The sequence below is a fragment of the Mus musculus genome, chromosome 11 (genome assembly GCF_000001635.26).
Source record: "Mus musculus strain C57BL/6J chromosome 11, GRCm38.p6 C57BL/6J".
Lineage (NCBI taxonomy): Eukaryota > Metazoa > Chordata > Mammalia > Rodentia > Muridae > Mus > Mus musculus.
Window position 1 is genome coordinate 99,764,075 of NC_000077.6, and position 71,039 is coordinate 99,835,113.

Consider the following 71,039-nt stretch of genomic DNA (forward strand, 5'->3'; position numbering starts at 1 on the left):
CAGCACTGGGCACAACAACACTTCATGGCGTCAGAGGCTGTAGGATCTGTCTGGTTTGTAAGAAGGTGGCTTGGATGCTTTGGAAGCCTTCTTACCCAGTTGTGCTTTTATACCCTGTTGAAGGTACACTGTCCTCATATTCTGCATTCCTTCCTCCTGACGGATTGTGAGAAAATAAATTATAAAAAGAGGTTGGATTCTTCTCCCAAGTCGGTATCAAGGTGAATGCTATCATGGGTTGCTCCCTGTAATGAGTAGGAATCAATGTCAATGTCAGCTGAGGTTTATGGGAAGTGCATTCCTGTGTCATTCGTTTCCAAATAAGCATTCTCCTGATGTTTTCTGGGCTCACAGCCTGTGTTTCAAGATTGGTTTTGTGGCATAAATTGCATCCCTTCAGGAGTATCATGTCTCATTAGTCTGTTGGCTCACAGGTAATGAGGTCAGGTAGGTACAGAGAGTATGAATGTGAAAAGACATTGGCATGAGGACACAGAGATCTTAATGTCTTGTTCAGACCTGGATGCCTGCTCTTAATTGAAATTGTGTTCAACACAGCTCTGCTTCATAATTTCAATGACAGGACTATAGTATAAAGAATACATATGATATCTTTTAATTATTGACCTTCTCAATCAAAGCAAAGCATGATGATAGACTACCATGGATATCCATGGCATTTTTTTGAAGTTATCCAATCTGGGTCAGTATAAATTCTCATTCTTCAGATTGAGAGATGGAAAAAGGAACCTCAAATAAATCCTTTAGTCCCTTGAAGAAGTGGCTGCAAGTGTGTCCCTTCAGTATGTAGAACCTACAGCTTTGTAAACTGCCTTTCCTTGAGGCTTTGCTACATTTTCTCTAGTTCACAATGTATTTAAATGGGTTGTCAAATCTCTAATCCCCAAAGAGAAGTCTATTGAGCCATGATTCTGCAGGCATTATTTTAATCAGATATGATAATCAATCAGTTCTTGTGTTTCATGTAACTTTCATTGGTTGTACAGAATGACACATAAATCTGACAAAGAATCAAGGGACTGTTCAACTTCTGCTGTGTTTTAAAGTGCAGTCTAAAGAAACAAGGTCATTTTCTGTGACCTATAGTATTTTAAAACAAGAGGCAAAAACTGAATCGCATAAGACATATCCATTAATGAAAAACATTAATCAGATACTTTTCCCCCATGAATTGATATTGGATCTGGGAAATGATCTGTCTTTTTAGCTTTGAAGTCTGTTAATCAGTATCACTAGACAGGAGCCGTAACTCTTACAAAAAGATCCTGTTTACAGAAAATATTTGTGAAAGTGGAGTTCCAGCCATGGGTTCTGATACAATACCTCATACTCTGCAACCAAATCCAGGTGATAAGTGCAGTATTATGTCATCATTTCTTGAAGGCCTTGTTGAAGGGAATTTGACAATGGGCATGCTTTTGGGCTAGATATATGGCTAAGCTTTTTAAAAGATTTTTTCTGGTTGTCCAGAGGCCCAGAGTTATACTCACAGAACCTTTGACTGTGTCTGGAAATGTATTTAACACTCCATAACAGGTACTTCCTTGACTCCTACACTAACCAGTCATCTGCATTCAAATTTGTTCATGCATGTATCCATTAGGAAGAAAGAAGTATGAGAGGCAGAGGGATCACTGGTTGTGGGTTCCACACACACTAAACCAAACTTTGATGTGTTCCTTTTCCATAAGTAGAACACGTTTCAACTCTAAAGCATTCAGTGATAAATGAAGGTTCTGAGGTGCTATCTCCATGATCAGGGAACACATGTGCTCTTTTTTTATGTAGATCCCCTATGTAAAATTTTATGTAAATCCAGGTTTTGTGTATTTAGAAGTCTTAGATACAAGTGTAAAGCAGGTTCTATAGATACAGTTAAAGTATCTGGTAATAAGAGTATTTTTTTCAACATACATAACTTGCTTTGGATGACAAGAGGGACAAGTGTTTAAAATAAATGGGTAAATGCAAAGACAATTTTCATATCGGCATGATAATGTGATGCTGAAAAGGATTATTATGTGATATTAATATTAAATGTTACCATTACTTCAAAGCTAAAACTACAAAGCATTGAGGCCAAGAAGCTGAAGCACCGTTGTGCACAAATAGAAGACAACTCATACACGGTGATACCTCACCATGTTGGTGGACAGTGAAATTAAAATTTTCAGTGGATCATGGCAACCTCAATAGGTTATGGAACATGTGTTGACTGCCATGAAGAGATATGGAGCAAGGAATCATGGATTCTGAGCCTCAGGGGGGGAAACACACTATTGAGGTTTGACATAAAAATACCAAGTGATCAACGATCCTCAAAAAGTTGAAGTGAGCTAAGGAAATGATACGTTAATCTATCAAAGAGAACAATGGAGGGCAGCCACAGTCCAAACCACTCACAGCTTCTGGTATACTATTCAAAGGGAAAGGAGTAAGAAACTGAGCTCACAGATGCTTCTCTCTCTCTCTCTCTCTCTCTCTCTCTCTCTCTCTCTCTCTCTTCCTCTCTCTTCCTCTCTCTCTCTCTCTCTCCCTCTCTCTCCCTCTCTCTCTCTCTCTCTCTCTCTCTCTCTCTCTCTCTCTCTCTCTCGAACTTGTTTCCTGGAGAAAGAAAGATTATACAACTTATCAGATGACTTTACAGGAAACCCAGCCTTTCAGAAAAAAGTGGGAGTGGAGACCTGGTGGGCAGGGGGGCCACACTTTGTCCAACTACTTAATTATGCATATCTCCTGTTTTCTATTTAAAACTTACACTCATGTTAGGAACTGAAAGACAGACATGGGGATTAGAGATTACTGGATCTCTTTGTCCCTCTTCCCAATGTGGCCACACTGAATAATTTTCTCTTTTATGCTTTTGGCTATTAATAGGCTATTAATAATAATTTATAAAGACCTAAGAAAAAACCCAAAAGAACAAACAATACAATTAATAAATGGGCAAATGGTAGGGTCAAAGATTTTTCAAAAGAAAAGAATACAAATGGTCAATAGTAACATGTAGAAGCATCCAACATCTTCAACAATTACAGCACATCAAGTAGAAACTATATTGAGAGGCCACTCTAACAAATGTAGACAAAAAATAACACATGCTCATGAGAGGGTTGGTAGAAATACTTTTATATTGTTCATAAGAAACTGAAAATTTGCAGTCACTAGAAAAATAAACGTTGAGTTTCTTCTAACACTGCCAGAGAATCTAGCCATACTACCAGGTTTGTGCCTAAAGGAATAAGTGGTATTATACCAACTAGATTCCTGACTGCTGATGGCTTTTGTAGCACTATTAATAAAGCTATTGTGGAAATGGTAGGCATCTATCTATGTACAAATGGACACATACAGTGTAATATGTGTACACAGTGGGGGATTAACCAGCTATTAAGAATACAACCATAACAGAAAGTGGATGGAATTCAAGCTTATTGTGTTAAGCAAAAGTAGCCATATTCAAAAATTCAAGTATCAAATGTATTCTCTTGTATCTTTCACACATACATATACATGTATATGTGTGTGTACATATATGTATGTATATATATATAGGCATATATATGTACACCTATATATATATGCACACACACACATATATATATGCAACACACAAAAAAGGAAGATATTTGAAATTAAAATATATGCAGTTTGAAAATAGGAAAGAGAAAGGAGATTATTAGAGAGGGTCATTTGGAGATAGATGTGATAAACACAATTAAACAAAAACAATTTCTCTTCATGTATGAATATGTGACACTGTGATCTTTTGTATATGCTTGGGCTAGGGTATGGCACTATTTGGAGGTGTGGCCTTGTTGGAGTAAGTATGTCACTGTGGATGTGGGCTTTAACCTAGTCCTAATTGTCTGGAAGTCAGTATTTTGCTAGCTGCCTTCAGATGAAGATGTAGAACTCTCAGCTCCTCCTGTACCATGCCTGCCTGGATACTGCCATGCTCCCATCTTGATGATAATGGACTGAACCTCTGAACCTATACGCCAGCCCCAATTAAATGTTGTCCTTTATAATAAGACTTGCCTTGGTCGTGGTAAAACACTAAGACAGAAGTTAATACCAGGGACTGGAGTATTGCTGTGACAGGCCTGACCATGCTTTTTTTCTTTCTTTTTTTTCTTTTTACGTATTTTCCCCAATTACATTTCCAGTGCTATCCCAAACGTCCCCCACACCCTCCCCTCCACACTCCCCTACCTACCCATTCCCATTTTTTGGCTCTGGCATTCCCCTGTACTGGGGCATATAAAGTTTGCCTGTCCAATGGGCCTCTCTTTCCAGTGATAGCCGACTAGGCCATCTTTTTTTTTTTTGAATGTGGATTTGGGAGTTCGGATTTGGAAAGCATTGGAATGCTTTAAGTGGGGCTTAATGAGCCATCCTAGGAATATGGAAGACTTTTTTTGTTGTGAGTTATTTGAATTGTGCAGACCTGATCCAAGAGGTTTCAGTGGAAAAGAATTACATTATGTGGCTTTGGGACTCATTTTGTGGTATTTTGATGAGTCATGTGGCTGCTCCTTTGCCCTTGTCTGAAGAGTCTGCCTGAGGCTAAGGTGAAGATACTGGAGACTCAGATTAATTGCATTGACAAAGGAAGTCTCAGAAACAGCCTTGATGAAATTGTTCTCGGGTTAAGTCTCTTGAAGAGCATTTTAAACAAATGTAGTAAGATGAGAAAGGAAAAGTATAAAATACATGGTCCGAGTATTAAAAGGGTAACAGGAAGTGAAATGGTATCTTTCCTGTGTTCAAAGAGATAACAAATTAAGGGAGTGGGACTTTGGGGCAAGATCCTACCCAGCTAAATTTAGATCCAGGCATGGTGATATACACCTTTAATCTCAGGAGATAAAGTCAAACAGATCTCTGAGTTCAAGGCCAGCCTAAGACAGAGCAAATTCTAGGTGAAGAAAAGCTCAAATCCAGGCATGGTGGTACATACATTTAATCTCAGGAGAAAAGCATTCAACTCTCTGAGTTCAAAGTCAATCTACAGAACAAGATCCAGGACAGCAAAGCTTAGGCAGTGAAGGAGTTGGAAAAAAGGAAGCAAGTGGTAATGTAATAGAACAAGGGAGGCCATGTTCCAGCCCCAGCAAGTAGCAGAGCTCCGCAGCTTTGGCCACTGGCTCTGGCTTTAGAGTCTAGAATAGAAGGAACTACTGGGACAACTGATGCTGGTTAGCTCGAACTAAGAAATTAGTGGTGATTAAGAAGAGACCAGCATCACTGAGGTGAAATCTTCTGAGAAGTGTTTTCTGAGAGCACAAAGAAGCTGTGTTCAGAGATAGCCAAGGTTATACTTTGTGCTGCAGCTGTACTTGTTAATGTGTAAGAGTCACACAGGTGGTACTGGTTTTGAAGGCATGAAGGGGTCATGAAGAGCAGCTGATGCTAGGCACTGTGAGAAACCATGGAAGGCCATTAGTAAAAGTGCAGTTGACTGCCCAGGCCTGAAGGAGTCATGCAAAGGATTTGAATTATGACACTATGAAGAGAGCCTATGAGAGGGTATTAGTGAAGCCTGGTTGCAATGGAAGACCTCAGTGTGTTGGAGATGCCAGTACCATGGGACGATCACCAAGAACAGCAGCAATAGTGGAGTGGATCAACCTGAGCTTAGAGTGCTACAGAGAACAGAGCTGGAGAAGCCCTGAAGATCATGTGTGGATTCCAGACATTGAAACAAGAAACTATAACATGGAAGTTGCCTTGGAGACCTCAAGATGTTTGAGATGCCAGAGTCATGGGCTATCTGCTGAGAAAAGCTGCTAACAGGGAGTGGAAACAGCCCAGGTGAAAGAAGTTGTTGCAGTCAACAAAGATGAACAGGAGTAGGAGATCTGAAGACCAGTTTGACATCAGACATGAGGATGTAGAATTTGGAGTTTGCCTAGATGGTTTCCTGTCTTGCTTTGGGGATTACAGTTAAGTGACTGAATGAATCTCAAAAGAGACCTTGAACTTTTAACATTGTTGAGACTTCTATAGACTATAGAGACTCTGGAAATTGGACTAAATGTATTTTGCATTATGCTATGTTTAGGTAAGGCCCTCATAGACTCATAGGTTTGAACAAGCCTATGGGGGCCAGGGAGTGGGATGTGATGGTGCCAAGGAATGGCACTATTAGGAGGTGTGGCCTTGTTGGAGTAGGTGTGTCACTGTGAATATGGGCTTTAATACTCTAGTCCTAGTTGCCTGGAAGTGAGTATTCTGCGAGCAGTCTTCAGATGAAGATGTAAAACTCTCAGCTTCCTCTGTACCATGCCTGCCTGGATTTTGCTATGCTCCTGACTTAATGATAATGCACTGAAATTCTGAACCTGTAAGCCAGCCCCAATTAAATGTTGTCCTTTATAAGACTTGCCCTGGTCATGGTGTCTGTTCACAGCAGTAAAACCCTAAGACAGACACCAAAGTATATTTGTAATAGGACTATACAGTAATGGCCTTACTGAGAACTAAAAGTAACAAAATCTCAAAGACAGCTAGTATAATCAAAAGTAATGCAAAATAAAATGAAAGGAAGATACAAGGACATATGCCCAACACGTACCATTTCACTAGTCAGCACATAGAAAGTTGACCTTAAACCATGGTGTGCTGGCTAACTTTTGTCCACTTGACACAAAATAGAGGAACCTCAACTGGGGACTTGCCTCCATTGGATTAGCTTCTAGGCATGTTTGTGAAGTATTTTCTTGATTAATGAGTTGCGTAGAAATGGGTGGTGCCACACCTGAAAAGGTGCCTCAATGTTGTCTAAGAAAGCACAACAAGCCAGTGGGATAGAATTAATCTGAGGTTTCTGTGTTAGATCTTGTTTCTAAGTTCCTGTCTCAGCTTCCTTCTATGGTGTACTATGAACTGTAAGCTGAAGTAAATTCTTTCCTCCCCAGTTGATGTGGGATATGGTATTTATCAAAGCAACAAAAACCAAACTAGAACACCTGGAATTTCCATGTTGTATGGAAGAGGTATTGGATAGCAGCAATATTGAGATTAGCAGGAGGGTCTTGGAATGTATATTCTCATTAGATGACACAATGCTGAAGGTTATAGAGTTATTCATGTGAGAAATAATCCCAGAACATGATATAGGAAATTAGAGAAGTCACTGACTACAGGGAGGAGGAAAGGCAGTGAAGAGAGGGATGGAGTGAGCAGGACACCCCAGGAGGCATCATTGACCCAAGCTACTCAAGACCTCTGGGACACTGGGAGGACACATGTGCATTCAAGGGAAAGGGAGAAAGAACACGTACTCACCCACCCTCTCCCTGGTCGAGTGCTCTGTCTAGAGGAGGCTTTGAGTCTCCTTTTTAAACCAACCCTCATGTCAGAGAAAGTCATCAGGAATAGGGTTTATAAGTGCATGGTCTATGAGATCATCTTCCTGTATTGGGAAGAAGATAGAGAGGAAACAGAGTACAGAGTGGAGATACTAAAAGTAACCTGTTGCAATCCATTTGTTATTTATAGATGGTCTAATAGAAGTTCAGAGATGGGGAGGACCAATTGAGAAGAAACAAGGAAACATGGTGTCTTTATATTTGCATAACTGCAATTTTATATTTATTTAACACATAAAGAGAATATCCATTTTTTTTTTAAAATATGGCAGACAACAAAGTATCCTATTGAGTGAAGGTGAGAGTTTAGAGATGTCAGAGAAGACAGAAACGTGTTTCATGTTGTAAAGACATACTAAGAAGGCCGGCGGCAGTTAAGTACATTTGGAGGCTAGAATCACTATCAACTTGGAACAAGGGCTATGATTGGGATCTTGGGGTTCATCTCATGAATGCTTTACATCACAAGTGGAGGGTGATGAAGAACAGGAGAGACCATGGGTGACGGGGTTCAGCAGCAAGAACCACTAGAGCATGCTGGGCGACAACAGGTGGTTCTGCAGCAAGTGGTCTCGCAACAGGTCGGGCGGCAGCAACTGGAGATACAGCACTGGGGCCTGCAGCAGCTGGACACACAGCAGCTGGGGCGGCAGCAAGAAGGTCTGCAGCAGCTAGAAATGCAACAGCTGGGGCGGCAGCAGCTGGGGCGGCAGCAAGTGGGCTGGCAGCACAGAGACTGGCAGCACTGGGGTCTGCAGCAGCTGGACACACAGCAACTGGGGCGGCAGCAGCTGGATACACAGCAGCTAGGGCGGCAGCAAGAAGGCCTGCAGCAGCTAGAAATGCAACAGCTTGGGCGACAGCAGCTGGATCCACAACAACTAGAACTACCACAGCAGGGGCGACAGCAGCTGGAGATGCAGCAAGAGGGCCTGCAGCAGCTGGACACACAGCAGCTAGGGCGGCAGCAGGAAGGCCTGCAGCAGCTAGAAATGCAACAGCTGGGGCGGCAGCAGGTGGGCTGGCAGCACAGAGACTGGCAGCACTGAGGCCTGCAGCAGCTGGACACACAGCAGCTGGGGCGGCAGCAGGAAGGCCTACAGCAGCTAGAAATGCAGCAAGAAGGCCTGCAGCAGCTGGACACACAGCAGGTGGGGCGGCAGCAAGGTCTACAACAGCTAGAAATGCAGCAGCTGGGGCGACAGCAGGTGGGCTGGCAGCACACAGACTGGCAGCACTGGGGTCTGCAGCAGCTGGACACACAGCAGCTGGGGCGGCAGCAGGTGGTCCTACAGCAGGTGGTCTGGCAGCAGCTGGGCTGGCAGCAGCCTTGGCCACAGCCCTCCTCAGAGCAGACAGAGCCACAACAGGAACTGACCATGGTGTTAGAGGTGGAGGTTCTTGGTAGGTTTACAACAAGGTGGGTTGGAAGGTTTGGAAGTGAGAGTCTCCCTGCCCATGTCCCCTTTTATACCCTGCTGAGGGGCTGCTGTCCTCACATGCAGCATTCTTTCCTTGTTATTGTTTGTGTTAATAAACATGTGGTTATCAAATTAGGCAAGTTCCATTTCCTGGCTAAATTATCAAGGTAGATGGAAAACACAGTTTCTTTTCCTGGGTTAAGAGTCACCATCAGCTCTTGATGAAGCATCTCCTAAGTGTCTTTCCTGCCTCAATTTCTTCCAACTGTCACATGATCTTGTGTGTCTAGTCATTATATGATTCAGTCTCATGGTGAATGGCGCTACTGTCTGCCCTTAGATAATCATGATTACTAAGGACCTAAAATTGTTTCTAGTAGTGTTGGAGGACAGAGATTCATCATTCCAACAACTCATCCACAGTGGGTCAGGTGGGTACTGAGGATTTGAATATGAAGATAATAGACATGAATAAAGAAAGGTCTCCCTCCTCTGACTCCTACATTTCCTGTACCAATTTCAATATGGGAACTGAATGGGGAAATGTCAGTGTTTATCCACCCCCCCCCTTTTTTTGCCAGAAAATCTTTATTAGTCATTTATGGGTCACATTGCTGTGGGTCACAGAGCTCAAGTGTCTCACAAAGTTCAGGTTTCTCAGCTCTGGCCTGTGGGAAATTTTTCTCCATTTTTGTCAAACTCTCAGAAGCTATACAATCATACGCTGATTTTTCCAAGACTTACTTTTTAACATTTGATAATTATGTGGCACTACCACTTATGCTAGTTTAAACCAAATGTCCTGCTTCCTCATGGTTTCTGAGCTTGAGACTCTCCTGTTTCATGTTTCCAATGATGGATTCATTTCTTAAAGTTCATTTTGCTTTATATTACTACATATAACTATACACATGTGTCAGTTTTGTGATTATATATCACAAAACTTACATGTGTGAAATATGTGTGATCTACGTATGATATATATGATATATGTATGCATATATCGCATATGTAAATAGGATATTTATATGTATCTATTGTTGGACACAGTAAATGCTTAAAGAGCACAAGCAACCATTCAATTAACTAGATGAATAACCTTTCAAAGTGAGGAATGCTTCAGTCCCTCTTCTCTCCTCTCTTGGTCAAGAAGCAGACAGACACGGAGAAAGAGTACAATCACAGCATTAAGTTTCTTAGTTAGGATCATTTAGTGCCCAAGACATTTGCAATATTTTTATGACATTAATTTGCTCAGCCAATATTTAGTCTACAGGCTTTGTCTCATAGTCTCATATTTGTAGAGCCTGAAAAGATGAAGGATTTAAATAAGTATATGTCCTGGATGAGAGTTTCCCCTGGATTGACACAGTAACAAGGACACCTCTGCTTCCACGTGACCATACATAGGAAGATTTCTTGGTTAGTAGTGGAGTTAGAGAGCCCAGTCCCAACTGGTACATGTAGAACATAACTCCTGTACCTAAGGCTGGGGGATCATTGCTGAAGAGAGAGTGAAAACATTGTTACAGCCTGAGCATCAGGGAGGTTGCTGTGAGATTGTGACTCCTAGGACTGTCAGAAGCTTCACCCATAGAGTCTCCCCAAGTGGCTGAACATAAGTTGAACAAGAACCACAGCAATAGACATGTTAACAAGGATAGGGGAAAGCTCATGATGTCTCAACCCTACACAAAACACGATAGGGAACTTAGGAATGATCCAATTGGGAGAAAATGAATATATATATATATATATATATATATATATATATATATATATATATATATATATATGAGAAACATCTGCAGAGTATTACAAACTGTCAAATACTTCTAACTAGTCTGATTATCAGCAATTTTTATAAATCCACAAGTAATCCCAGTGAAGCCTTCCTTAGACTTGAAAATCTGCTACTAGACTCCTGGAGCTCTGCCTAACATTTGGCTGTGGGTCTCTGCATCTCTTTCAGTCAGATGCTGGGTAGTCCCTCTGAGAGGACAGTTATGTTAAGCTCCTATCTGCAAGTATAACAGAGTATTATTAGTAGTGTCAGGGATTGGTTCTTGCCCATGGGATGAAGTTAGACCAGTCACTGGTTAGCCATTTTGAGTTTGGAGAAGGACTGAGGGATGCAAAAGGATAGGGTCTCCAGAAGAATCACAAGATTAAACTAGCCTGGATCCTTGGGGGAATCCCAGAGACTGAACCACCAAAACTAAGAGCATACACGTGCTGGACCTAGGCACCCTGCACATAGAAAATGTACAGCTTGGTCTTCATGCAGATCCCCCAACAACTGTAGATGGGGCTGCGTCCCTGACTCTGTTGCCTTCCTGTGAATCCTGTTCCCCTCACTGGACTGTCCTGTTTGGCCTCAGTGGGGGAGGATGTACCTAGTCCTGTACTTACTTGAAGCACCAGAGTAGGATGGTACCCAGAAAAGTCTCCTCTCCTCCTTCCGAGAAAAGAAGGGGTGAGTAAAATGAGGTCTGAGAGGAGGGGGGGGGGTGCAATTGGAATGAAAAGTAAATAAATAAATTTATTAATGGGGGAAAAAAGAAAGTACCCCATCAAACTGCCCACATCACCTGCATTTGTGCCAATTGTAATATTAAACAGTTACTTTGAGTACAATGAAATAATGCTAAGCCTCTTCATGAACACAGGAAGATCTCACAGCCACCAGGAGAGACCCACACTAATGAGAATGGGTCAACATGGAGCCTGATGACTGGGTTTGCTTTAAAAGAAGAAACCACTAAACAGAAGAAGCTGAACCATATATTTTTTTGCTAAAATTTACCTGGTATGAAACAAAATTAATAACTAGTGTCAGGGCTAGATACACAGATTAGGTGACTGGTATCTGGGCTATTTCTCTTCTTTTATACAAAGCTCAGTTTCCTAGATTCTGATGTGGGACTTACAGGGTTCACTTATTCACACAACTTATATAGGGTTCACCAAGTATACAAACCACTTCTAAAGGCATGCCCTGTACCCAACAGTAGATGGCTAACACAAAACGAACTCAGTGGCATTTTTGGAGGTTCCTTGTCTAAATAATTTGTGTAAGCAGTATTTTCATTTTGATTTCTTTATTTTTCTCCTTATAGGCATTTGCATGCATGCTAGGGTTTCTGTACTTATGGAATTTTATGTCTATGTGTGTGTGTTTTATGTTTGTGTGTGTGTGTGTGTGTCTATCTATATATGTTTCTTGTGCTTGTTCTGTGGCTATTTTTCTCCTTTTTTGGTACCATCTTATTCCACATTTTTTATTTTATCTTACTTTTTGTATTAATTTGCTAGATTCCTGCTTGCTTATTAAGAGAAAGAAAGAAAGAAAGAAAGAAAGAAAGGAAGAAAGAAAGAAAGAAAGAAAGAAAGAAAGAAAGAAAGAAAGGAAGGAAGGAAGGAAGGAAGGAAGGAAAGGAAGAAAGGAAGAGGGGTGTGAGTTTTGATGGGTCGGGATTTGAGGAGGATTTGGAAGGAATTGGGAGAGGGAAATCCAAAATTAGAATATATTGTATGAAAAATAACTATTTTCAATTAAATCAAAATTTCTCCTTCTGGTTTTGCTTTTTGTGACTTAATACTCTTTAAAAGTTTGAGTGCTGCCCTGTTAATCTGATTTCCTGAGAGCTTGTCTGCTAAAGTTTGAACACTTACAGACAATATCCTGTAGCTCAAGACATTGATTTGCTTGCTTTCAATATTCCTCCCCTGACAGCTTAGATATAAAATTCCTTAAACACAGCATTTGTAGCCATTTCCCCCAACAGTTGGACATACTTTTTAAAATGCTGACATCAGAATAGAAGACAAGCACAAAACAAAATGTCTTTATACTCAAAATTGCTTTGTCTATTCCTGAAACTTTGTTCTGTGTGTGTGTGTGTGTGTGTGTGTGTGTGTGTGTATCTGTCTGTCTGTCTGTCTCTATCTCTCCCCCCTTTATCTATCTATCTATCTATCTATCTATCTCTTTCTTCCTTTCTTCTTTCTTTCTCTTCTTTCTTTCTTTCTTTCTTTCTTTCTTCCTCTCTCTTCCTTCCTTCCTTCCTTCCTTTCCTTCCTTCCTTCCTTCCTTCCTTCTTTCTTTCTTTCTTTCTTTCTTTCTTTCTTTCTTCCTTTCTTCCTTTCCTTCCTTCCTTCCTTCTTTCTTTCTTTCTTTCTTTCTTTCTTTCTTTCTTTCTTTCTTCCTTTCTTCCTTTCCTTCCTTCCTTCCTTTCTTCCTTCTTTCTTTCTTTCTTTCTTTCTTTCTTTCTTTCTTTCTTTCTTTCTTTCTTCCTTTCTTCCCTTCCTTCCTTCCTTCCTTCCTTCCTTCCTTCCTTCCTTCCTTCCTTCCTGTCTTCTCTTCTCTCCTAAATTTTAGAATTGCTTTACAAACACCCAAGGAAAATTTCATTTTAAAAAAATCCATATAATTGTAGGATTTGGTAGTTTATTTGAAGGGGAAGATTTGGGCCTTTCATTGCTGGCATTGATTTACTGTTTTCATTCCCATTGAATTAGTTGTAGGAGGCATCATACGCAGCCTCTAATTGCCCTCTAGAGGGATGGTAACAGTAACAGAAAAGTACAACATAAGAAGAATGAATATGTAGATCTATGAAGTGTAATAGCAGATCCAGAAATAGCCCACACCTTCTGAGTTTTAATAAAGTTGCTATGAACAGATTTGGGGGAAGGGATGTCAGAAGCCATCTAGGAGAGGCTTCGGCAAACAAGTGAGTTTTCTGGAGAAAGCTCACTGTTTTGCATGACTGAGATGGGTGTGCTGTGGAGGCAAAGTCCACGGAGACTTCATCCCAGGATTGTTTCTTGCTGCTGATATGCCCTTTCTGCCAGTAGCTTAATGATTTTCTGGTTATTTACATACTGTGTTGGACAGATCTGCTGCAGAATCATGCAGATGTACTTTCATGTGATAATGCTGTGTAGAAAAATTGATGATTTCATAATTTCTGATAACAATTTCTTAGAACTCCTAAATTGATACAAGTAATTTCAAACCCCTTGTAGAATAAAAGCTCCAAGTAGAGCTCTGTAAAACTTCATGTGTCATGGGCTAATTGCACTAGGAAAAGAAAACAGGCTCAGAATAAGTCTCGGAAAACATTCCTTCTAGATTAGGAATGAGGCCATTATCTGGTAACTAAAGGTCATAAAATGGGAATGGGAAATTTATTGTAAGTGTAAAAGTAGAAAATAAATGAAAGACTAGTTTATCTATCCACGATTTCCAAATACTAAGACACGAGGCAGATAATTTGTCTCTTGACAAAATTGTGCTAACTTACGACATAAAAATTATTACTTTAAACTTAAAATGAACTTGTGAAGCCAGAAAACAGATAATGAATGATTAGTTGGCTACTAGTCTTAAGGTAAAGACATGTAAACAATTCTGCTGTAACTCCCTAAACATTATTGAACTATGACATGATATTGCCTTATACTTACTATGAACTTATTGAATGTAAAAATACTTTTAAAAATACGTGATTAACTATTCTGAGAAAATATAAAAACTAAGAACAACAATAAAATGGAGGTATAACCTTTTCTGCTTCATCCACTCTGTGTGTGTGTGTGTGTGTGTGTGTGTGCGCGCGCGCGCATGTGTCTGTGCATGGGCCTGACTTTCTTTTCTTTGCTTTGCTCTCTGGCTTAGCAAGGGTTAATGAACACCGAGCCTCTTGCCTGGTCAGCAAGAGGTCACTGACTCAGAGAGAAAAGAGACTGTCATTAATCCCCTGCTGCTATCAGCAGGAGTTAAATGCCAGAAGTCATCATAGCTTGGCTCCAGAATAGCAAGAAAGAGTAAAATTTCTAGAAGCCATCAGCTTTTGGGTCTCCAACATAACAGAGAGTTAAAGGTTGGAGGTCATCAGCTTTTGGCCTTCCTCCAATGCTCTGTCCTACATCAGTACCTGACCCTGTCCTGGCAGGCCCTCCAGCACTGAGGGTCCCTTTTGCAACTTGTGTTAGGAAAACAGGAGATTCACGTGTAGGCTACTGGAATTAATCTTTGTCCTTCCCCCAGACAAATACTCACTCAGAATGGATAAAACATTTAACGCCAAAGTTGAAAAGTAGAAACCACAAGAGAAAAAAATATAAAAACAAAATGATAGATCTCATCAAAAAATAAATTACAGAATTCAGAGATAGACTGGAAAAAGAAAAATCATTAGCACCTATTCATTGCCCAGAAAAATCAATATCCAGAATATATATTAAAACTCAAATGTTAAAGAACTGAAAAATGGTATAATCAATAAATAATAGGCAGTATGTTCAGGAGATTTACAGTTCAGTGAAGCAAAAATCAAGACATGATCCTGAGCCCATAGAACTCTCTGTAGTACATTAGAGCTCTGTGAGAGGGAAGGGACACTGGGGTTGGGAACACAGGTGTTAGGCTGCTTGTCCTTGGGGACATAAGTCAGCAGGACAGGTGTGAGCAGAACACCTCCAGTAGCAGCTGGGTTTCATGCCACCGAAGACCCAGGGAAAGCTGTGGGATGCATGGTCACTCGACTGAGTGAGTAAGGGCTTGTGCTCACCCTACCCCCTCACTATGAGAACTCTTCAATCTCCTACCTACTGCTGCCTCTTCAACCAGAGAAAGTTCTCAGCACAGAGGACCATGCATTTGTTCTATGAAAGCATCTATCTGTATAGGAGGAGCTGTGCCATGGGGGCAGTGTTGGCACACCTGTCTTTGTACTTAAAAAATCAGCTTCAGAACTTGATAGATGAGGAAAATAATCTAAGAGGACAAATAAAGAGACAAGATATATATTTGTGTGCCTACAAAATTCAGATTTATTTAATATATAAGAGAATGTCCATTTTTAGGAATATGGTAAAGAACAAATTTGTCTATGGGGATAAGGCCAAACTTTACAGATTTAGGAGAAAATGTAAACTTGTGATTATTTTAGAGACAGTTGATAAACATGCAGGAATAGGGACAATATATTTGGGACCCAAAATCATTATCAGTTGGAATAGAGCCTTTGACTGGCATCTTGGGTTCAGCTCACAAATGGTCTACAATAGGAATGGTGGGGTGATGAAGAACAGGAGACTGTGGGTGATGGTTCTCAGCAGCAAGAGCCACTAGAGCATGCTGGGCGGCAGCAGGTGGTCTGGCAACAGGTGGGGCGGCAGCAGCTGGAGATGCAGCACTGGGGTCTGCAGCAGCTGGACACACAACAGCTGGGGCGGCAGCAAGAAGGCCTGCAGCAGCTAGAAATGCAACAGGTGGGGCGGCAGCAGCTGGATCCACAACAGCTAGAACTACCACAGCAGGGACGACAGCAGGGGCGACAGCAGCTGGAGATGCAGCAAGAGGGCCTGCAGCAGCTGGACACACAGCAGCTGGGGCGGCAGCAGGAAGGTCTGCAGCAGCTGGAAATGCAGCAGCTGGGGCGGCAGCAGGTGGGCTGGCAGCACACAGACTGGCAGCACTGAGGCCTGCAGCAGCTGGACACACAGCAGCTAGGGCGGCAGCAGGAAGGCCTGCAGCAGCTAGAAATGCAACAGCTGGGGCGACAGCAGGTGGGCTGGCAGCACACAGACTGGCAGCACTGGGGTCTGCAGCAGCTGGACACACAGCAGCTGGGGCGGCAGCAGGTGGTCCTACAGCAGGTGGTCTGGCAGCAGCTGGGCTGGCAGCAGCCTTGGCCACAGCCCTCCTCAGAGCAGACAGAGCCACAACAGGAGCTGACCATGGTGTTAGAGGTGGAGGTTCTTGGTAGGTTTACAACAAGGTGGGTTGGAAGGTTTGGAAGTGGGAGTCTCCCTGCCCATGTCCCCTTTTATACCCTGCTGAGTGGTTGCTGTCCTCACATGCAGCATTCTTTGCTTGTTATTGTTTGTGTTAATAAACAGTTGACTCCCAAATTAGGGGATTTTTTTCCTAACTAAATTATGAAGGTAATTGGGGAGCCCAGTTTCTTTTCCTGGTGGTAAGAGTCATCATCAGCTCTCGCTGAACCATCTTCGAAGTGTCTTTCTTGCTTTAGTTTCTTCCAAACAATTGTCCCATGACATCATATTTCTAGTTACTCTATGATTCAGCCTCATATTAGACAGCTCTACTGTCTATCCTTAGATAACCATTGGGACTACAGGTCCATAATTGTTTCTGCTGACCCAGAAGAATAAAACTTTATCATACTGATGGCTCATCCATAATGGGTCAGACGGGAACAGAACGTTTGACCACAGAAATGCCAGTGGTCTGAGAATAGGGAGCCTGTTAAGCCATATCTCCTACCCCATGTGGACTAAGGTTTACGTTATAGATTATTGTTCAATGAGAAACACAGAACAATTTTAGGTAGAAAACTAAATGATGAAATTTTGATTTTTTTTTTCAGAGAGAAAACTGTAACACTCAATTTCAGCATGTCTTAGGAGACATGGACTATAGCACAACTCAGCCTCAAAACCACACACCTTATTTCTGCCATGTGGGATTCCCCCCCACCTCTGTCTCGCTAGCCTAGTTGTCTTACTTTGATAGCAACTCCAGATCCAAGCTCTTTCTTTTCTAAGTTGTAGCTTCAGTTAGATGATCAATTTAGTGCCTCGTGCTCTGTTTGGCTCTGGATCTCCTGTGTCACCTGTCTCTACTCAAGTAAGTAAACTTGACTTCATCCTTCATCCTATGAAAAAATGGAAAAAGAATGAGTAATTTTTAAAAGGAAACTTCTATATGAAAGGCTATCGGCTATTATTTATTTATAGTCAGGATACATTAATGACTTAAAGAGTGCAAAAGATCCCACCCAAGTGTCCAGGTGATTAGGCCTTCTAAAAATGAGGAATGTTACCAGTACATTATTCATGGTCTGTTGGTATAAAAACAGGCAGAGACTTGCTGTAGCTATGTGGTGACATCATTAAAAGTCTTAATTAAGACCATTTAATGACCAAGCATATTTCGTAAATTTTTACCACACTTGCTTAGCAAACATTTGTTCTCTTTGTGTTTTCTTTGGCTTGTAGTTGTAAAGTAGGTAGTATGTATAAACAATGATACATATAGGAGTGTTGTTGTTGTTGTTTTGATTCATTGTTTTAAGAGGGACCACAAATGTAATAAAGGTATTGGATGAAGACTGTGTTAATTGGTTAAAAAGAAAGTTTTATTTCTATTTAAGAAGATTAAGTAAGCTCTTTTCTTGTAGGTAAAATGACCATGGATTTTCACTGGAAAATTGATGTGTACAGAATGACAAATCTTCCACCAGCACAGGTCCTTAGTGGCTCAAGATTGAACCCCCTTCAGGGTTGGGGAAGTAATAGTGTCTGGTTCTTTTGTAGAAGGCATATCATTTATTTGCTGTCTGCTTGGATTTGGTGTCCATAGTTAATGGACCTCCTCAGGTTATCCCAATGGGCAGTGAAATCTATGGTCCACATCACTAAATTGCCAATATAACATATATCTGTGTTTATTTTAGTTCTGGACAGAAAACAAAACAAAACAAAAAATATGTTTGCATAGCAGTGATTTAACTAATAGCAGATTTTGTATATACGTGAGAGAGAGAGAGAGAGAGAGAGAGAGAGAGAGAGAGAGAGAGAGAGAGTGAGAGAGAGTGATTTAGAACCCCTGCACTTTGAACACAGCAGACTGAAACCCCAAGCATCCTCCTGACTATTTTACATCCCTCTAGTACTCACAGGACTTGAATAACATCAATGAGATGGAACAATAGAGAATCAAGCTTTGACTTCAGGGGCCAGGGAATCACTAATATTAATCCACAATTACTTTTATACTACTCCTGTGCCTCTTCTGTTTGGTGGTTTCTTCTTTTAAAACAAATCTAGTCAGAAGACTCTACTCCACGTTGGGGGCCTGCTCTATTTTATGTGAGATTTGCCTAGTATAGTGAAGAGACTCAGCATTATTTTGTTGTGTAGTGGTCAAAGGAACTGTTGAATATTACAAAGGATAGAAATGCAGGCCATGTGGGCAGTTTAGTCGGTGGGGGGTGGGGGGATTGCAAGTCTAAGGGCTCACTAGATTCTCCTGTGAACTTCTAAAAGCTGCTGATACTCAGACTAGTTAGCGGGATATTGTTCAGGGCGTGAGACTGAATTTGGCAGATTATAATATTTTGTGGATGTCTCCCATGCAGCCAAACATGAAAAGCCCTGGCTAGAGGGAGGAAAAAGTGCTCATTTTTTAAAAATTTTGTGATGTGTCTTTGAGCGCCCTACCTTGTGTGGTGCTAGGCATGCCTTGTACCAAAGAACTATATACACAGCCCCAAAGATGATGATGATGATCTTATGTTTTGAAGTTATAATACAATTACGTCAATTTTCACTTTGTATGTATGTTTAGTGTATATATAAATTCTTGAATACATAAATACAACCTGCTCAGCCTGTGTAATGTTACTTGTATGTATGTTTTTCAGAGATGACAATATGGTGTGTTCTTCCATGGGAAAGAGTGTTCTCCCACTTGGATCATTCCTATGTTTACTGTACTGCTTTGTGTAGGGTGGAGACATCATGAGCTTTCCCCTATCCATGTTGATATGTCTATTGCCATTGTCCTTGTTCAACTTATGTTCAGTCAGGTTGGTGAGACTCTGTGGGTGGAGCTTCTGACATTCCTAGGAGTCACAATCTCACAGCAAACTCCCTGATGTTCAGGCTGTAACAATGTTTTCACTCTCTCTTCAGCAATGATCCCCCAGCCTTAGGTACAGGAGTTATGTTCTACATGTACCAGTTGGGACTTGGCTCTCTAACTCCACTACTAACCAAGAAATCTTCCTATGTATGGTCACATGGAAGCAGAGGTGTCCTTGTTACTGTGTCAATCCAGGGGAAACTCTTATCCAGGACATATACTTATTTAAATCCTTCATCTTTTCAGGCTCTACAAATATGAAACTATGAGACAAAGCCTGTAGACTAAGTATTGGCTGAGCAAATTAATGTCATAAAATGTTGCAAAGGTCCTGGCCACTAAATGGTCCTAATGGTATTATTTAATGGTACTCTTACACTGTTACTCCCTTGTCTGTTTCTTGACCAACAGAGGATAACAGAGGGACTGAAGCATTCCTCATTTTTGAAACATAATTCATCTAGCTAATTGGATGGTTGCTCATAACCTTTAAGCATTTACTGTGTCCTGAACTAGACACATATAAATATTCTATTTACATATGTTATATATGCATATGTATAAATTATTTGCATAGTTAAATATGTAAATATTTAAATATGTGTTTAAATCTTTAGATATGTGAATATTTGATATGAATATATATATCACATATTATTACACATATATCACATATGTAAGTATGTGTAACATATAATCACAAAACCCACACATGTCTATATACACACATGAAATGAACATTAAGAAAGGAGTCTAGTCCTTTCTAGACTCCACTAGAAACATGAAACAGGAGACTCTTCAGCTCAAATCCATCAGAAAGCAGGATGTTTGGGTTTAAATTAGCATAAGTGTCAGTGTTACCTAATTATCAGATGTTGTTGCAAGGTAAATCTCGGAAAAGTTAGGGTATGACCTCATATGCTCTTCTAAGCCAAAAAGACAGTAGACAAAAATGGAAAGAAATAATCCCACTGGCCAGAAGAAAGAAACCTAAATTTTGCCAGACACTTGAGGTCTGTGACCCCCAGGAAAGACAGGCCCCATAAATGACTGTTAAAGGTTTTCTGACAAAAGGGGGGTGGTGGATAAACATTGACATTTCCCCATTCAGTTTCCCATATTGAAATTGGTACAGGAAATGTAGAAGTCAGAGGAGGGAGACCTTTCTTTATTCATGTCTATTATCTTCATATTCAAATCTTCAGTACCCACCTGACCCACTGGGGATGAGTTGTTGGAATGATGAATCTCTGTCCTCCAACACTACTAGAAACAATTTTAGGTCCTTAGTAATCATGATTATCTAAGGGCAGACAGTAGCGCCATTCACCATGAGACTGAATCATATAGTGACTAGACACACAAGATCATGTGACAGTTGGAAGAAATTGAGGCAGGAAAGACTTAGGAGATGCTTCATCCAGAGCTGATGGTGACTCTTAACCCAGGAAAAGAAACTGTGTTTTCCATCTACCTTGATAATTTAGCCAGGAAATGGAACTTGCCTAATTTGATAACCACATGTTTATTAACACAAACAATAACAAGGAAAGAATGCTGCATGTGAGGACAACAGCCCCTCAGCAGGGTATAAAAGGGGATGTGGGCAGGGAGACTCCCACTTCCAAACCTTCCAACCCATCTTCTTATAAACCTACCAAGAACCTTCACCTCTAAAACCATGGTCAGCTCCTGTTGTGGCTCTGTCTGCTCTGAGGAGGGCTGTGGCCAAGGCTGCTGCCAGCCCAGCTGCTGCCAGACTACCTGCTGTAGGACCACCTGCTGCCGCCCCAGCTGCTGTGTGTCCAGCTGCTGCAGGCCCAGCTGCTGTGTGTCCAGCTGCTGCAGACCCCAGTGTTGCCAGTCTGTGTGCTGCCAGCCCACCTGCTGCCGCCCCAGCTGCTGTCGCCCCAGCTGCTGCATTTCTAGCTGCTGTAGACCTTGCTGCCGCCCCAGCTGCTGTGTGTCCAGCTGCTGCAGGCCCCAGTGCTGCCAGTCTGTGTGCTGCCAGCCCACCTGCTGCCGCCCCAGCTGCTGTCGCCCCACCTGTTGCATTTCCAGCTGCTGCCGCCCCTGCTGTGGTAGTTCCAGCTGCTGTGGATCTAGCTGCTGCCGCCCCACCTGTTGCATTTCCAGCTGCTGCCGCCCCAGCTGCTGCAGGCCCAGCTGCTGTGTGTCCAGCTGCTGCAGACCCCAGTGCTGCATCTCCAGCTGCTGCCGCCCCTGCTGTGGTAGTTCTAGCTGCTGTGGATCTAGCTGCTGCCGCCCCAGCTGCTGCAGGCCCAGCTGCTGTGTGTCCAGCTGCTGCAGACCCCAGTGCTGCATCTCTAGCTGCTGCCGCCCCACCTGTTGCCAGACCACCTGCTGCAGGACCACTTGTTGCCGCCCATCATGCTCTAGTGGTTCTTGCTGCTGAGGTTTCTCACCCACAGTGTCCTGTTCTTCACCATCCAGCATTCCTGATGTAGACCATATGTGAATGCAAGCCCACGAGGCCAGTCAAAGCTTCTCTCTTAACATATTGATTTTTAACCTTCTAACTACATTGTCTTGTCCCTGTGTCTTTGTCAATGAACACAAGATGGATTTGTGTGTGTGTGTGTGTGTGTGAAATCTGTAAACAGATCTCATCCCCATACTTTGTTTCCTTCCCCATTTTCAAAAACATACTCCCCTCATATCTTAAATAAATCATAGCTTTAAAAGCATAAAAGGATATGTATGTCTCATCTCTTCTACTTATTTTGCTCATTTCTAACAATGCTAAGAGTGCAGCAGATGATTTCAGGTTTGTCATCTCTGTTCCCTCTGTATTCATCTTCCTACATAGTAAGATCTCATATGGCAAGCACACACATCTCCCTGACCACCTCTAGTGTAAGAGTGGTCTGTAGGAAGGATAGTGAAGCCACTGAGCACAGAGCTCAAGCAGTGAAATAGAGTTGTGATCACATGCCATCCCATACTTCCTCTCAAAAAGAAGGGTGTCATGGTGACTGTCCTGAGTCCATGGGTGTCACGGGAGCTACTTGTCTCCTATGCTGTTCTGCTCATTGTGTTCCCCAATGGCGTTCTCTTTGCCTGGTGTGATCTTTCACATTGAAATACCCAAGTAACTTCTTCAAGTCCATGTCCGAGGCAGCCTTGAGTCTGAAGCAACTCAAGGATTCCTGATCCCTATCCCTGTGTCACCCAGCACCCATACCAAGACCACACGATGACTGTACAGTGTGGAGGCCTGATCTCAGGACTGCTGCTTACTGCCTTGATCTACCTCATGAACCTGTAGATATAGGTCCAGTATTTGTACAGTTGTGTTACACTAGCCGTTTTCAGTCTTTTGGTTGAATTAAAAAAAAAAAATCCAGAATGTTTTCACTTAGTATTGAATGATTTGACAGCATAGTGGGTCTTTCATGTGTACAGAAAGTGGTCCTATCTCAGGTGTCCTGGCTTACCCTCCCTGACAGTCATCCCCTCTCTGCCCTCCTAATGACCCTAATCCTTTTCCAGCTCAATTTTCCTACTTTTTCAGTCCTTTTTTTGGGGGGGGGGTAAATTTCATACATACGAGACAACATCCCATGACACTCTTCCTGGGGCTCATTTATTTTGCATAACATGAGGTGCTATGCTCTTATTTCTGCAACTGGCAGGATTTCATTTTTTTTTCTTGCTGGGAGAAGAATTCTCCATTGTGTGCATCTGCTCATACATACTGGGCTTATTTTAGGACTTGACTATAGTAAGTAGCTCCCCATAATCATGGTTTTGTGGCATCTTGAGTGTGTGTGGCCTTCAGTGCCCTTCTGTGCACATCCAGGAATAGCATAGTCAGATCATCTGGAAGCTCTACTAGCTTTTGAGAAAACTGAACTGATTTCCATAGGGATCAGTTTACACTCACACTGGCAGGGTATAAGGGTTCTACTCCTTTGTATCCATTCTACCATTTTTTTTCTGTTTACACGATGATAGATATGGTGGAATTTCAATATAGTATGATTTACATTCCCCTGATGGTTTAAAATATTCAGTCATCATCTATGTTTTTAGTGGTCCTCTATGATTTTTCTCTTTGAAATGATGTTTTGTATAATTTACCCATTTGTTGGTTGGATCTTTTGGTGTTGACTTATTTAGGTCTTGGGGCTGGAGTGATGGCTCAATGGTAAAGAGCAGAGGCTGTTCTTCTAGAGGACCTGGGTTTGACTCACACCCACATGGCAGTTCACAACTGTCTATAACTCCAGGAGATACAATACCCTCATACAGACATGTATGTATACACACACACATACACACACACATATGCCGGGGACCAGCCCCAGGCTGGGTCCTCTGAAGCACCTGAGTGGGGACAGCGTTGGTGGGGTGCAGAATTTGGTCTTACAAAAGAGTAGGGTTGCTTTCTATAATAACATATACCAATTTTGACTTTAAGCTACTCTGGATCTACTGATACTTGTTGCTAAGAGCAGGGTGATTAGGTAAAAGATTTGTTGGCTATTCCTCCTTCTCTGACCAAACAGCCAGAAGCCCTTCATTGGTCTGGATGGATAATTTGTGAACCAGAGAGAAAGGAAAGGAAAAGAATTAAGATGCTTTATAAAGGCAATTATGTAAGACACATATACATTCGTACATTTACATTTTCACTCACATTCTGATTTACACATTAACAAATTCACATTTTTTATTGGGTCAAATTACCTGTCTTACACACTCCACAAGTATTTATGCATGCTTACATACATATACATATACCTACTTGCATATGTACAGACAAACAGACATATACATTTGGATGGATGGATGGATGGATGGATGGATGGATGGATGGATGGATGTGGCAGAGCTCCCCAAGCCAAACCAGTTGACCAACAACGTTATTTCTTTTCTCTGGTCTTTTTATAACTCTTAGAAAAAAAGTTTGTTAGAAAATTACCTCAGAGATAAAATGTTACATAAAATGGGAGTTATAGAAGGATGTTGATACTATGTTCAAATCAGTGTTTCAGTTTAATATGCTCATTATAAATTCAAAGCAATAGCTTTTTATATGGCCTTATTTTTATCATAGTGCACACCTGTGACTTTATCCTTGGACCTAAGTGTTTTCTCTTGAACACAAGTTTGTCCCAAGTCTATTTCTCTTTTAAGTCTAATTATGAAAGCTCATTGTATTCCTTATTGTGCAGCCTTCACTTACTATATTGGAGTGGGCACATTCTATTCTTGATTCTAACTTTGTTACATCTTTCTAGCAAAGCACCTAAGACCATCTCTTAAAACTTTCTCCCTAAAATTATTTTAATCAAATCAGGAATTTTATAGAATCATTAATTCATCTAAATAGGATTAATTCATGGAAGTTCATCTTTATGTTGATCTGCAGGAATCTGATCTATAGGATGGGCTAGTATCCTGAGATAAAGTCTCTTTGGAGCCTTGCCGTTGAGCTCCCTCATTGCAGACTTTGCAAAAATACAACCTTCTGGAAGGCCACCTGCTAGCCTTAGCCTAACCTAGATGGCTCCATACATATATATATATATATATATATGTTTATGTGTGTATATATACATATATGTATATATATGTGTGTGTGTGTACATATATATGCATATATATACATATGTGTGTGCACATATATACATATATACACATGTGTATATATATATATGTATATATAGGTATATATATATATATATATATACATATATATATATATATATACACATGTATATATATGGTCCAGAGATTAGAGAAATAAATCAAGAGTAAAGTATAGAATAAGGGTCGTATTCTTCCAATTAAATAAAGCATATCAACATATTTTCTTATTCGTTTATTATTAAACTCCCTTACGAGATAAATTTTCTTTTCTTTTTTTTAAAGATTTATTTATTTATTACATGTAAGTACACTGTAGCTGTCTTCAGACACACCAGAAGAGGGCGTCAGATCTCATTACAGATGCTTGTGAGCCACCATGTGGTTGCTGGGATTTGAACTCTGGACCTTCGGAAGAGCAGTCGGGTGCTCTTACCCACTGAGCCATCTCACCAGCCCCACGAGATAAATTTTCATGTAGGTTTAGTAACATATACTTATGAAAACCCAGAGCCATGCCAATTTTGGCTGCCTATTTTGAATTATGAGCAACTCCAAAAACTCTTAATTGTCCCCATACAGTGCTCCACACTGACTTACATTAACTCTGATCGTTATGTGGTTCACCTGGGCTGTCTGTGATCTTATCCCTTTCTTCCTGAAGAGCTCCAGTCTACTGTAATATTTGCCATCAAAGCTTGAGCACCAGTGACTTGACTGCTACATTTCTCTGTGATGCTCTTCACCCCACTGCCAGCTTTTTCCACACCACCTTAGTTAACAGAGTCCCCACACCACCAAGGAAACAGCCTGCTGAGTCTTGAGAGCTTACGAATACATCTATTCCAACATATCTGTTTCTCCTTGGAGTCTGATTTCTTTCTTCCCTTTCCATGAGTTGAATGGGACCAGACAAATGCGGATTGGTAATCTACATCTCTTTTATTTCCTTAAAATGTAGCAACAAAAAACCAGCATGCATTCATTATCTCACAGCTTCTGTACATCATCAGTCAGGTGCAGCCATTCTTCCTGGTGTGTTCCAACGTTTCCCGGAAGGTGTCAGTTGGCATTGGGGTTATATGTGAGGAGACCACATTAAAGGATCCGGTTCCATGATCACATGTGTCATTATTTATGCTGTGGCTGAGAGTGTTCAGTTCCTTAAAGCAGCTGAAGCAAGAGACTCAGTCTTTGCCAGGTGCTGAGGCAAGGCTGGTATCTGGTAGATTTGTTTGTTTGTTTGTTTGTTTGTTTTGGCACAGGAATCTCTCCCACTTAGTATAAGCTCATGGAAAGCCAATGATAGAGAAAAACCCTGGAGGACAGAGCTGGCTACCAACAGGAGAGCTTCAATCTCCTGTCAGTTCACCAATGAATATTGCCATTTGCTGTTGGTTGGAAGCAAGTGGCTTGAGGATGAAGCATTACACACATTTTGAAGTACTAGATATGTGATAGCAACTGGTGGCAAATTTTAAGGTTGCCTGCTCAAGATAGTATAGGGTGTTTTATCTTTAAAAATTATCTTTATATAATATCCACAAACTTACTGTGTAATTCATCTGCATTTGTTGTATGGGTGGGGAGTTGGGAAGGATCTGGGAGGAGTTGGGAGAGGGAAAACCATAATCAAAATATATTGGATTAAAAAAAATAGAACAAAATTCCTGCTTCAGTTGCTGCTTTTATTGACTCTTAACACAACCTCCTTTAGAAGGAAGCACTGAGGTGAACTTAGGGAGTGACATAAGTCAGCAGGACAGGTGTGAGCAGAACACCTCCAGTAGCAGCTGGGTTTCATGGCACCGAAGACCCAGGGAAAGCTGTGGGATGCATGGTCATTTGACTGAGTGAGTAAAGGCTTGTGCTCACCTTACCCCCTCACTGCAAGAACTCAGTGCCAAGGCTCTTCAGTCTCCTACCTACTGCTGCCTCTTCAACCAGAGAAAGTTCTCAGCACAGGGGACCGTGCATTTGTTCTATGAGTGTGGGTTAAATGGTGGCCCGTGTCTGCCCCAGGGCTCGGCCGCTGGAGACTTGTGACACAGGAGTTTGGCTCGGGGGTCCTCAGAGCTGCACAGGGGTTGAGGACATCAGGTTCTCAGACTCCCAGACGCCACTGGATGCCGAGGAAGAGCTGAGAACAGTGGGGGCCGCAGGCTGGAGCTAGCCTGTCTAAAGGGAAAGAGAGAAGCTCTTGCTGGATCCCGTGAGGAGGAGAGAGCCTTTGGCTTGCTCAGCAGGGTGGTTTGTCTTGGTGGAGGCCATGTCTGGGAGCACAGAGAGGCTTTCTGCTAGAGATTAGCTGCTGGCTCCTGTGTGTGTGTGTGTGTGTGTGTGTGTGTGTGTGTGTGTGTGTGTGTGTGTGTTTTGGCATTTTTTTAAAAATTAGATACTTTCTTCATTTATATTTTAAATGCTATCCCCTTTCATAGGTTCCTCTCCTAAAATCCCCTATACCCTCCCGCCTCCCTCTGCTCCCCAACCCACCCACTCCTGCTTCCTGGCCCTGGCATTCCCCTATACTGGAGCATAGAAGCTTCACAAGACCAAGGGCCTCTCCTCCCACTGATGGCCGACTAGGCCATCCTCTGCTACATATGCAGCTAGAGACATGAGCTTTGGGGGTACTGGTTAGTTTGTATTGTTGTTCCTCCTATAGGTTGTCATGGCAGAGAGTTGTGTTGAATAAAACTCTACCCCCTTTCTCAGGGTGGGCTTGAAATTAAATACCGTTTGCAAGGAGGAGTTTCTGGGAAGGGGAGTTTATTGGCTAAACCCTTCAGACCTTTCGGTACTCCATTAAAATGAAGCTCTGTCTTGAGGCTACATTTTCTACCTGTAGAAGGGCTTTGGGGCGTTTCCCTTACGTGACTGATGGCCACAGAATTATGAAGAGCTGTGGCCTCATGTCAGGGGCCTGGTGTCCAGGAGCATGGTAAAATGCTGACCGTTTCTTACAGAATTATCCCCTGCGGGGTCACCAGGGTCTCAAACCTAGCTCAACCAGAAACCAGACTGCCTTTCAGGGTCTCACATCTATCTGTATAGGAGGAGCTGTGCCATGTGGGCAGTATTGGCACACCTGAGTTCATGTGCTGTTTTTGTACTTAGAAATCAGCTTCAGAACTTGATAGATGAGGAAAATAATGCGAGAGGACAAATAATGAGACGAGATATACATTTGTGTGCCTACAAAATTCAGATTTATTTAATATATAAGAGAATGTCCATTTTTAGGAATATGGTAAAGAACAAATTCGTCCATGGGGATAAGGCCAAACTTTACAGATTTAGGAGAAAATGTAAACTTGTAGTGTTTCAGAGACAGATAATTAATAGGAGTAGAGACAGTATACGTGGAGGCCAAAATCATCATCAGTTGGAATAGAGCCTTTGATTGACATCTTGGGATTCAACTCACTTATGGTCTACATCACAAATGGGGGGTGATGAACAATGAAGACTGTGAGTGAAAGTACTCAGCAGCAAGAACCACTAGAGCATGCTGGGCGGCAACAGGTGGTCCTGCAGCAGGTGGTCTGGCAACAGGTGGGGCGACAGCAGCTAGAGATGCAGCACTGGGGTCTGCAGCAGCTAGACACACAGCAGCTGGGCCTGCAGCAGCTGGGGCGGCAGCAGCTGGAAATGCAACAGGTGGGGCGGCAGCAGCTAGATCCACAGCAGCTGGAACTATCACAGCAGGGGCGGCAGCAGGTAGGCTGGCAGCACAGAGACTGGCAGCACTGAGGCCTGCAGCAGCTGGACACACAGCAGCTGGGACTGCAGCAAGAAGGCCTGCAGCAGTTAGAAACGCAGCAGGTGGGGCGGCAGCAGCTAGAGATGCAGCACTGGGGTCTGCAGCAGCTGGGCACACAGCAGCTGGGTCTGCAGCAGCTAGAAATGCAGCAGCTAGGACGGCAGCAAGTGGGCTGGCAGCACACAGACTGGCAGCACTGGGGTCTGCAGCAGCTGGACACACAACAGCTGGGGCGGCAGCAGGTGGTCCTACAGCAGGTGGGCTGGCAGCAGCTGGGCTGGCAGCAGCCTTGGCCACAGCCCTCCTCAGAGCACACAGAGCCACAACAGGAGCTGACCATGGTGTTAGAGGTGGAGGTTCTTGGTGGGTTTACAAGAAGATGGGTTGGAAGGTTTGGAAGTGGGAGTCTTCCTGTCCATGTCCCCTTTTATATCCTGCTGAGGGGCTGTTGTCCTCACATGCAGCATCCTTTCCTTGTTATTGTTTGTGTTAAGAAATGGGTGATTATCACATTAGGCATGTTTCATTTCCTGGCTAAATTATCAAGGTTAATGTAAAAGAGTTTTCTTTCCTAGTGTGTTAGGTTTGTGAGCTCTTGATCTACTCAGTGTCTTATGGGCAGTTCCTTCTAGACTATTTTCACAAGACACTATGTGTCGTGTCATTGTGTCCTTCTGTCTCGTGCTACATGGTACAACTGTTCACCCTTTAGTAATTATGATTCCTACAGTTCATATCTCATGACTGAGGAAGATGAAGCTACATTAATTTAATGGCCCATCATAATGACTCAGGTGAGTCAAGGTTAGACATCAGACACCTCCCCGAGTAGACTATGATGCAGTTTCCAGATTTTATTTTTAAACTGGAAACAGAATAACCTCCAGATAGTAAGCTCTAGATGGTAAAATGTTGCACTCTCTTCCTCCTCCTCTTCATCTTTTCTTCTCTTCTTCTTCTCTTCTCTTCTCTTCTCTTCTCTTCTTTTCTTTTCTTTTCTTCTTCTCCTTCTTCTTTTTCTTCTTCTTCTTTTTAATATTTCTTCTTCTTTTTTTTCCAAAGAATTTGCCTGCAGAGCAGAGTCAAACCATAAAATGAATGTCCCTAAGTTTTGCCCTTTGGCCTTATTCTTTAGTCCTCTGCATATAACTGATCCTGCCAACCATATCATCTTTGTTACAAAATGTCAAAACTCCTATTAGACAGCATGTCGTTTCCTATTGCTCTGGCTCAATGATTGCAACCTGTGTGCTGTGATTCGTTTGGAGGTCATTTTTCATAGGGGTTGCCTAAGATATCAGAAAACACAGATATTTATGTTACTATTCATAACAGCAGAAAAATTACAATCATGAAGTAGCAATGAAAATAACTTTATGGTTGGGGGGTCATCACAACATACATAACTCCATTGAAGGATCGCAGCATTAGAAGGTTGGGAACCAATGGTCTAGCTTCCCCCAGCCTTTCTGTGTTTGTTGAGGCCTTGGGTCTTGTAGACACACAGGACTCTCCTGCTCCATGGTTTAAGTGATGGACTGGGCTGATACCTTACAAGTTTTCCTTTAAGGAAGATGTAACAAGGAGTTGATTGCTGTTTAGATGAGAAGATGTTAGCTTGCAACTGTTCATACTGCGGTCAGAATAGAGACATCAAGGGTGTAATTCCCCATCCCCCTGGCTAGGTGATTAGAGTTTCTGATATAGAAATGCTCTGTCTTCTCTTGTTGCCTTAGGCTGAAGAAACAGAGACTAGCTGGTAATGATGTCATCACTGGGATCTCTTAAAGACAAATCTCACTGCAAGACTTTCATCTCATTGGCTTGCTAAGCAAAGTCTTAATTAGCATGTTTTTACTTTAGGCTTTTCTGCTGTGCTAAAGAAAGTGAAAGATTTAAACATTTATGTGTCCGTGGTGGTAAAATGCTTGCTCGATATGCTGCATCACAGCAGCCGAGTGACAAAATGGTTATTAGAGGAGTGGTTTCTCTGTAGGTTCAGGGAGATTAAGGAATCTTCTTGCAGTGAGGGCTATAGCTCAGTTGTCAAACACTTTTCTAGCATGTGTAAAGGCCTGTGGTCAAGCCCAATACTGAAAACTACATTTGAGAATAAAGTCAGGTACACTCTCAACAACTGAAAGAGTGGAGTACACTTTCCTTTCAATCTGTAAACAATAACAGCTACCAAATGAGTTAGGCACATGATTGAATCATTTAGGAAGGGTCAAATACTGCCTTTGCTCAAGTCCTTTCCAAGATAGTTGTCCACTTGATAGGTCTGTAATAGACCCTATGTGTCAAAAGTTTATTAAGTTCTTCCATTTATTCCAGTGCCCACCAAATCTCGAAACCCCCCTCCTTAAATCTTCCACATCGCATAACTGTTTCTGTTCAGAGGAGAGCTTGAAAAATCAGTTACATTTCATTTAGTGGCATGTGAACCACAGAGGGAATTTCCCTGAACTGGAAGCACTGAGCTTGAGGCATTGCAGACTAACGACCCACAGCACTGATGGTGGAACTGAATCCCAGGGAGACATTGCTACAGATGCCGCCCTGGGTTATTAGAGAGGAAGCGCTACATGGGCACGCATCACTGTACATAGCCCTCGCTGAACCTTGCCCTGGGAGTCTAGCAAACGGAATGGATGATTGATGGCACTGTAATGCAGCAGAACTGTGTAATGTCAACCAGGGCTGGACTTGCATTATGTGGGGTTTAATGTCTTGAGTAATTTCTCTCCCTTTAAACTTTTTTTCATCTTTTTAGAATATCCTGATGAAAGAAGCCAGTTATTATAACATCAGTGCAGCTAGGAGGGACTGAAGAAAACTGTATTTGGCATCTAGGAGCTAGATGGTATCTTTCCAAAGCCTGGCACAGGCTGAGATTATATTTTGTCAGGCATCATGTTAGTATATACAATTATTTTTCCCACAAATTCTTGGTATGAGTCTTCTCTATAGCTAAAATTGATAATTACATGAGTAACAGTCGTATTTATAACCTCATGATCTATACATAGAATACAATAAGTTGGTCTAGTGGAAAGTCACATATTTCCAATACATTCAACTTTCTCATAATTAAAAATAAGCTCCATTAAATACTAATGAATATATATTGAATGAATTAATGTGAAATGAATGATTATATTAAATGAACATATTGAATATATATTTATATATTCATATATATTAAGCAGTATTATCAGTTTTAAGAGTAATAGGTATATTAGAAATAATGGAAATGCCCCCAAACATTAATTGATTCCTTCTTGCTCTTAAAATATTTTCATTGCTTAATCTAATCTTGCTGTTTAAACCTAGATAAAAATTTCAGTTCATCTGTTTGGAAACAATCTTTATTAATGTAAAAGCATGCATATACTAGAAATATATGTGTCCATTTGCACAATAGCTCTTAAGGAAGTATAGCCTAAAGCTAAGTTACAGGAGACACTCACCACCCATAATGGCTGCATATGTCTTGACCATATCCTAACCACTAAACCCTGAGGAATCACTGCCTCACTGCCTCGGGACTCCAGCTAGTCTTTGTTTTGCTTCCTTCCTTCCTTCCTTCCTTCCTTCCTTCCTTCCTTCCTTCCTTCCTTCCTTTCTTTTCTTTCCTTTCCTTTCCTTTCCTTTCCTTTCCTTTCTTTTCTTTTCTTTTCTTTTCTTTTCTTTTCTTTTCTTTTCTTTCCTTTTCTTTTCTTTTCTTTCTTTCTTTCTTTCCTTTCTTTCTTTCTTCTTCCTTCCTTCCTTCCTACCGTCTCTCCCACCTTTCTTTCTTCCTTTCTTTCTTTCTTTCTTTCTTCCTTTCTTTCTTTCTTTCATCCTTCCTTCCTTTCTTTCTTTCTTTCTTTCTTTCTTTCTTTCTTTCTTTCTTTCTTTCTTTCTTTCTTTCTTTCTTCCTGAGGGATTTATTATTGGAATTTTACATTTTTCTCTCATAAAATATATTCCAGCCACATTCTTCCCTTCCTCAATCCACCAGGGTCCCCAGCACTTCTCCTCTCCACCTGATCCACTCCTCAATTTCCCTTCAGAAAAGAGCATCCTTCCCAGGGATATCAACTGAACATGACACAACTTAATAAGACTGGGAATAAACCGCCTCTGGTCAAAGCTGGATGAGACAAAGGGAGTAGGAGGAAAAGGGTCCTAAAACAGTCAAAAGAATCACAGACACCCCCACTGCCATTGTTACAAGCACCACAAAACCCCCAAACAAAATAATCACAGCATATATGCAGACATACTAGCACGGACCCATTAAGGCTCCATGGTTGCCCTGTTAGTCTCTGTAAGCTTCTAAGAGCCCTGCTTAGTTGATTCTGTGGGTCATGTTCTCCTGGAGTCTCTGATCCCTCTGGCTCCTAAGATTCTTCTGCCCCCTCTTCCGCAGGGTTCCCTGAGCTCCACCAAACATTTGGCTGTGGGTCTCTTAGCCCTCTAATAGATATCTATAAACAGAATGGTGTAGTTTTACAGAAATTTTGTAAAATTTTTGTAGAATATCACTATTTGTACTTCCCCCTTTTGCTTGATATTATATTCTATCCGGAGGCAGAGTACCCTTAATTTGGCTCTATGAAAACTCCAGCTACTGTGTAGGAGACAAGAGGCTCTCACCACAATGCTGTCAAGAAAGCAAATGTTCTCTGGAACCTCAGAAGGGAACATGGAGGTGGACCCTTCCAGGTTGGCTATAACAAGAGACCCCAGTGCCAGATGGCACCTTTCCTGAAGTTGTGTGACACAGACAATGCAACCTGACTGTGCCTGATTCCACAGAAACAGATAACACGTTTTAATTTATAAAATTAATGTGGTGTTTTAGATGCTACATGTTCAGAGAGTATAGCCTAACTATTGATTAGTACTCTAGATTCATTTGGTCTCTCATCACACATAAAGGAAGGAAAAAATAATCCAAAAGTACAGAAAAGTAGCTATGCTAGAATAGTTCTTGTCATGAGATCTAAAAACCCAGTCGTATGACTGTTCCCTGTGTGACCCAATAAACTCTCAGCTTACCAAGACATTAAAGGGCAATTGAAGACAATTTCAGCAAGAAAAATAAGGAGCTATAATGACATTTTACTTATGTACCTTTAAACTTTTAATTTATTATTAGGATGTTTGTTTTTTTAATATAGCACAGAACACATTTTATGAGAGATTAGAATGCTCAAATGTGTTCATTTTAAACAGATACTAAGCAGGCTGGAGTGTGGCAAATAGTTGTTGTCCAAATCAATCTCATTTGTATCAGAGGCTTTAGAATGAGCCTCTTGGGACTCAGAACACACATGGACTACATTAGGAACTATGTGTGATGACGAGCAGGAGACTGGATGAAGGTGCTCAGCAGCAAGAACCACTAGAACAGGCTGGGCGGCAGCAAGTGGTCCTGCAGCAGGTGGTCTGGCAACAGATGGGGCGACAACAGCTGGAGATGCAGCACTGGGGTCTGCAACAGCTGGACACACAACAGCCTGGGCGGCAGCAGGTGGCCTGGCAACAGATGGGGCGGCAGCAGCTAGAAGTGCAGCAGCTGGGTCTGCAGCAGCTGGATCCACAACAGCTGGAACTACCACAGCAAGGGCGGCAACAGCTGGGGCGGCAGCAGGTAGGCTGGCAGCACACAGACTGGCAGCACTGGGGCCTGCAGCAGCTGGACACACAACAGCTGGGGCGGCAGCAGCTGGGCCTGCAGCAGCTGGAAATGCAGCAGCTAGGACGGCAACAAGTGGGCTGGCAGCACACAGACTGGCAGCACTGAGGCCTGCAGCAGCTGGATACACAGCAGCTGGGGCGGCAGCAGGTGGTTTGGCAGCAGCTGGGCTGGCAGCAGCTTTGGCCACAGCCCTCCTCAGAGCAGACAGAGCCACAGCAGGAGCTGACCATGGTGTCAGAGGTGGAGGTTCTGGATGGGTTTACAAGAAGATAGGTTGGAAGGTTTGGAAGTGGGAGTCTGCCTGCCTCCATCCCCTTTTATACCCTGCTGAGGGGCTGCTGTCCTCACATACAGCATCCTTTCCTTGTTATTGTTTATGTTAATAAATAGGTGATAATCACATTAGGCATGTTTCATTTCCTAGCTAAATTATCAAGGTTAATGTAAAAGAGTTTCCTTTTCCTAGTGTGCTAGGTTTTGATTTCTTGATCTGCTCAGTGTCTTATGGACATTTCCTTCTAGACTATTTTCACAAGACACTGTGTGTCGTGTCATTGTATCCTTCTGTCTCATGCTACATGGTACAACTGTCTACTCTTTGGTAATTTGATTCCTACAGTTCTTATCTCATGACTGAGGAGGATGAAGCTACATTAATTTAATGGCCCATCATAATGACTCAGGTGAGTCAAGGTTAGACCTCAGACACCTCCCTGTGTAGACTATTGTCCAGTTTCCAGATTTTATTTTTAAACTGGAAACAGAATAACCTCCAGATAGTAAGCTAGATGGTAAAATGTAGCTCTCTCTCTCTCTCTCTCTCTCTCTCTCTCTCTCTCTCTCTCTCTCTCTCTCTCTCTCCCTCTCTCTCTCTCTTCCTCCTTCTCTTCTTCTTTTCTTCTCTTCTCTTTTCTTCTCTTATTTTTTTCATCTCTTTCTTCTTCTTCTTCTTCTTCTTCTTCTTCTTCTTCTTCTTCTTCTTCTTCTTCTTCTTCTTCTTCTTCCTCCTCCTCCTCCTCCTCCTCCTCCTCCTCCTCCTCCTCCTCTTCTTCTTCTTCTTCTCCTCCTCCTCCTCCTCCTCCTTCTTCATCTTCTTCTTCTTTTTCTTCTTCTTCTTCTTCTTCTTTTTTTTCCGAAAGAATTTGCCTGCAGAGCAGAGTCAAACCATAAAATGAATGTCCCTAAGTTTTGCCCTTTGGCCTTATTCTTTAGTCTTCTGCCTGTTACTGATCCTGCCAGCCATATCATCTCTGTTTCAAAATGTCAGAACTCCTATTAGACCTCATGTCATTTCCTCTTGCTCTGGCTCAATAGTTGCAACCTGTGTGCTGTGATTCGTTTGGAGGTCATCTTTCATAGCGGTTGCCTAATATATCAGAAAACACAGATATTTATGTTACTATTCATAACAGCAGGAAAATTACAATCATGAAGTAGCAATGAAAATAACTTTATGGTTGGGGGGTCATCACAACATACATAACTCTATTGAAGGAACGCAGCATTAGAAGGTTGGGAACCAATGGTCTAGCTTCCCCCAGCCTTTCTGTGTTTGTTGAGGCCTTGGGTCTTGTAGACACACAGGACTCTCCTGCTCCATGGTTTAAGTGATGGACTGGACTGATAACTTACAGTTTTCCTTTAAGAATAATGTAACAAGGAGTTGATTGCTGTTTAGATGAGAAGATGTTAGCTTGCAACTGTTCATACTGCGGTCAGAATAGAGACTTCAAGGGTATAAATTCCCCATCCCCCTGACTAGGTGATTAGAGTTTCTGATATGGAAATGCTCTGTCTTCTCTTTTTGCCTTAGGCTGAAGAAACAGAGACTAGCTGTTAATGATGTCATCACTGGGATCATTTAAAGACAAATCTCACTGAAAGACTTTCATCTCATTGGCTTGCTAAGCAAAGTCTTAATTATCAAGCTTTTACTTTAGGCTTTTTTCTGCTGTGCTAAAGAAAGTGAAAGATTTAAAGATTTATGTGTCCGTGGTGGTAAAATGCTTGCTCGATATGCTGCATCACAGCAGCCGAGTGACAAAAAGGTTATTAGAGTAGTGGTTTCTCTGTAGGTTCAGGGAGATTAAGGAATCTTCTTGCAGTGAGGGCTATAGCTCAGTTGTTAAACACTTTTCTAGCATATGTAAGGGCCTGTGGTCAACCCAATACTGAAAACTACATTTGAGAATAAAGTCAGGTACACTGTCAACAACTGAAAGAATGGAGTACACTTTCCTTTCCATCTGTAAACAATAACAGCTACCAAATGAGTTAGGCACATGATTGAATCATTTAGGAAGGGTCAAATACTGCCTTTGCTCAAGTCCTTTCCAAGATAGTTGTCCACTTGACAGGTCTGTAATAGACCCTATGTGTCAGAAGTTTATTAAGTTCTTCCATTTATTCCAGTGCCCACCAAAACTCAAAACCCTCCTCCTTAAATCTTCCACATCACATAACTGTTTCTGTTCAGAGGAGAGCTTGAAAAATCAGTTACATTTCATTTAGTGGCATGTGAACCACAGAGGGAATTTCCCTGAACTGGAAGCACTGAGCTTGAAGCATTGCAGACTAACAGACCCACAGCACTGATGGTGGAACTGAAGCCCAGGGAGACATTGCTACAGATGCCGCCCTGGGTTATTAGAGAGGAAGCGCTACATGGGCACACATCACTGTACATACTCCTCGCTGAACCTTGCCCTGGGAGTCTAGCAAACGGAATGGATGATTGATGGCACTGTAATGCAGCATAACTGTGTAATATCAACCAGGGCTGGACTTGCATTGTGTGGGGTTTAATGTCTTGAGTAATTTCTCTCCCTTTAAACTTTTTTCATCTTTTTAGAATATCCTAATGAAAGAAGCCAGTTATTATAACATCAGTGCAGTTAGGAAGGACTGAAGAAAACTGTATTTGGCATCTAGGAGCTAGATGGTATCTTTCCAAAGCCTGGCACAGGCTGAGATTATATTTTGTCAGGCATCGTGTTAGTATATACAATTATTTTTCCCATAAATTCTTGGTATGAGTCTTGTCTATAGCTAAAATGGATAATTACATGAGTAACAGTCTTATTTATAACCTCATGATCTATGCATAGAATACAATAAGTTTGTCTAGTGGAAAGTCACATATTTCCAATACAATCAATTTTGTAATAATTAAAAATAAGCTCCATTATGGAATAATGACTATATTAAATGAATGAATGTGCAATGAATGAATATATTAAATGAATATATTGAATATATATTTATATATTCATATATATTAAGCAGTATTATCAGTCTTAAGAGTAATAGGTATATTAGAAATAATGGAAATGCCCCAAACATTAATTGATTCCTTCTTGCTCTTAAAATATTTTCATTGCTTAATCAAATCTTGCTGTTTAAACCTAGCTAAAGATTTCAGTTCATCTGCTTGGAAACAATCTTTATTAATATAAAAGATGCATATACTAGAAATGTAAGTGTCCATTTGCACAATAGCTCTTAAGGAAGTGTAGCCTAAAGTTAAGTCAAAGGAGACACTCACCTCCCATAATGGCTGCATATGTCTTGACCATATCCTAACCACTAAACCCTGAGGAATCACTGCCTCACTGCCTCACTGCCTCACTGCCTCAGGACTCAGGCTAGTCTTTGTTTTGCTTTCTTTCTTTCTTTCTTTCTTTCTTTCTTTCTTTCTTTCTTTCTTTCTTTCTTTCTTTCTTTCTTTCTTCTTTCTGGGGGATTTATTATTGAAATTTTACATATTTCTCTCATAAAATATATTCCAACCACATTCTTCCCTTCCTCAATCCACCAGGGTCCCCAGCACTTCTCCTCTCCACCCGACCCACTCCTCCTCAATTTCCCTTCAGAAAAGAGCATCCTTCCCAGGGATATCAACTGAACATGGCACAACTCAATAAGACTGGGAATAAACCGCCTCGGGTCAAAGCTGGATGAGACAAAGGGAGTAGGAGGACAAGGGTCCTAAAACAGTCAAAAGAATCAGAGACACCCCTACTGCCATTGTTAGAAGTACCACAAAATCCCCAAACAAAATAATCACAGCATATATGCAGAGGTCCTAGCACAGACCCATTAAGGCTTCATGATTGCTCTGTCCGTCTCTGTGAGCTTCTAAGAGCCCTGCTTACTTGATTCTGTGGGTCATGCTCCCCTGGAGTCTCTGATCCCTCTGGCTCCTAAAATTCTTCTGCCCCCTCTTCCGCGGGGTTCCCTGAGCTCCACCAAACATTTGGCTGTGGGTCTCTTAGCCCTATAATTATTCTATAAACAGAATAGTGTAGTTTTATAGAAATGTTATAAAATTTGTACTTTCCCCCTCTTGCTTGAAATTATATTCTACCCGGAGGCAGAGTACCCCTAATTTGGCTCTTTGAAAAATCCAGCTACTGTGTAGGAGACAAGAGGCTCTCACCACAATGCTGTTAAGAAAGCAAATGTTCTCTGTGACCACAGAAGTGAACATGGAGGTGGACCCTTCCAGGTTGGCTATAACAAGAGACCCCAGTGCCAGATGGCACCTTTCCTGAAGCTGTGTGACACAGACAATGTAGCCTGACTGTGCCTGATTCCACAGAAACAGATAACACGTTTTAATTTATAAAATTAATGTGGTGTTTTAGATGCTACATGTTCAGAGAGTATAGCCTAACTATTGATTAGTACTCTAGATTCATTTGGTCTCTCATCACACATAAAGGGGGAAAAATAATCCAAAAGTACAGAAAAGTAGCTATGCTAGAATAGTTCTTGTCATGAGATCTAAAAACCCAGTCGTATGACTGTTCCCTGTGTGACCCAATAAACTCTCAGCTTACCAAGACATTAAAGGGCAATTGAAGACAATTTCAGCAAGAAAAATAAGGAGCCATAATGACATTTTACTTATGTACCTTTAAACTTTTAATTTATTATTAGGATGTTTGTTTTTTTAATATAGCACAGAACACATTTTATGAGAGATTAGAATGCTCAAATGTGTTCATTTTAAACAGATACTAAGCAGGCTGGAGTGTGGCAAATAGTTGTTGTCCAAATCAATCTCATTTGTATCAGAGGCTTTAGAATGAGCCTCTTGGGACTCAGAACACACATGGACTACATTAGGAACTATGTGTGATGACGAGCAGGAGACTGGATGAAGGTGCTCAGCAGCAAGAACCACTAGAACAGGCTGGGCGGCAGCAAGTGGTCCTGCAGCAGGTGGTCTGGCAACAGATGGGGCGACAACAGCTGGAGATGCAGCACTGGGGTCTGCAACAGCTGGACACACAACAGCCTGGGCGGCTGCAGGTGGCCTGGCAACAGATGGGGCGGCAGCAGCTAGAAGTGCAGCAGCTGGGTCTGCAGCAGCTGGATCCACAACAGCTGGAACTACCACAGCAAGGGCGGCAACAGCTGGGGCGGCAGCAGGTAGGCTGGCAGCACACAGACTGGCAGCACTGGGGCCTGCAGCAGCTGGACACACAACAGCTGGGGCGGCAGCAGCTGGGCCTGCAGCAGCTGGAAATGCAGCAGCTAGGACGGCAACAAGTGGGCTGGCAGCACACAGACTGGCAGCACTGAGGCCTGCAGCAGCTGGATACACAGCAGCTGGGGCGGCAGCAGCTGGACACACAGCAGCTGGGGCGGCAGCAGGTGGTTTGGCAGCAGCTGGGCTGGCAGCAGCTTTGGCCACAGCCCTCCTCAGAGCAGACAGAGCCACAGCAGGAGCTGACCATGGTGTCAGAGGTGGAGGTTCTGGATGGGTTTACAAGAAGATAGGTTGGAAGGTTTGGAAGTGGGAGTCTGCCTGCCTCCATCCCCTTTTATACCCTGCTGAGGGGCTGCTGTCCTCACATACAGCATCCTTTCCTTGTTATTGTTTATGTTAATAAATAGGTGATAATCACATTAGGCATGTTTCATTTCCTAGCTAAATTATCAAGGTTAATGTAAAAGAGTTTCCTTTTCCTAGTGTGCTAGGTTTTGATTTCTTGATCTGCTCAGTGTCTTATGGACATTTCCTTCTAGACTATTTTCACAAGACACTGTGTGTCGTGTCATTGTATCCTTCTGTCTCATGCTACATGGTACAACTGTCTACTCTTTGGTAATTTGATTCCTACAGTTCTTATCTCATGACTGAGGAGGATGAAGCTACATTAATTTAATGGCCCATCATAATGACTCAGGTGAGTCAAGGTTAGACCTCAGACACCTCCCTGTGTAGACTATTGTCCAGTTTCCAGATTTTATTTTTAAACTGGAAACAGAATAACCTCCAGATAGTAAGCTAGATGGTAAAATGTAGCTCGCTCTCTCTCTCTCTCTCTCTCTCTCTCTCTCTCTCTCTCTCTCTCTCCCTCTCTCTCTCTCTTCCTCCTTCTCTTCTTCTTTTCTTCTCTTCTCTTTTCTTCTCTTATTTTTTTCATCTCTTTCTTCTTCTTCTTCTTCTTCTTCTTCTTCTTCTTCTTCTTCTTCTTCTTCTTCTTCTTCTTCTTCTTCTTCTTCTTCCTCCTCCTCCTCCTCCTCCTCCTCCTCCTCCTCTTCTTCTTCTTCTTCTCCTCCTCCTCCTCCTCCTCCTCCTCCTCCTCCTCCTCCTCCTCCTCCTTCTTCATCTTCTTCTTCTTTTTCTTCTTCTTCTTCTTCTTCTTTTTTTTCCGAAAGAATTTGCCTGCAGAGCAGAGTCAAACCATAAAATGAATGTCCCTAAGTTTTGCCCTTTGGCCTTATTCTTTAGTCTTCTGCCTGTTACTGATCCTGCCAGCCATATCATCTCTGTTTCAAAATGTCAGAACTCCTATTAGACCTCATGTCATTTCCTCTTGCTCTGGCTCAATAGTTGCAACCTGTGTGCTGTGATTCGTTTGGAGGTCATCTTTCATAGCGGTTGCCTAATATATCAGAAAACACAGATATTTATGTTACTATTCATAACAGCAGGAAAATTACAATCATGAAGTAGCAATGAAAATAACTTTATGGTTGGGGGGTCATCACAACATACATAACTCTATTGAAGGAACGCAGCATTAGAAGGTTGGGAACCAATGGTCTAGCTTCCCCCAGCCTTTCTGTGTTTGTTGAGGCCTTGGGTCTTGTAGACACACAGGACTCTCCTGCTCCATGGTTTAAGTGATGGACTGGACTGATAACTTACAGTTTTCCTTTAAGAATAATGTAACAAGGAGTTGATTGCTGTTTAGATGAGAAGATGTTAGCTTGCAACTGTTCATACTGCGGTCAGAATAGAGACTTCAAGGGTATAAATTCCCCATCCCCCTGACTAGGTGATTAGAGTTTCTGATATGGAAATGCTCTGTCTTCTCTTTTTGCCTTAGGCTGAAGAAACAGAGACTAGCTGTTAATGATGTCATCACTGGGATCATTTAAAGACAAATCTCACTGAAAGACTTTCATCTCATTGGCTTGCTAAGCAAAGTCTTAATTATCAAGCTTTTACTTTAGGCTTTTTTCTGCTGTGCTAAAGAAAGTGAAAGATTTAAAGATTTATGTGTCCGTGGTGGTAAAATGCTTGCTCGATATGCTGCATCACAGCAGCCGAGTGACAAAAAGGTTATTAGAGTAGTGGTTTCTCTGTAGGTTCAGGGAGATTAAGGAATCTTCTTGCAGTGAGGGCTATAGCTCAGTTGTTAAACACTTTTCTAGCATATGTAAGGGCCTGTGGTCAACCCAATACTGAAAACTACATTTGAGAATAAAGTCAGGTACACTGTCAACAACTGAAAGAATGGAGTACACTTTCCTTTCCATCTGTAAACAATAACAGCTACCAAATGAGTTAGGCACATGATTGAATCATTTAGGAAGGGTCAAATACTGCCTTTGCTCAAGTCCTTTCCAAGATAGTTGTCCACTTGACAGGTCTGTAATAGACCCTATGTGTCAGAAGTTTATTAAGTTCTTCCATTTATTCCAGTGCCCACCAAAACTCAAAACCCTCCTCCTTAAATCTTCCACATCACATAACTGTTTCTGTTCAGAGGAGAGCTTGAAAAATCAGTTACATTTCATTTAGTGGCATGTGAACCACAGAGGGAATTTCCCTGAACTGGAAGCACTGAGCTTGAAGCATTGCAGACTAACAGACCCACAGCACTGATGGTGGAACTGAAGCCCAGGGAGACATTGCTACAGATGCCGCCCTGGGTTATTAGAGAGGAAGCGCTACATGGGCACACATCACTGTACATACTCCTCGCTGAACCTTGCCCTGGGAGTCTAGCAAACGGAATGGATGATTGATGGCACTGTAATGCAGCATAACTGTGTAATATCAACCAGGGCTGGACTTGCATTGTGTGGGGTTTAATGTCTTGAGTAATTTCTCTCCCTTTAAACTTTTTTCATCTTTTTAGAATATCCTAATGAAAGAAGCCAGTTATTATAACATCAGTGCAGTTAGGAAGGACTGAAGAAAACTGTATTTGGCATCTAGGAGCTAGATGGTATCTTTCCAAAGCCTGGCACAGGCTGAGATTATATTTTGTCAGGCATCGTGTTAGTATATACAATTATTTTTCCCATAAATTCTTGGTATGAGTCTTGTCTATAGCTAAAATGGATAATTACATGAGTAACAGTCTTATTTATAACCTCATGATCTATGCATAGAATACAATAAGTTTGTCTAGTGGAAAGTCACATATTTCCAATACAATCAATTTTGTAATAATTAAAAATAAGCTCCATTATGGAATAATGACTATATTAAATGAATGAATGTGCAATGAATGAATATATTAAATGAATATATTGAATATATATTTATATATTCATATATATTAAGCAGTATTATCAGTCTTAAGAGTAATAGGTATATTAGAAATAATGAAAATGCCCCAAACATTAATTGATTCCTTCTTGCTCTTAAAATATTTTCATTGCTTAATCAAATCTTGCTGTTTAAACCTAGCTAAAGATTTCAGTTCATCTGCTTGGAAACAATCTTTATTAATATAAAAGATGCATATACTAGAAATGTAAGTGTCCATTTGCACAATAGCTCTTAAGGAAGTGTAGCCTAAAGTTAAGTCAAAGGAGACACTCACCTCCCATAATGGCTGCATATGTCTTGACCATATCCTAACCACTAAACCCTGAGGAATCACTGCCTCACTGCCTCACTGCCTCACTGCCTCAGGACTCAGGCTAGTCTTTGTTTTGCTTTCTTTCTTTCTTTCTTTCTTTCTTTCTTTCTTTCTTTCTTTCTTTCTTTCTTTCTTCTTTCTGGGGGATTTATTATTGAAATTTTACATATTTCTCTCATAAAATATATTCCAACCACATTCTTCCCTTCCTCAATCCACCAGGGTCCCCAGCACTTCTCCTCTCCACCCGACCCACTCCTCCTCAATTTCCCTTCAGAAAAGAGCATCCTTCCCAGGGATATCAACTGAACATGGCACAACTCAATAAGACTGGGAATAAACCGCCTCGGGTCAAAGCTGGATGAGACAAAGGGAGTAGGAGGACAAGGGTCCTAAAACAGTCAAAAGAATCAGAGACACCCCTACTGCCATTGTTAGAAGTACCACAAAATCCCCAAACAAAATAATCACAGCATATATGCAGAGGTCCTAGCACAGACCCATTAAGGCTTCATGATTGCTCTGTCCGTCTCTGTGAGCTTCTAAGAGCCCTGCTTACTTGATTCTGTGGGTCATGCTCCCCTGGAGTCTCTGATCCCTCTGGCTCCTAAAATTCTTCTGCCCCCTCTTCCGCGGGGTTCCCTGAGCTCCACCAAACATTTGGCTGTGGGTCTCTTAGCCCTATAATTATTCTATAAACAGAATAGTGTAGTTTTATAGAAATGTTATAAAATTTGTACTTTCCCCCTCTTGCTTGAAATTATATTCTACCCGGAGGCAGAGTACCCCTAATTTGGCTCTTTGAAAAATCCAGCTACTGTGTAGGAGACAAGAGGCTCTCACCACAATGCTGTTAAGAAAGCAAATGTTCTCTGTGACCACAGAAGTGAACATGGAGGTGGACCCTTCCAGGTTGGCTATAACAAGAGACCCCAGTGCCAGATGGCACCTTTCCTGAAGCTGTGTGACACAGACAATGTAGCCTGACTGTGCCTGATTCCACAGAAACAGATAACACGTTTTAATTTATAAAATTAATGTGGTGTTTTAGATGCTACATGTTCAGAGAGTATAGCCTAACTATTGATTAGTACTCTAGATTCATTTGGTCTCTCATCACACATAAAGGGGGAAAAATAATCCAAAAGTACAGAAAAGTAGCTATGCTAGAATAGTTCTTGTCATGAGATCTAAAAACCCAGTCGTATGACTGTTCCCTGTGTGACCCAATAAACTCTCAGCTTACCAAGACATTAAAGGGCAATTGAAGACAATTTCAGCAAGAAAAATAAGGAGCCATAATGACATTTTACTTATGTACCTTTAAACTTTTAATTTATTATTAGGATGTTTGTTTTTTTAATATAGCACAGAACACATTTTATGAGAGATTAGAATGCTCAAATGTGTTCATTTTAAACAGATACTAAGCAGGCTGGAGTGTGGCAAATAGTTGTTGTCCAAATCAATCTCATTTGTATCAGAGGCTTTAGAATGAGCCTCTTGGGACTCAGAACACACATGGACTACATTAGGAACTATGTGTGATGACGAGCAGGAGACTGGATGAAGGTGCTCAGCAGCAAGAACCACTAGAACAGGCTGGGCGGCAGCAAGTGGTCCTGCAGCAGGTGGTCTGGCAACAGATGGGGCGACAACAGCTGGAGATGCAGCACTGGGGTCTGCAACAGCTGGACACACAACAGCTGGAACTACCACAGCAAGGGCGGCAACAGCTGGGGCGGCAGCAGGTAGGCTGGCAGCACACAGACTGGCAGCACTGGGGCCTGCAGCAGCTGGACACACAACAGCTGGGGCGGCAGCAGCTGGGCCTGCAGCAGCTGGAAATGCAGCAGCTAGGACGGCAACAAGTGGGCTGGCAGCACACAGACTGGCAGCACTGAGGCCTGCAGCAGCTGGATACACAGCAGCTGGGGCGGCAGCAGCTGGGTCTGCAGCAGCTGGACACACAGCAGCTGGGGCGGCAGCAGGTGGTTTGGCAGCAGCTGGGCTGGCAGCAGCTTTGACCACAGCCCTCCTCAGAGCAGACAGAGCCACAGCAGGAGCTGACCATGGTGTCAGAGGTGGAGGTTCTGGATGGGTTTACAAGAAGATAGGTTGGAAGGTTTGGAAGTGGGAGTCTGCCTGCCTCCATCCCCTTTTATACCCTGCTGAGGGGCTGCTGTCCTCACATACAGCATCCTTTCCTTGTTATTGTTTATGTTAATAAATAGGTGATAATCACATTAGGCATGTTTCATTTCCTAGCTAAATTACCAAGGTTAATGTAAAAGAGTTTTCTTTTCCTAGTGTGCTAGGTTTGTGAGTTCTTGATCTGCTCAGTGTCTTATGGACATTTCCTTCTAGACTATTTTCACAAGACACTGTGTGTCATGTCATTGTATCCTTCTGTCTCATGCTACATGGTACAACTGTCTACTCTTTGATAATTATGATTCCTACAGTTCTTATCTCATGACTGAGGAGGATGAAGCTACATTAATTTAAAGGCCCATCATAGTGACTCAGGTGAGTCAAGGTTAGACCTCAGACACCTCCCTGTGTAGACTATTATCCAGTTTTCAGATTTTATTTTTAAAATGAAAACAGAATAACCTCCAGATAGTAAGCTAGATGGTAAAATGTTGCTCTCTCTCTCTCTCTCTCTCTCTCTCTCTCTCTCTCTCTCTCTCTCTCTTCCTCCTCCTCTTCTTCTTTTCTTCTTCTTCTTCTCTTCTTCTTCTCTTCTTTTCATCTTCTTCTTCTTCTTCTCCTTCTCCTCCTCCTCCTCCTCCTCCTTCTCTTTCTTCTTTTTCTTCTTCTTCTTCTTCTTCTTCTTCTTCTTCTTCTTCTTCTTCTTCTTCTTCTTCTTCTTCTTCTTCTTCTTCTTTTTATTATTTCTTCTTCTTCTTTTTATTATTTCTTCTTCTTCTTTTTCCGAAAGAATTTGCCTGCAGAGCAGAGTCAAACCATAAAATGAATGTCCCTAAGTTTTGCCCTTTGGCCTTATTCTTTAGTCTTCTGCCTTTAACTGATCCTGCCAATCACATCATCTCTGTTTCAAAATGTCAGAACTCCTATTAGACAGCATGTTGTTTCCTCTTGCTCTGGCTCAATGGTTGCAACCTGTGTGCTGTGATTCCTTTGGAGGTCGTCTTTCCTAGGAGTTGCCTAAAATATAAGAAAACACAGATATTTATGTTACATCTTGGCTCTCTTCATCTGTCCGTGGTAGTAAAATGCTTGCTCAATATGCTGCATCACAGCAGCCGAGTGACAAAATGGTTATTAAAGGAGTGGTTTCTCTGTAGGCTCAGGGAAATTAAGGAATCTTCTTGCAGTGAGGGCTATAGCTCAGTTGTCAAACACTTTTCTAGCATATGTAAGGGCCCGTGGTCAAGCCCAATACTGAAAACTACATTTGAGAATAAAGTCAGGTACACTCTCAACAACTGAAAGAGTGGAGTACAGAAATAATATAATAATATGTGTTCATTTTAATCCCAGGTGTGGGATATGGGGTTGCTTCAGACTGTCCACAGCAGCTGACTATGATTTGCCTCGTGCTCTAGCAGGGGCATGATTTTGCCAGTGACAGATAGTTTCTGTGATTGCGTGATGTTTGGAATTCTGGGGTCTCTTTAGAGGGTATATAAATGCTAAGGCCCCAAGGAGTGGTGGACAGGTTGTTTGGTTGTTGCTTGGTTGTTGTTGGTTACAGAGTGTTAAGTAGTCACGTGCAAAATAGAATCAGCAAGAAGAAGAAATTAGATATCCCAAGGTGAAGATCAAACTTGTCCCAAGGAACCTGATACCCTTAATCAGCAGGAAGTAACAACTGGAACATCACCCCCTTTCCCCTCTATCCATTTTTCTCCCTATCTAGTGTTAGGGTGTTGAAAGGATGGAAGAGAGGGGTTGGAGAAGGGTGGAGGAAAAAAGAACCTACAAAGTAGCAAAATTCTGTCAACAGGATCTATCCACCCAAAGCCCAGTGGAGAGTCTTTGCTTCCTCAAGTGGGATTCCTACATGTCTTTGTTGGCTACATTTCCCTTCCTCCTTTCTTCCCTTTCTCCCTCCTTCCCTCCCTTCCTCTTTCTATCCCTCTACCACAGTCACTGTCCCAATTTTTGAAGTAGTCTTTTTTTAATTTCTTATATTCAAAATTCAATCACCTAAGCATGTATTTTTAAACAATAAAGTCCAGCTTTACTGTTTTTAATGCTCTACAACAGAATGTCACTCTGTGTGTTTTGAAGTATTACACTCAGTGTTCGATACTGTCTTACTTAGACAGACAACCTCCAAGTTAGCCTCAGTTATGGTTGCTGTGCTTTGACCATGCAGACTATCCACCAAATGATATGTGTGACAGTCTGGGTGTTGTAACATAGAGGGCCAATATTAGGTGGTTGTGAACCTGAAAGAGGGGGAATCACAGGAAAGGTTCATAGCTCGTTGAGGCACACCTTCCATTGGGATTTGTTTAGTTAACATGTTTGCTGTTGTGATAAACACCATAACCAAGAGCAATTTGGGAAGGAAAGTGTTACTGAAAGACGTCAGGGCAGGAGCTCAAGCAGTTCAGAAACCTGGAGGCAGGAGCTGATGCAGAAAACTGTAGGAAAGTGCTGTTTTCCTGACTTGTTCCTTATGACTGGCTCAGCCTGTTTTCTTATAGAACCCAGGACCACAAGCCCAGGAGTGGTACCAAGTGAGCTGGGTGTGCCATAATCATGTGACAAAAACCTTCATGCAATACCCACAAAGGTGCTGAGGCCCTCATCCCAATGGTTTCCAGGAAGAAGGCATTCTCAGCTATCATAGACCTGAGCTTAAATTTGAACTCTTTCAGACTGACTCTATAGAGAAGACTTCGATGCCAATCAACATCTTTCTGGAGCTTATGAAGTACTAGGAAACCAGCAATGCATCAATGCTGTTTTTGTTCCTGACCCATGGACACTGTGAGTTAATAGTGTGCAGTGCTTATGCTGCTAAGTTTTGAAGTCAGAGAATGACCAGTAACTAGTACAAAGAGCACCGAGTAAAAGATGCGACCAAAGATTGTCGAGAAGTAGGTATGCAAGAATATACTTATGCTTGAGGGCCATAAACACAACAAACTCATTTTGCTTCTGTCTGGCCCAAGAGACTCTCTGTTTATTAAGTGATTAGGATGGAGCAATTAAGGGGTCACCAGCATTGTGGAGAAATTCAGAGTAGGGACAATTCACTAACATCCTTGTTTTTACAGGAAGTATTGCTACAGGATAGATATAGCTCTATAGGAGTAATGGGAATGATAAGACCACTAAAGAATCCAGGTAGAACCATTTAGCTGTGAGAATTAATATGAGTATAATTATGGGATGAGTAACCAGTTAGGAATGGTAACTGGAACAGGAATGGAGTTTAACTCCCAGCAATCTGTGGATTTTGAAGGAGAACCCAGTGCTCCTAATTATAAGACAAAGGCACCCAATTTTGGAATATCTGCTACTGTAGGCTTTAGAGATATATGCATATTAGTATATATGCATATGTATGCATCTATGCTTTATTAGCATGTTGTGATCATTTCTATATGCTCGGCCCAGGGAGTGGCACTATTAGAAGATGTGGCCCTGTTGGGGTAGGTGTGGCCTTGTTGAAGTAGGTGTGTCACTGTGGGCATGGGCTTACGATCCTCACCCTAGCTGCCTGGAAGTCAATATTCTGCTAGCAGCCTTCAGATAAAGATGTAGAACTTTCAGGAGCCTGCACTATACCTGCCTAGATGCTGCCAATGCCTCCTGCCTTGATGATCATGAACTGAACCTCTGAACCTGTAAGCCAGCCCCAATTAAATGTGGTCATTTGTAAGACTTGCCTTGGCCATGGTATAAATGTTCATAGCAGTAAAATCCTAACAAGGACACAGAGCTTCTGAATGCCTGATGCTCACTCACAGAGACGGACTGCACTGCCATAGTGAAGTAGGGACGCTGATCAACAGAAGAGAGGAACGTATCTTAGCAGTGATGACTTCCCCAAGGAGCAGTGCTGGCAATTTTAGTTGGAGTGCTAAGTGTGAATGACCAAGAATAACATCTAGAGTTAAATACAAATCTAGTCACCACTGGCTCAGAACTCTCAGGACATGACCTGAGTGGCTCTTCAAAGCAGGCAACTGATTCACCTACCACACCTTTCTCTTTGATTCTGACTAATGGGTTGGGGTAACTAGAAGACAGGGGTGTATGGGTGGGTATAGGATGTTCTACTCAGGTACCCTGTATCTTAATGGTCCTCATCCTTAAACAAGTGTGAGCACATAATGCAGGTGGCTCACACTGCTCATTTCTTCCTCTCCTCTTATGCCAAGTGGCCACAGATGGTGATGACTGAGTAACTGTGCAAAGAAAGGGACTTTGCCTCTAAGAAAGGAAGGGCTGTAGTCCTGCTTGCATTCCAGAACCTTCCTGCCACACGATGTCAGACGGGATGGCATTTATGGAAGGCACCCTGTATTTCTACTACTGTAATCAATTTCCTGGAAATTTCTCCCAGGTTCCTTTGCGGAGCCTTTTCTTGTTAATATTACCTCCAAAATTTCCCATTTAAGGTTCTGCTTTTACTAAGCACAGCAAAGCACACACCTTTTAGTGTGGCAGCTCCTTCAGTACAGCTGGCTTCTGCACGTTGCCCACTGATATTCCCTTAAGTACATGCTGGGGCACAGATGTTGGAGCTCTGCTGCCTAAAGCCTGGTCTTTGTAAGAGACTGTCTGCAGGAGGCATCCAGGTACTGGATCTAAGCATCCATATTTATGCTTTCAAATGGAGATTTCTACAGATGAGGAGCTGGTATGCATGCCACTGCTTCCTGTGGACTTGTTTTTAGAGATGGCCTACAGAAAAGCTGGCATGTGACAACAGAAAGGGGGGAAAAAAGACCAAATGCCTTTATATTTCTATGGCTGCAAGCCAACATTTATTTCAGTTGTAGGAATAACACCATTTTAGGAAATATTGCAGATAACAAGCATTTCCATGGGAGTCACATAATAGTTTTAAGGAATCTAAAGAAAATTGAAAGTTGCATTCATATAGGAAAGAGAAAGCATGAGTGAAAGATAGGGTATATTTGCAGGCAAAAACAGCATATTCGTCAACTGGAAGTAAGGGTTTACGTCTGGTGCCTCAGGACTCAGCTCACAAGTGCTCTATATATGGAATGTTGCTTGGGAGAGCTCTCAGCAACAAGAACAACTAGAGCAAGTTGGGCGACAGCAGGTGCTCTGGCAGCAGGTGGGCCTGCAGCAGCTGGACACACAACAGGAGGGGCGGCAACAGCTAGAAATGCAGCAGCTGGGCCTGCAGCAGCTAGACCCACAACAGCTGGAACCACCAGAACAGATGGGCCTGCAGCAGCTGGACACACAGCAGCTAGGACGGCAACAACTAGAGATACAGCAGCTGGGACGACAGCAGGTAGGTTGGCAGCACACAGACTGGCAGCAGCTGGGCCTGCAGCAGCTGGACACACAGCAGCTGGGCTTGCAGCAGCTGGACACGCAGCAGCTGGGCTGGCAGCAGGAAGGCCTACAGCAGCTGGGCCTGCAGCAACTGGGTCTACAGCAGCTGGGGCGACAACAGCTGGAGATGCAGCAGCTGGGGCGACAGCAAGTGGGCTGGCAGCACACAGACTGGCAGCACTGGGGTCTGCAGCAGCTGGACACACAGCAGCTGGGGCGGCAGCAGGTGGTCCTACAGCAGGTGGTCTGGCAGCAGCTGGGCTGGCAGCAGCCTTGGCCACAGCCCTCCTCAGAGCAGACAGAGCCACAACAGGAGCTGACCATGGTGTTAGAGGTGGAGGTTCTTGGTAGGTTTACAAGAAGGTGGGTTGGAAGGTTTGGAAGTGAGAGTCTCCCTGCCCATGTCCCCTTTTATACCCTGCTGAGGGGCTGCTGTCCTCACATGCAGCATTCTTTTCTTGTTATTGTTTGTGTTGATAAATAATATGTGATTATAAAATTAAACAAGATTGCTCTCCTGGTTACATTTTCAGATTGGGTAGGAAACATGATGTCTCTTCCTGATGTGTAAGAATTACTCTGTCAGCACTTCCGAATTACCTTTCTGACTTGACATCATCAAAGGGCACTGCCACAGGACATTTTACCTCTTGATATTATACATTTCGGTCTCTATTCATGTGGCATGGCCTGTCTATCCTGGTGTGACAATGATTCTTCTTGCATTTAATTGTTTCTGATTACTCAGGGGAGTAAATTCATGGTACAGTCTTGATTGCTCATTTGTTACTGGTAAGATTGTCCAAAAACAACAACAACAACAACAAACAGTTGGAACATGAGAAGCTGAACATGAGAACACTGAAGTATCCCCTGCCAGCTGTGATTCGGTGTTTAGGCTTTCTCAAGGGAAATACAACACTGTTTTCAAGTACAATAGTGACACCTGACATTTTGATATTACCTTTTTTGCCAAACAAAACACCCTAAATGTATTCTTAGGGAAATTTGGCTGCCAAGTCTCGCTACAGCATGGGATCCAGTCCCTTGCTGTGGGTGGAGCTGATTTTCATCATTGAATATTGTCTTTCTGGCTTTGCTGGCCACACTGACCCACTTCCCATTTCTTTTTAGGAGACACTTGCCTACCCAGCCACTCTAGTTCACTGTGTTTCTCTAACCTGTTGCTCTAACTTGGATCCTGTCACAGTGGCTTGGGCCCATAAAGCCTAGATGCTTTTCTGCCTTTTGTCTGAGTTGTCATTCAGTGTTTACTCTCCAGTTTTAGTTTTCATGAACAGGAGGTGAAAAGGTGCAGATTTTCAGCTCAGAAGACATCTGCCTGTGTGTTTTCACTATAAAAACATAGTACATGCTTAAATGCTGGAAAAATATGCCTAACTCAACTTCTAGCTGCTTCCTCTTTGGAAAACAAGGACTCCTGACAGTCTCTAATGCTCCCCTGTATCTGGAGTCAAAAGGACCTGAGGAAGATCCTGACTTTATGTCATGATGTCCCAGGTTCATGCCACCTTTCACTTTAGGGCACTCTGGATGACAATGGCCTTATTAAGTCAGGCTCTTTGAGAACCCCCACATGCAACTCCAGTCTGGTGTCAGTCTCTCCATAAACTCTACTCTTCTGAATGTCTGCAGATTGTGAATTTAGGAAAGAGAAGCTGTGCTGAGTGGAGAGTCATGCCTCCAAATGCTTTACTCCTGCTCGCATGAGAGAAAACACTAACAGAGATTAAGATTATTTCAGAGGCAATGTCAAATCCAAAACTAACTAACTAACTAACTTACTAGCTAACTAGGTCACTACCATCAAGGTGAGCAATATTGGGAAGAGTGAATCATTTAAATTTCTTGGAAGGAATTTTTAAATGTAACCTATAATCTCTGACATTGTGCCTAACCTCATCAACCTTTATCCAGGCCTAATATGTAGATCAAACTAGCATGTTACTCTTGGACTTAAGAGAAGAAATGGGTTCACAGTGAGCATCGGAGCACATGCCTGCGCTCTCAGCACTTAGGAGGCTGAAAGAGATCCATGAGTATGAGGGCAACCTAGGCTACATTGTCAATGTGTGGCTACCTGAAACTACATAGAAAGAACCCTACCTCAGAATAGAAGAAAAGAAGAGGGGCTGAGACCAATTGGTGTAGAAGTAACCACTGTACCTTTCTAAGACATTGGTGTGGCTTAGAGAAACGAATTCTTGGTATTTCACACTACAGTAATTTCGGGGTTGGTTCACACTGCCAACCATCTGCAGACATTAAACCCTGGAACGTTAAAGTTCCTGTGCACAAACACTCTTGCACTCACGGAAGTGTGGTATTTTTCTATGCAGAAGACATAATTCTCTTCTCTGAGCAGCCCAAACCTACCTGCAAAATGTGCTTAATTCTACAAACCAGAAGAATGGAAATGAATGTTGCGTATGGGGAGATTAAAGCAAATGTGATAATAACAACATGACTAATGCGCAACAAATGGAAAGACTCAGGAAACTGGGCCCAATGAAGAGATACTAGAGTCAAGCAGTAGCATGAAGCATGAAATGCTGTATGAGGAACTTGCCCCAAAGGACAGTGGGGTGTTGAGAGAGGGTAAGTGGGCATCTCAGAGAGCAACATGTGACTCACCCTAAGAGGTTGGCGTGTGGAATGGGTTTCTCTGTGGTCGTCAGTGGAGGGACTTAAGGATAAAGTAGTGTTGCTGGGGAAGATTCAAGAGCCAGTTGGAGATGCAATGACTTTGAGATTCTCTTCTCCTCTGGCTCTTAACAAGCCTAATTGAATCATAATGCTCCTACAAGGCTCTTTGGTGCTTGCTCTATTTCTGTTCCAATCATGGTCCTTATTGCTAGATTTATATAGCCAGGGAAATAACCTGGGTTGCCGACTGTACCTCTTTAGGAGACATGTCTGGTGTCCTGAGCCTGCATCGTGTACTGGCTCTAAGTAATGTAGCTCTCCTGACACTATTCTGAAGAAAGATGTGTACTTTTTATTTTGTTGTAGGAGGGAGGAAAAGAACTCTCCAGTTGTTGTGGGGCAAAGACCCTGATGACCACATTATAATACCCAGTCTAATATCCACAAGAAACTCTTGGGTTTTAGAGAAAGAATGGCCCTCAAGTAACCCTGATAAGTCCAGAACTATTTCCAACATTTCTGTTTGTTTTCCCCTACCCTAATCTCAGTTTCCTGCTTGAATTATTCATCCATGTCACCAAACACCAACTCCTTGGCTGCCTAAACTTTTCATCATGTCCACATCTGACCTTGCCTCTCTACATGGCTATGTCTTGTGTCCACTTCCTTCCTAGACACAAGAGCAGAGCATCTCCAGGCTCTCTGGCTTATGACTGTTCCTTCTCTATAGGTTCCCAGAGTAACTTAATCTCTAATTGTAGTCCCTGCCCAGGACTGTGGCTGATGACACTCTGAGGTATGGTAGTGACAAAATAGATTCTCTCTGTAGTACTGGCCTGACATACAGTAGGAGTCACTGTCACACCTAATCCCCACATTTGGATTTAAGATTGTGAGAACCATGGGCTTATCCTAGGATTAGGACAGACAGGCAGTCTCCCCCAGAGATGAGTGGCTGGTCTAGTTTGCTTTCTGTGGCTATGATAAACTCCACAACCAAAAGCAACATTGGGAGGCAAAAGTTTGTTTTAGCTTACAGAGTACAATCCATCATCAAAAGCAGGATCTCAAAGCAAAACCTCAAGAAGAAACCACAGAGGAAGGCTGCTCACAGGCTTGCTTCTGGGCTCACATTCAACTACCTTTCTTATATCTCCTAAGACCAACTACCATGGGGTGGCCCAGCCCACAGTAGCTTCTCACATTAATCAACAATTAAGAACATACCACACAGACATAAACACAGCCCAATCCACAGGAGGCAGTTCATCAGCTGAGCTTCTCCCTCTCAAGGTGCATCACGTTGACAACCAAGGCTAACCATCACACTAGCTTAGCATGTGGTTGGGGCTTTCATTCTCTTCCTTCCAGGAGCCGAGCACAGTTTCAACACTTTCCTCTGAGTAGCATTTCTATTTCTCCAGCCAAATGCCAGACTCAGGAAGATAGATATGTGTTTCTATATCATACAGAGTCTAGCATTTGGGCTGTATGTAGCTTGGTAGTAAAAGCTTGCTTGGAATTTGCCGAGTTTAGAGTATAGGTCTATGTATATTATATTTACACACAAGGCTCTCTCACACACATGCACACATGCATAAGTACATGAGCATACACACATGCACGCATTAGCACATGCAGGCACATGCATACACACATATGCACGTATGCATCAATGCACACACACACCATGTATGTAGAAGGAGGATTATTTGAAGAGAGAAAAGTAACCACTCCAGGGATGAGTGGGATAGAAAACAGTAATGCAGGGTTAATGTGGTTGGAGTATAAGTAGACACCAATAACATTTTTAAAAGAAAGAATGAACCCCCACAGTGTGTGTATATATATATAATATATATTTATATATGTTATAATAATGCAAATATATGTGTATATTTTAGTTGAACACATGACTTTTTGATTAAATAATATCAACTGTATATATACCATAATTTCCTTATTCATTTATCTGTTGATAGGTATCTAGGTTGGTATCATTGTATTGGCCAATAAGAATAGCTTCACAATAATTATGCATATGCAGATATCTCTTTTGCATTCTGATTTAGTTTCCTTCAGATAAGTTCTGGAGTAATATAACAGAATTGAATGGTTTCTATTTTTGCTTCTTGGTAAATCCTATATACTGATTTCTATAATGGTCTCACTCATTTACCATCTCAGCTATAGTAACGGGCCTCTCCTCCCCATATCTTCACCAGCATCTGTTGCTTGTTTTCTTCTTGGCAGCCATTCTGACTGGGGTATGGAAACTCAGCATAGTTTTTATTTGCATTTCCCTGGTGAATAGAGATGTTGTGTATTTTAAATCCATATTTAGTCAGGCATTTGTACTTCTTTTAAAATGTGTCTATTTGGTCCATTTGTCCATTTCTGATTGGATCATTTATTTTTTCAATGGTGTACCTTTTTAGTTCATTACATAATCAGGATATCAATTCTTTGGGGATATCAGTCCTTTCTCAGATGAAAGAGTCTCTTTTCTGTGAGAATAAACTCCAGTTTTTATTTACAAAAGCCAATTTAATTTTTCAGGTCTAAGACTCACTCTGATGACATAGTCCTCTGTGTCATGGGGGCAGGGAGAGACAGAAATATGGACAGACTAAAAGTTTAAGTACAAATAATCAATAAACATGTGAAAAAAGTGTTACACAAAAATTTCACACTCCAGCCAGAATGATTGCAATAAAGAAAACACAATAGGGTTGAAGGAAGGTACAGCTCAGTGGTAGAATGTCAGCCTAGTGTACACAAGGTTTGGGATTATCTCTCTGCACAAAAGAAAGGAGGAGAAGAAAGGAAGGAAGGGGAGAAAGAAGGAATGGGTGGTCAGTAGGTGAGGAGAGAGAAGAAGAGAAGGAGGGTGAGAAGCGGGAGGAAGGAAAAGAAGAAGGAAGAAAGATTGGCAGACAGGCAAAAGGAACAGAAAGTACACAAACAATAAGTGCTGGTAAAAACATGGGGAAAGACAAGCCTTAGACATTGCCAGTGAGGACCGTAGATTGGTTCAGTCCCTATGGAAATCAGTATGGAGCTATGTTGTGGCAGTTAGTTAACAGCTTTGGCTCCCTTGACTAGCTCAAAGGTTGGGCAGTTCTAATCCTCCCCGTGGCTAGCACACTTTTCCTCTGGTACTCCTGGCTTAACACCCTCTAATTCTATATTTTATCTTTGCTGACCTGGCTCCTTCTGGGTGGATCCTTAGTCTTTGCTGCCCAAGACACTTCTGGGCAGCCCTTCCAGAGCCACATTCCCTCTCAAGTACATTTTGGGTAATTTTCCTTCTGCAGCTCTAAATCTGATCTGTTTCCCTCCAAATCATGGCAATTCTCCCTTCCCTCTCTCCCATTTTCTAGCCCACACAAATCTAAAGGTCCTGCCTCAGTCTATCTGTCCAGCCATTGACCTTTGTCTCAATATTGATCAATCAAAAACCAATCAGGGATAAGGACCTTCAGCATTTGGATGTGCAGATTCCCGATTTTGGGGGACAGAATTAATTCAAAGCATTATAACCAATCTCCAACAGAGGTACCTCAATAACTAAAAACAGACCCACCATGTGACTCAACTATCCAGTCCTAGTGTGTACACAGATGGAGATGCATAAACCTATACATATTTCAGTGCTATTCAGAATAACCAACTTGTTCATTGCATCAGGCATCCATGTTCAATGGACCAGGCACCATTCACCAGGTGCAGGTATAATGAAAATGTCAGATATGAACACAACAGTGTTTATATACCTAGTAAAAGAATGAAATTATGTCATTGGCTGGGAAATAGCCACATTAAATCAAATATATCTAGATCAGAAAGAAAAAATTGCATATTTTCTTTTATCTGTGGTCCTAGATTATATATAGATAAATATGCACATTGTGTATATCATCAAAGTGGATGATGAGAGCCAAGGGGAAGGAGGTGGGGAGAAAACAGGGGAATGAGGGCAAATAGGCTAAAAATACATGATATACTTGTATTAGTCAGGGTTCTCTAGAGTCACAGAACTTATGGATAATTTCTAAATAGTAAAGGAATTTATTGATGACTTACAGTCGGCAGCCCAATTCCCAACAATGGTTCAGTCGCAGCTGTGAATGGAAGTCCAAGGATCTAGCAGTTACTCAGTCTCACGCAGCAAGCAGGCGAAGGAGCAAGAGCAAGAGCTAGACTCCCTTCTTCCAATGTCCTTATATTGTCTCCAGCAAAAGGTGTAGCCCAGATTAAAGGTGTGTTCCACCACACCTTTAATCCCAGATGAAAGGCATAGCCCAGATTAAAGGTGTGTTCCTTAACTCGGAGATTCAATCTTCTGGAATCCATAGCCACTATGGCTCAAGATCTTCAAACCAAGATCCAGATAAGGATCTCCAAGCCTCCAGATAAGGGTCACTGGTGAGCCTTCCAATTCCGGATTGTAGTTCATTCCAAATATTGTCAAGTTGACAACCAGGAATAGCCACTACAATCCACCCCTTGTCAACTTGACACAAATAATATCTCATGTTCACATGAAACAATAACAAGGTTGTAAATACGCCTAACATGATATAACTATCCCTCGTACAATCGCAAACGCATTAGTAAATTTACAATGGGCATTCATATTACTTTATAATCCTCGTTTCTGCAACTGGTTACGTGGCCTTAATTGGTATTTATAACTACCTTCCTCTACTACCCATTCTGTATTTCCTTCACCTTCAGCCAGCACCTCAGCAGGTCTTGGCTCTTTTCCTGGAGGATTGACCCATACCTTCATTCCTGATGGGTCTGCGTCCTTTGTCATCCTGCTTGGATTAGGCTGTTGTAGTTTCCCATTGACTTTAATCACAGGACATGGTAGTACTAAGAGACGCCCTAAGGGATCTCCTGCACTCCAGACATAATCTTGCTTACCACCATTGTGAAGAGGTAATCCAATTTCCCCATGGTAATCTGGATCTATCACCCCTCCTAACACTGTTATTCCTTTTTTAGCCTGTTGGTTTAAGGGCATTAGAAGCCCAAAATGACCAGGGGGAAGTCTGAGCTTCCAGTTCAATGAAATGTTTGTTGTAGCTCCTGGTAGGAGCACTCCCCTCTCTGGAGCCAAAACTTCTAAGCCAGCAGAACCTAGAGTTATGGGGACAGGAAGCAAAAATTTTCCTAGAGGGTCACTAGGAGTGATAGTAAGTGGAACTATTCCGTTTTCCACCCCTTGATTCCTGGACCCATGAATCCTGGCTATGGGTGAAACTGTACCATATATCGAGCGCTGATTCAAAGCATATACTGCCTTCTGAAGAACTCTGCCCCAGCCTTCCAAGCTGTTACCACCTAATTGGCGCTGTAACTGCGTCTTCAAAAGGCCATTCCATCTTTCTATCAGCCCAGCTGCTTCAGGATGATGGGGAATGTGGTAAGACCAGTGAATTCCATGATCGTGAGCCCACTGTCGTACTTCTCTGGCTGTGAAATGAGTTCCTTGGTCAGAAGCAATACTGTGTGGAATACCATGACGATAGATGAGGCATTCTGTCAGTCCGTGAATGGTGGTTTTAGCAGAGGCATTACGTGCAGGAAAGGCAAATCCATAACCAGAATAAGTATCTACTCCAGTAAGAACAAAACGCTGTCCTTTCCACGAAGGAAGTGGTCCAATGTAGTCAACCTGCCACCAGGTTGCTGGCTGGTCACCTCGAGGAATGGTGCCATATCTGGGGCTCAGTGTTGGTTTCTGCTGTTGGCAGATCTGGCAATCAGCAGCAGCTGTAGCCAGGTCAGCCTTGGTGAGTGGAAGCCCATGTTGCTGAGCCCAAGCATAACCTCCATCTCGACCACCATGGCCACTTTGTTCATGTGCCCATTGAGCAATGACAGGGATGGCTGGGGAGAGAGGCTGATTGTCCACAGAACGGGTCATCTTATCCACTTGATTATTGAACTCCTCCTCAGCTGAAGTCACCTTTTGGTGAGCATTTACATGGGACACAAATATCTTCACATCCTTTGCCCATTTGGAGAGATCTATCCACATACTTCTTCCCCAGATGTCTTTCTCACCAATTTTCCAATTGTGATCTTTCCAAGTCCCTGACCATCCAGCCAATCCATTGGCTACAGCCCATGAGTCAGTGTATAATCGTACATCTGGCCATTTCTTCTTGCAAACAAACTGTAATACCATGTGTACTGCCCGAAGTTCTGCCCACTGTGAAGATTTCCCTTCACCTGTGTCTTTCAAGGTTGTCCCAGAAAGGGGTTGTAATGCTGCAGCTGTCCACTTCTGGGTGGTGCCTGCATAACGTGCAGAGCCATCAGTAAACCAGGCTCTAGTCTTCTCCTCTTCGGTCAGTTGATCATAGGGAACACCCCATGAGGCTATAGGTGCATGCTTGGCAGCAGATGGCATTGTAACAGGAGTAGAAACCATAGGCATTTGAGCAACTTCTTCATGTAACTTGCTTGTGCCTTCAGGACCTGCTCTGGCCCGATCACGTATATACCACTTCCATTTGATAATAGACTGCTGCTGTGCACGTCCCACTTTATGACTTGCAGGGTCTGATAGTACCCAGCTCATGATGGGTAGTTCAGGTCGCATAGTGACTTGGTGTCCTATTGTCAGACGTTCAGTTTCCACTAAGGCCCAATAGCAGGCCAAGAGCTGTTTTTCAAAGGGAGAATAGTTGTCTGCAGATGATGGTAGAGCTTTGCTCCAAAATCCCAAAGGCCTTTTCTGTGATTCACCTACAGGGGCCTGCCAGAGGCTCCAAACAGCATCTCTATCAGCCACAGACACCTCAAGTACCATCGGATCTGCTGGGTCATATGGTCCAAGTGGAGCAGCGGTCGCCATCTTGGTCCGAGACCCGCCGAACTTAGGAAATTAGTCTGAACAGGTGAGAGGGTGCGCCAGAGAACCTGACAGCTTCTGGAACAGGCAGAAGCACAGAGGCGCTGAGGCAGCACCCTGTGTGGGCCGGGGACAGCCGGCCACCTTCCGGACCGGAGGACAGGTGCCCACCCAGCTGGGGAGGCGGCCTAAGCCACAGCAGCAGCGGTCGCCATCTTGGTCCGGGACCCGCCGAACTTAGGAAATTAGTCTGAACAGGTGAGAGGGTGCGCCAGAGAACCTGACAGCTTCTGGAACAGGCAGAAGCACAGAGGGGCTGAGGCAGCACCCTGTGTGGGCCGGGGACAGCCGGCCACCTTCCGGACCGGAGGACAGGTGCCCGCCCGGCTGGGGAGGCGGCCTAAGCCACAGCAGCAGCGGTCGCCATCTTGGTCCGGGACCCGCCGAACTTAGGAAATTAGTCTGAACAGGTGAGAGGGTGCGCCAGAGAACCTGACAGCCTCTGGAACAGGCAGAAGCACAGAGGGGCTGAGGCAGCACCCTGTGTGGGCCGGGGACAGCCGGCCACCTTCCGGACCGGAGGACAGGTGCCCGCCCGGCTGGGGAGGCGACCTAAGCCACAGCAGCAGCGGTCGCCATCTTGGTCCGGGACCCGCCGAACTTAGGAAATTAGTCTGAACAGGTGAGAGGGTGCGCCAGAGAACCTGACAGCTTCTGGAACAGGCGGAAGCACAGAGGCGCTGAGGCAGCACCCTTTGTGGGCCGGGGACAGCCAGCCACCGTCCGGACCGGAGGACAGGTGCCCGCCCGGCTGGGGAGGCGGCCTAAGCCACAGCAGCAGCGGTCGCCATCTTGGTCCGAGACCCGCCGAACTTAGGAAATTAGTCTGAACAGGTGAGAGGGTGCGCCAGAGAACCTGACAGCTTCTGGAACAGGCAGAAGCACAGAGGCGCTGAGGCAGCACCCTGTGTGGGCCGGGGACAGCCGGCCACCTTCCGGACCGGAGGACAGGTGCCCACCCAGCTGGGGAGGCGGCCTAAGCCACAGCAGCAGCGGTCGCCATCTTGGTCCGGGACCCGCCGAACTTAGGAAATTAGTCTGAACAGGTGAGAGGGTGCGCCAGAGAACCTGACAGCTTCTGGAACAGGCAGAAGCACAGAGGGGCTGAGGCAGCACCCTGTGTGGGCCGGGGACAGCCGGCCACCTTCCGGACCGGAGGACAGGTGCCCGCCCGGCTGGGGAGGCGGCCTAAGCCACAGCAGCAGCGGTCGCCATCTTGGTCCGGGACCCGCCGAACTTAGGAAATTAGTCTGAACAGGTGAGAGGGTGCGCCAGAGAACCTGACAGCCTCTGGAACAGGCAGAAGCACAGAGGGGCTGAGGCAGCACCCTGTGTGGGCCGGGGACAGCCGGCCACCTTCCGGACCGGAGGACAGGTGCCCGCCCGGCTGGGGAGGCGACCTAAGCCACAGCAGCAGCGGTCGCCATCTTGGTCCGGGACCCGCCGAACTTAGGAAATTAGTCTGAACAGGTGAGAGGGTGCGCCAGAGAACCTGACAGCTTCTGGAACAGGCGGAAGCACAGAGGCGCTGAGGCAGCACCCTTTGTGGGCCGGGGACAGCCAGCCACCGTCCGGACCGGAGGACAGGTGCCCGCCCGGCTGGGGAGGCGGCCTAAGCCACAGCAGCAGCGGTCGCCATCTTGGTCCGAGACCCGCCGAACTTAGGAAATTAGTCTGAACAGGTGAGAGGGTGCGCCAGAGAACCTGACAGCTTCTGGAACAGGCAGAAGCACAGAGGCGCTGAGGCAGCACCCTGTGTGGGCCGGGGACAGCCGGCCACCTTCCGGACCGGAGGACAGGTGCCCACCCGGCTGGGGAGGCGGCCTAAGCCACAGCAGCAGCGGTCGCCATCTTGGTCCCGGGACTCCAAGGAACTTAGGAATTTAGTCTGCTTAGGTGAGAGTCTGTACCACCTGGGAACTGCCAAAGCAACACACTGTCTGAGAAAGGTCCTGTTTTGGGCCTTCTTCTTCGGCCAGGAGGAGGTCCAAATACAAGATATCTGCGCACCTTCCCTGTAAGAGAGCTTGCCAGCAGAGAGTGCTCTGAGCACTGAAACTCAGAGGAGAGAATCTGTCTCCCAGGTCTGCTGATAGACGGTAACAGAATCACCAGAAGAACAATCTCTAAACAGAGTCAACTATAACTACTAACTCCAGAGATTACCAGATGGCGAAAGGTAAACGGAGGAATCTTACTAACAGGAACCAAGACCACTCACCATCACCAGAACCCAGCACACCCACTTCGCCCAGTCCAGGGAACCCCAACACACCTGAGAACCTAGACCTAGATTTAAAAGCATATCTCATGATGATGGTAGAGGACATCAAGAAGGACTTTAATAAATCACTTAAAGAAATACAGGAGAACACTGCTAAAGAGTTACAAGTCCTTAAAGAAAAACAGGAAAACACAATCAAACAGGTAGAAGACCTTACAGAAAAAGAGGAAAAAACATACAAACAGGTGATGGAAATGAACAAAACCATACTAGACCTAAAAAGGGAAGTAGACACAATAAAGAAAACTCAAAGCGAGGCAACACTAGAGATAGAAACCCTAGGAAAGAAATCTGGAACCATAGATTTGAGCATCAGCAACAGAATACAAGAGATGGAAGAGAGAATCTCAGGTGCAGAAGATTCCATAGAGAACATCGGCACAACAATCAAAGAAAATGGAAAATGCAAAAAGATCCTAACTCAAAATATCCAGGAAATCCAGGACACAATAAGAAGACCAAACGTACGGATAATAGGAGTGGATGAGAATGAAGATTTTCAACTCAAAGGTCCAGCAAACATCTTCAACAAAATTATTGAAGAAAACTTCCCAAATCTAAAGAATGAGATGCATATGAACATACAAGAAGCCTACAGAACTCCAAATAGACTGGACCAGAAAAGAAATTCCTCCCGACACATAATAATCAGAACATCAAATGCACTAAATAAAGATAGAATACTAAAAGCAGTAAGGGAAAAAGGTCAAGTAACATATAAAGGCAAGCCTATCAGAATTACACCAGATTTTTCACCAGAGACTATGAAAGCCAGAAGAGCCTGGACAGATGTTATACAGACACTAAGAGAACACAAACTGCAGCCCAGGCTACTATACTATACTCTCAATTATCATAGAGGGAGAAACCAAAGTATTCCACGACAAAACCAAATTCACGCATTATCTCTCCACGAATCCAGCCCTTCAAAGGATAATAACAGAAAAAAACCAATACAAGAACGGGAACAACGCCCTAGAAAAAACAAGAAGGTAATCCCTCAACAAACCTAAAAGAAGACAGCCACAAGAACAGAATGCCACCTTTAACAACTAAAATAACAGGAAGCAACAATTACTTTTCCTTAATATCTCTTAACATCAATGGTCTCAACTCGCCAATAAAAAGACATAGACTAACAAACTGGCTACACAAACAAGACCCAACATTTTGCTGCTTACAGGAAACTCATCTCAGAGAAAAAGATAGACACTACCTCAGAATGAAAGGCTGGAAAACAATTTTCCAAGCAAATGGTATGAAGAAACAAGCAGGAGTAGCCATCCTAATATCTGATAAGATTGACTTCCAACCCAAAGTCATCAAAAAAGACAAGGAGGGACACTTCATTCTCATCAAAGGTAAAATCCTCCAAGAGGAACTCTCAATTCTGAATATCTATGCTCCAAATACAAGAGCAGCCACATTCACTAAAGAAACTTTAGTAAAGCTCAAAGCACACATTGCGCCTCACACAATAATAGTGGGAGACTTCAACACACCACTTTCACCAATGGACAGATCATGGAAAAAGAAACTAAACAGGGACACACTGAAACTAACAGAAGTGATGAAACAAATGGATCTGACAGATATCTACAGAACATTTTATCCTAAAACAAAAGGATATACCTTCTTCTCAGCACCTCATGGTACCTTCTCCAAAATTGACCACATAATAGGTCACAAATCAGGCCTCAACAGATTCAAAAATATTGAAATTGTCCCATGTATCCTATCAGATCACCATGCACTAAGGCTGATCTTCAATAACAAAATAAATAACAGAAAGCCAACATTCACATGGAAACTGAACAACACTCTTCTCAATGATACCTTGGTCAAGGAAGGAATAAAGAAAGAAATTAAAGACTTTTTAGAGTTTAATGAAAATGAAGCCACAACGTACCCAAACCTTTGGGACACAATGAAAGCATTTCTAAGAGGGAAACTCATAGCTATGAGTGCCTTCAAGAAAAAACGGGAGAGAGCACATACTAGCAGCTTGACAACACATCTAAAAGCTCTAGAAAAAAAGGAAGCAAATTCACCCAAGAGGAGTAGACGGCAGGAAATAATCAAACTCAGGGGTGAAATCAACCAAGTGGAAACAAGAAGAACTATTCAAAGAATTAACCAAACGAGGAGTTGGTTCTTTGAGAAAATCAACAAGATAGATAAACCCTTAGCTAGACTCACTAAAGGGCACAGGGACAAAATCCTAATTAACAAAATCAGAAATGAAAAGGGAGACATAACAACAGATCCTGAAGAAATCCAAAACACCATCAGATCCTTCTACAAAAGGCTATACTCAACAAAACTGGAAAACCTGGACGAAATGGACAAATTTCTGGACAGATACCAGGTACCAAAGTTGAATCAGGATCAAGTTGACCTTCTAAACAGTCCCATATCCCCTAAAGAAATAGAAGCAGTTATTAATAGTCTCCCAGCCAAAAAAAGCCCAGGACCAGACGGGTTTAGTGCAGAGTTCTATCAGACCTTCAAAGAAGATCTAACTCCAGTTCTGCACAAACTTTTTCACAAGATAGAAGTAGAAGGTATTCTACCCAACTCATTTTATGAAGCCACTATTACTCTGATACCTAAACCACAGAAAGATCCAACAAAGATAGAGAACTTCAGACCAATTTCTCTTATGAACATCGATGCAAAAATTCTTAATAAAATTCTCGCTAACCGAATCCAAGAACACATTAAAGCAATCATCCATCCTGACCAAGTAGGTTTTATTCCAGGGATGCAGGGATGGTTTAATATACGAAAATCCATCAATGTAATCCATTATATAAACAAACTCAAAGACAAAAACCACATGATCATCTCGTTAGATGCAGAAAAAGCATTTGACAAGATCCAACACCCATTCATGATAAAAGTTCTGGAAAGATCAGGAATTCAAGGCCAATACCTAAACATGATAAAAGCAATCTACAGCAAACCAGTAGCCAACATCAAAGTAAATGGAGAGAAGCTGGAAGCAATCCCACTAAAATCAGGGACTAGACAAGGCTGCCCACTTTCTCCCTACCTTTTCAACATAGTACTTGAAGTATTAGCCAGAGCAATTCGACAACAAAAGGAGATCAAGGGGATACAAATTGGAAAAGAGGAAGTCAAAATATCACTTTTTGCAGATGATATGATAGTATATATAAGTGACCCTAAAAATTCCAACAGAGAACTCCTAAACCTGATAAACAGCTTCGGTGAAGTAGCTGGATATAAAATTAACTCAAACAAGTCAATGGCCTTTCTCTACACAAAGAATAAACAGGCTGAGAAAGAAATTAGGGAAACAACACCCTTCTCAATAGCCACAAATAATATAAAATATCTCGGCGTGACTCTAACGAAGGAAGTGAAAGATCTGTATGATAAAAACTTCAAGTCCCTGAAGAAAGAAATTAAAGAAGATCTCAGAAGATGGAAAGATCTCCCATGCTCATGGATTGGCAGGACCAACATTGTAAAAATGGCTATCTTGCCAAAAGCAATCTACAGATTCAATGCAATCCCCATTAAAATTCCAACTCAATTCTTCAACGAATTAGAAGGAGCAATTTGCAAATTCATCTGGAATAACAAAAAACCGAGGATAGCAAAAACTCTTCTCAAGGATAAAAGAACCTCTGGTGGAATCACCATGCCTGACCTAAAGCTTTACTACAGAGCAATTGTGATAAAAACTGCATGGTACTGGTATAGAGACAGACAAGTGGACCAATGGAATAGAATTGAAGACCCAGAAATGAACCCACACACCTATGGTCACTTGATCTTCGACAAGGGAGCCAAAACCATCCAGTGGAAGAAAGACAGCATTTTCAACAATTGGTGCTGGCACAACTGGTTGTTATCATGTAGAAGAATGCGAATCGATCCATACTTATCTCCTTGTACTAAGGTCAAATCTAAGTGGATCAAGGAACTTCACATAAAACCAGAGACACTGAAACTTATAGAGGAGAAAGTGGGGAAAAGCCTTGAAGATATGGGCACAGGGGAAAAATTCCTGAACAGAACAGCAATGGCTTGTGCTGTAAGATCGAGAATTGACAAATGGGACCTAATGAAACTCCAAAGTTTCTGCAAGGCAAAAGACACTGTCTATAAGACAAAAAGACCACCAACAGACTGGGAAAGGATCTTTACCTATCCTAAATCAGATAGGGGACTAATATCCAACATATATAAAGAACTCAAGAAGGTGGACCTCAGAAAATCAAATAACCCCCTTAAAAAATGGGGCTCAGAACTGAACAAAGAATTCTCACCTGAGGAATACCGAATGGCAGAGAAGCACCTGAAAAAATGTTCAACATCCTTAATCATCAGGGAAATGCAAATCAAAACAACCCTGAGATTCCACCTCACACCAGTGAGAATGGCTAAGATCAAAAATTCAGGTGACAGCAGATGCTGGCGAGGATGTGGAGAAAGAGGAACACTCCTCCATTGTTGGTGGGATTGCAGGCTTGTACAACCACTCTGGAAATCAGTCTGGCGGTTCCTCAGAAAATTGGACATAGTACTACCGGAGGATCCAGCAATACCTCTCCTGGGCATATATCCAGAAGAAGCCCCAACTGGTAAGAAGGACACATGCTCCACTATGTTCATAGCAGCCTTATTTATAATAGCCAGAAACTGGAAAGAACCCAGATGCCCCTCAACAGAGGAATGGATACAGAAAATGTGGTACATCTACACAATGGAGTACTACTCAGCTATTAAAAAGAATGAATTTATGAAATTCCTAGCCAAATGGATGGACCTGGAGAGCATCATCCTGAGTGAGGTAACACAATCACAAAGGAACTCACACAATATGTACTCACTGATAAGTGGATACTAGCCCAAAACCTAGGATACCCACGATATAAGATACAATTTCCTAAACACATGAAACTCAAGAAAAATGAAGACTGAAGTGTGGACACTATGCCCCTCCTTAGAAGTGGGAACAAAACACCCATGGAAGGAGTTACAGAAACAAAGTATGGAGCTGAGATGAAAGGATGGACCATGTAGAGACTGCCATATCCAGGGATCCACCCCATAATCAGCTTCCAAATGCTGACACCATTGCATACACTAGCAAGATTTTACTGAAAGGACCCAGATGTAGCTGTCTCTTGTGAGACTATGCCGGGCTAGCAAACACAGAAGTGGATGCTCACAGTCAGCTAATGGATGGATCACAGGGCTCCCAATGGAGGAGCTAGAGAAAGTACCCAAGGAGCTAAAGGGAACTTCAACCCTATAGGTGGAACAACATTATGAACTAACCAGTACCCCTGAGCTCTTGACTCTAGCTGCATATGTATCAAAAGATGGCCTAGTCGGCCATCACTGGAAAGAGAGGCCCATTGGACACGCAGACTTTGTGTGCCCCGGTACAGGGGAACGCCAGGGCCAAAGGGGGGGAGTGGGTGGGTAGGGGAGTGGGGGTGGGTGGGTAAGGGGGACTTTTGGTATAGCATTGGAAATGTAAATGAGCTAAATACCTAATAAAAAAAAATGAAAAAAAAAAAAAAAAAAAAAAGAAACTACTGTTCTTTTACCAGAGAAAATGCTTGAGTGCCATGTCTTCCTTGACTCTTTGAGAGCTTCAGGTGTCCTGCTCTTTTTTGTTTTGAGTTACTGAAACTACTGGTTCTTTCTTGGGGTGGGATGATGTGTAGGATGTTTCTGTAGTATCTACTGTGTGATAACAAATCTTGGGGAACAATTGAACTTGCAGAAATAAATTACCAGTGTAGGGAAGGAGAAAGGGCTAACCTCTCGCTATTTCAGCCTCCCATAAAGCTGCAGAAGCACAGTGAATTACTATTGTGTGGTAAGGGAGAGAAAAGGGTAAAAGAAAATTTGCATTGGAGTTCTTAATAAAATTTGGACCCTTCTCACTAGTTATCACTCACAGTTTCTATAGTAAAAAAAAAAAAAAAAAAAACATATGGTCCAAGTGGTAGAGCAGCCTGCACAGCAGCCTGGACCTGTTGAAGGGCCTTCTCCTGTTCCAGGCCCCACACAAAGCTAGCAGCTTTCCGAGTCACTTGGTAAATAGGCCTAAGTAACACACCCAAGTGAGGGATGTGTTGTCTCCAGAATCCAAATAGACCCACTAAACGTTGTGCTTCTTTCTTGGTTGTAGGAGGGGCCAGGTGCAATAACTTATCTTTCACCTTAGAAGGAATATCTCTGCATGCCCCACACCACTGGACTCCTAAGAATTTCACTGAGGTAGATGGTCCTTGAATTTTGGTTGGATTTATTTCCCATCCTCTGATACGCATATGTGTTACCAATGAGTCCAAAGTGGTTGCTACTTCCTGCTCACTTGGTCCAATCAGCATAATGTCATCAATATAGTGCACCAATGTGATATTTTGTGGAAGATCCAAACGATCAAGATCCCTTCTAACTAAATTATGACACAGGGCAGGAGAGTTAATATATCCTTGAGGCAAAACTGTGAAGGTATACTGTTGGCCTTGCCAACTGAAAGCAAATTGCTTCTGGTGGTCCTTATGGACAGGTACCGAGAAGAAGGCATTTGCCAGATCAATAGCCGCATACCAGGTGCCAGGAGATGTGTTAATTTGCTCAAGTAAGGAAACTACATCTGGTACAGCAGCTGCAATTGGAGTTACTACCTGATTTAGTTTTCGGTAATCAACTGTCATTCTCCATGATCCATCTGTTTTCTGCACTGGCCAGATAGGAGAGTTAAATGGAGATGTGGTGGGAACCACCACCCCTGCATCTTTCAAGTCCTTGATAGTGGCAGTAATTTCTGCAATGCCTCCAGGAATACGATACTGTTTTTGATTCACTATTTTCTTTGGCAGAGGCAACTCTAAAGGCTTCCATTTGGCCTTTCCAACCATAATAGCCCTCACTCTACAGTTCAGGGAACCAATATGAGAATTCTGCCAATTTCTGAGTATATCTATCCCAATTATACATTCTGGAACTGGGGAAATCACCACAGGATGTGTCCGGGGACCTACTGGACCTACCGTGAGTCGGACATCAGTCAAAACTCCATTAATCACCTGCCCTCCATAAGCCCCTACTTTAACTGGAGGGCCACAATGTTTCTTGGGATCCCCTGGGATCAGTGTCAACTCAGAACCAGTATCCAGCAGACCCCGAAAAGTCTGATTATTTCCTTTTCCCCAGTGTACAGTTACCCTTGTAAAAGGCCGTAGGTCCCTCTGGGGAAGAACTGGAGAAAGGGTAACAGCAAAACCTTTGAGTGTCTTATCAAGATCCTTCCTCAGAGGAACCTGGCCACCCCTTCATTCAAGGGGTTCCGGATCTGCAAACTGTCTCAAGTCTGGAAATTGATTCACTGGCCGAGATTGCTGTTTACCACGATCTAATGTAGCCTTTCTTTCATTTGTTTGAGAATTTTTCTGCTTATACAGATCAAACAAATATGCAGTAGGCTTCCTATATATTTCATTCCTGGAAACACCATGATTGATTAGCCAGTACCAAAGGTCCAAGCGAGTCATGCCATTATAAATTTCACCTCTCCTGTGCTGACCATTACTGGGTATGTTATTATAAACATTCTTTTGTCTACGCTGTCCATTATAATAACTAGGATCACCTTGTCTCCGGCGATTCAATGCTGCCACCTGGCCCTTGTTACCTCGGAATCCAACTAAACCCAGTGAATTTAATTCATCTAATTGAGCAGAAGCATCTCCAATGCTAAGATCTGGCACAAGGAAAAGGGAAAGAACAAAACCCTTCAAATGTGCTGGTGCCCCTCTCACCAATTTGCGTCTTATAGAGCTAGTGAAAGGCATATCTTCTGGACCTTCCCATTGTGGACAATTATGCTTTACACAATATATCCACTCTAGCATTGCAATTTCCCTAAGTCTTAAAATCCCTTCATCAACACTAAGC

General features: G+C 42.8%; 8 protein-coding genes across 8 annotated transcripts; 1 reads left to right on the forward strand and 7 right to left on the reverse strand.

Annotated features, from left to right (window-relative positions):
* Positions 1-7,639: 7,639 nt before the first annotated feature.
* Positions 7,640-8,839, reverse strand: Gm11595 (predicted gene 11595). The gene has a single exon (NM_001126322.1). It carries the CDS (start codon positions 8,776-8,778, stop codon positions 7,909-7,911), a length of 870 nt encoding a protein of 289 aa, NP_001119794.1. The 5' UTR covers positions 8,779-8,839; the 3' UTR covers positions 7,640-7,908.
* Positions 8,840-15,939: 7,100 nt separating this feature from the next.
* On the reverse strand, positions 15,940-16,569 carry Krtap4-8 (keratin associated protein 4-8). The gene has a single exon (NM_001085547.2). It carries the CDS (start codon positions 16,567-16,569, stop codon positions 15,940-15,942), a length of 630 nt encoding a protein of 209 aa, NP_001079016.1.
* Positions 16,570-21,125: 4,556 nt separating this feature from the next.
* On the forward strand, positions 21,126-22,183 carry Krtap4-9 (keratin associated protein 4-9). The gene has a single exon (NM_001085548.2). It carries the CDS (start codon positions 21,181-21,183, stop codon positions 21,913-21,915), a length of 735 nt encoding a protein of 244 aa, NP_001079017.1. The 5' UTR covers positions 21,126-21,180; the 3' UTR covers positions 21,916-22,183.
* A 6,417-nt stretch (positions 22,184-28,600) lies between these two features.
* Positions 28,601-29,279, reverse strand: Gm11596 (predicted gene 11596). The gene has a single exon (NM_001099311.3). It carries the CDS (start codon positions 29,216-29,218, stop codon positions 28,601-28,603), a length of 618 nt encoding a protein of 205 aa, NP_001092781.1. The 5' UTR covers positions 29,219-29,279.
* Positions 29,280-33,989: 4,710 nt separating this feature from the next.
* Gm11569 (predicted gene 11569) lies at positions 33,990-34,858 on the reverse strand. Its single transcript, NM_001099312.1, has one exon. It carries the CDS (start codon positions 34,795-34,797, stop codon positions 34,255-34,257), a length of 543 nt encoding a protein of 180 aa, NP_001092782.1. The 5' UTR covers positions 34,798-34,858; the 3' UTR covers positions 33,990-34,254.
* A 4,737-nt stretch (positions 34,859-39,595) lies between these two features.
* On the reverse strand, positions 39,596-40,372 carry Gm11554 (predicted gene 11554). The gene has a single exon (NM_001099313.2). It carries the CDS (start codon positions 40,309-40,311, stop codon positions 39,739-39,741), a length of 573 nt encoding a protein of 190 aa, NP_001092783.1. The 5' UTR covers positions 40,312-40,372; the 3' UTR covers positions 39,596-39,738.
* Positions 40,373-45,003: 4,631 nt separating this feature from the next.
* Krtap4-13 (keratin associated protein 4-13) lies at positions 45,004-45,822 on the reverse strand. Its single transcript, NM_027087.3, has one exon. It carries the CDS (start codon positions 45,755-45,757, stop codon positions 45,260-45,262), a length of 498 nt encoding a protein of 165 aa, NP_081363.1. The 5' UTR covers positions 45,758-45,822; the 3' UTR covers positions 45,004-45,259.
* A 5,079-nt stretch (positions 45,823-50,901) lies between these two features.
* Positions 50,902-51,592, reverse strand: Gm11564 (predicted gene 11564). Its single transcript, NM_001100614.1, has one exon. The coding sequence runs from the start codon at positions 51,526-51,528 to the stop codon at positions 50,923-50,925; it is 606 nt and encodes a 201-aa protein (NP_001094084.1). The 5' UTR covers positions 51,529-51,592; the 3' UTR covers positions 50,902-50,922.
* Between the last annotated feature and the right edge of the window lie 19,447 nt (positions 51,593-71,039).

Coding starts and splice junctions, on each gene's coding strand:
- Krtap4-13 (NM_027087.3), bottom strand. CDS start 45,757: ATGGTCAGCTCCTGCTGTGGCTCTGTCTGCTCTGAGGAGGGCTGTGGT.
- Gm11569 (NM_001099312.1), bottom strand. CDS start 34,797: ATGGTCAGCTCCTGCTGTGGCTCTGTCTGCTCTGAGGAGGGCTGTGGC.
- Gm11596 (NM_001099311.3), bottom strand. CDS start 29,218: ATGGTCAGCTCCTGTTGTGGCTCTGTGTGCTCTGAGGAGGGCTGTGGC.
- Krtap4-9 (NM_001085548.2), top strand. CDS start 21,181: ATGGTCAGCTCCTGTTGTGGCTCTGTCTGCTCTGAGGAGGGCTGTGGC.
- Krtap4-8 (NM_001085547.2), bottom strand. CDS start 16,569: ATGGTCAGCTCCTGTTGTGGCTCTGTCTGCTCTGAGGAGGGCTGTGGC.
- Gm11564 (NM_001100614.1), bottom strand. CDS start 51,528: ATGGTCAGCTCCTGTTGTGGCTCTGTCTGCTCTGAGGAGGGCTGTGGC.
- Gm11595 (NM_001126322.1), bottom strand. CDS start 8,778: ATGGTCAGTTCCTGTTGTGGCTCTGTCTGCTCTGAGGAGGGCTGTGGC.
- Gm11554 (NM_001099313.2), bottom strand. CDS start 40,311: ATGGTCAGCTCCTGCTGTGGCTCTGTCTGCTCTGAGGAGGGCTGTGGC.